This window comes from Phoenix dactylifera, chromosome 14 (assembly GCF_009389715.1).
Source record: "Phoenix dactylifera cultivar Barhee BC4 chromosome 14, palm_55x_up_171113_PBpolish2nd_filt_p, whole genome shotgun sequence".
NCBI lineage: Eukaryota > Viridiplantae > Streptophyta > Magnoliopsida > Arecales > Arecaceae > Phoenix > Phoenix dactylifera.
Genome location: NC_052405.1, coordinates 3,489,969 through 3,557,038, shown reverse-complemented (window position 1 = coordinate 3,557,038; position 67,070 = coordinate 3,489,969). Strand labels below are relative to the sequence as shown.

Sequence of the window (67,070 nt, the reverse complement as noted above, 5' to 3'; positions counted from 1 at the left end):
TGAATTCGGAGGGCCGGTGGGTGTCGTTACCTCTTGCCTGGACGGTGGTGGTGCCCTGTCGAGCCGGAAGGCGACGAACGGTGAGGGCCCCAGCGGCTGTGATGAAAGGAGAGCAGCGGGATGGAACTCAAAAGGAGACACGCCGGCGGGGTTGGGCAAACCGGGCCTCTCTGAGGGGTTCTTGACAGGAAGGCCTTCGATTCCGATCACCTCGGCAGATTGCATAGCCGGGTGGAGTGGAACGATGGAGGAGCTGGGCAGTTCATCTTCGGCTTCACCCTCCCCCATGCCAATTGGTGAAGTGGTTAGGAGGGGTGTGTCAGGCGGCTCAAAGCAGGGATCACCTATCCTGGATCATGGGAGGGTGGTTGACCTGTTGAGAGCTTCAATCAAGGGAAGTGAGAAGGTCCCAGCGGCAGGGGACATCGATCAGGTGCTAGGAGCAGATGGCCCCGGGAGGGTGGGCACAACCTCACTTGTTAATATTAAATGAAGGTGCTAGCATGGAATTGTAGGGGGGGCGGCCAAACCATCCTTTTCCTCCTCATTCAAAAGGTTAGTTCAGCTTCATAGTCCCGAAATTTGCTTTTTATGTGAAACTCGAGTGTCCGGAGATGGTCTACGTCGTGTGCAGCGGCGGTTGGCCGGTGATTGGGAAACTTTTGCAGTGGAGTCCCGGGGTTTATCGGGAGGCATCTTGCTGTTGTGGAAGCGAGGTATGGCTTCAGTGGATGTATTTTGCAATTGCTCACAGCAGGTGGTGATGGTCATCTCTGAACCAAACGAACCCCCGTGGGTGCTATGTGGGGTTTATGCTAGTACCGATTACCGGGCAAGAAGAATTCTCTGGAGGGAGCTGACGTGTTTGCTGTCCCAGGGGGTTCCGACTTTGGTAGTAGGTGATTTTAACTGCATCTTATGCCCAGATGATAAAAGAGGAGGTAGAGCCTATTCTGACTCGGTGGACAGAAGGGAGTTTCGGGAGTTCATGGGGAGAAATGGGCTGGTGGACCTTGGTTTTTCTGGACCCCGCTTCACTTGGTGCAACAATCAGCGTGGGCAAGCTAGAGTGTGGGAGCGTATTGATAGGGCCATTGCATCGGCTGACTGGATCCAGCGATTTCCAGCATATCAGGTCAGTCATCTAGCTCGGATTGCTTCTGATCACTGCCCCCTCTTGATATCTACAGTTTCGGGATCCGTCCACCACAGCCCCTTTCGCTTCGAGAAGCTGTGGTTGTCATATCCCCAGTCTTGGGATGTAGTCAGGGAGGCGTGGAGTGCGTCAGTTCGGGGTGATGCTATGCAGAGGGTGTCTCGCAGGTTGGAGCTCACCAAACGGCGTCTTTGTCGATGGAACCGAGAGGTCGTCGACAATATTTTCCGGAGGATAGAGGAGGTGGAGGCAGTGATACTGGACGCCCAGGGGCGGGAGGACCGAGGAGAGGAGCTTACGGAGGCCGATATGGCGGACCTGCGGCGATCGCTAGCCTCCCACCATTCTTTGTTGCGCCAGCAGGAGACTTTTTGGAGACAGAAATCTAGGATTCAGTGGGTCAAGGACGGCGACCGGAACACAACCTTTTTCCACCGTTCGACAGTGATTAGAAGGCAGAGGAACATGATCCGATCATTGAGGGTTGGTGTGGGCCACCGAGTGGAGGAGGAGACGGCAGTTAGACATGCACTATTCGACTTTTTCAGGTCCAGGTGGACGGATGATGGGGGAGTATATGAGACGGGGTTGCTCCCCCAGGCGGAGACTACAGTTGGGGAGGCAGAGAATTTAGCTTTGGTTCGGCCAGTGTCAGAGATAGAGGTGCAGGAGGCGGTTTGGAGTCTTGCAGAGGATAAGGCCCCCGGGCCGGATGGCTTTCCACCCTTCTTCTTTCGCAGGTATTGGTGCATTATTCGGAGGGCAGTGGTGGAGGCAGTGCAGCTTTACTTCAGCCGAGCGAGGATGGCAGATGATTGGAAGGCCACGTTCATTACATTGATACCGAAGCGTCCGGACGCTTCGGAGCCGAGCCACTACAGACCTATTAGTTTGTGCACTACCTTGTACAAGGTGGTGGCGAGAATCATGGTGGGGAGAATGAAGCATTTGATGCCTATGATCATCAGTCAGGAGCAGGGTGCCTTTGTGGGGGGAGGAGTATTTCGGACAACATTCTGCTTGCTCAGGAGATGATGGGGGATCTGCAGCGAGCTCCGAGGAGACGATGTCTGATGGCAGTGAAATTAGATATGGAGCGAGCCTATGACCGGATCCGGTGGGACTTTCTACGACGGGCATTACTGAGCTTTGGCTTCCACCAGGTGTGGATTGACTGGATCCTAGGATGCGTGCAGGGGCCTAGCTTCTCCATTTTGATCAATGGCACGCCATCGCCCTTCTTCCGTGCCACTATGGGTCTTCGCCAGGGATGTCCTCTATCCCCGTTCTTATTTATCATCTGCTCTGATGTGCTTTCTCGCGCTTTGCATGCTGCTTATGGGAACCGGGAGCTGGTACCTTATAGTCCAGCCCCGGGTGCCCGACCTATTTCTCATTTGTTGTTCGCAGATGACTGCCTCTTACTCGCCAGAGCGGGGGTGGCGGATGCCAGAGCCCTTCAGGGAGTGCTGACAGAGTATTGTGCCATGTCCGGACAGAGGGTCAATTTACAAAAGTCCGCTATTTTCTTCAGTCCCAGCACTGAGGGGAGGGTGCGACGGGAGATCAGGATGATTCTAGGGATGCAGGAGCAGATAGGGACCCTGGTCTACCTAGGGGTTCCTATCACAGGGAGGAGACTACGGGTGGCAGAGTGCTCTATCTTATTGGAGAGGGTGCGGAGCAGACTTGAGGGGTGGCGGGCATCGTCGCTGTCTATGATGGGGAGATTGACATTGATCAGGTCAGTTCTATGCTCTATGCCTATTTATCTGATGGCACACACAGCGGTGCCGAAGACCGTGTTGGAGAGGATAGAGCGACTTATGCGGAGTTTTCTTTGGGGCTCCTATGGGGGGGGCACGGGATACACCTGCTAGCTTGGGAGAGAGTCTGCCAGCCACTGCGTGAGGGTGGGCTGGGAGTGCAGTCACTACTAGTACGACGCGAGGCTCTTCTGGCTCGGAGGGCGGTACAGTTTGTTTTGGAGCAGCACGGTCATTGGAGCCAGGTCATGATTGCCAGGTATGGCCGAGCGGGACCCGAGGGGCTGGTGATAGCTCCTCGGAGGAGATCCTTCATGTGGCGAGAGATTGGGAGGTATGTGCCTATGGCTCTGGCGCATACGAGGTGGCTGATCGGTGACGGACAGAGCATCGACGTGTTGGCGGACCCATGGGTGGATGCACTGCCTTTCAGACTATGGCCGACGACGATCAGTGTTGAGGCCGGGGCAGGACTTCGGGTTTCCGATTTGCTCAGGCCGGGGGAGGCGGTGTGGGATGGCGATAGGCTGGGCCAGTTGTTTGGGGAGCATCTGGCGGAGCGGGTACGGGCGATCCCCCTTCCGGGATTCGCAGGCCCAGATGTCAGAGTTTGGAGCACTACCTGTCGAGCCAGTGTTGGGATTGGCGAGGTTTCCCGAGTTCTTCAGTTGGGTTTACAGCCGGGCCTAGACTGTGGTTGGGTGTGGAGGTTTGGACTACACCAGAGGGTTGCTCTCTTCCTCTGGAAGGTGGCCTGGGAGCGATTACCGACATGCTCAGTTTTGAGTAGACGTGGTATGAGCCTGTCCCCCTTATGTCTGGAGTGTGGGGTGGCCGAGTCGGTGGATCATGTACTATTTCACTGTGTGAGGGCGAGAGGTGTCTGGAGTATGACTGAGATCCTGGAGGACACCTGGAGTGGGAGGGTTATCTTCTTGGAGGTAGTTCGGCAGTGGGCCGGTGTTCCCCAGATGCGGAGATTGGCCATCAGGGCGTCCTGTACAGCATATCAGATATGGCTGGCCAGGAACGCCCGGGTGTTTGGGGAGCGGCGGCTATCCCAGCGTTTTGTGATGGAGCGGGCCTATGCCCAAGCGGATGAGATTATCCAGGTCGAGTCTGCTCATAGACCTTTGATAGCTCGGGACACCTGGGGCTCCCACATTGCTTCGGCAGCTCCGCACAGGGTATTCTTTACCTGGGAGCCCCCACCCCCGAGTTTCCTCAAGGTCAATTTTGATGGCTCTGTCTTGGACGGTGGCAGGAGGGGAGGGGTCGGATTTATTGTCAGGGGCCCAGGTTCTGATGTGTTGGCAGCAGGGGGCCATCAGATTTTTGACATTTCGGTTCCAGGGGTAGAGCTGCGAGCGGCCTGGATGGGTCTGTCCTACGTGCGGCGGGTGCTCCATGCGAGCTCGATTCTTCTCGAGGGTGATTCAGCTACGGTGATCAGTTGGATCCGTAGGGGTCTGAGCAGTCATGGCGGTGCCCACCCCTTACTTCGCGACATTTGGATGATGGCGAGGGTGGGTGTCACATTACAGGCTAGGCATGTGTATCGGAAGGCCAATGGGGCGGCCGACTGGGTGGCTGCGTATGTAGCGTGCCACTCAGGAGGTACCTTATGGGCCGGGGAGAGAGAGATGCCCGGAGCACTCCGGGACCTTTTGTATTCAGACTCTATTGGGTGTATTCGTACCCGCTATGTATGAATTGCCCGCCTTAGCAAAAAAAAAAAAAAAAAAAAAAAAAAAAAGCTATAATCCCTATCTGCTATTAAATAATTGCAAATAAAGGTTATAGAGCATATGTCAGCCCCGGAGTCAGAGTCAGGGGCAAACCCGGTCTGCTCGTGGCTGTTTCTCTAGGTTGGTGGTCGAACTGCTTCTCAGCAAATTGTGGGTGCTGTTTTGGTATAAGCATTTGTTATCTTTGCAGCATTGCTGATTTATTTGAATATCATTAAATACAAAAATATGGAAACCCGATGATTGGTCGGCGTTTTTAGCAAAACTTTGCCCAACTGGATATCTTTCTTTGAATTTTGATTCAATATCTAAAAATTTTTACCCAGTATACGGACCAAGTCTTGTGATACCAAGGGATGATGTGATCCTGGTCTGAATATGCTATCTATAGTTTCCGTTGACTAGTTGTGGTGCAGTGGATCATGTTTCCGTGGTCCGTCAGGCTACGGTTTGCATGCCATAAAGTACTTTATTTATGTTTGTTGGTGTTGCTGGAAATTGGATCCGGGGGCAATCTTCGGTCGAGGAGAGGGAGCGGGAGGTGGTTACTCACGGCGGGGCGGTGGTTCGTCGACGGGCGGCGTCCTCCGTCTGGGGCGATCGGCGAGAAGGAGCGGCTGATTCCCGCGGCTGGGCGACGATCCGACAGTGGGCGGCGTCCTCCGTCTGGGTGCCTGCACACGAGCCGGTGGCCGGGTCTCCCGGCGCCGGCCCTCCGACGCTCAAGTCAGGGAGGGGGCAAATCGTGTAGAGTAGAGGTAAACGGTGCGTCCCCTCAGTATCGATTTTCCAACCCCCTTTTATAGACCGGGGGTCGGTTTACCTGCGATGTAACGAGGCGAAGCCGTAGTACGGCTCGGCATGTCGTTCAGGTCGGCGCTTGGTCAGGCGAATAATTGCACTGATGTCGGCGATGAGGGCGTTGTACAACCCGAACTAGCACGCTACCAGGCGAATTTATTGCATCAGTGTCGGAGGTATGGCCGAGATCAGAGACTTATCACAGTTGACTAGACTCTGCTGGGCTTATTTGCCGTGGAGAGCTGGGAGTCCGTAGATGACAGGAGTCACGTGCATTAATTGTTGAGTGAGCCGGAGATCCACATTTATTGTGGAGTAAGCCGGAGATCCGCATTTATTGTGGAGTAAGCCGGAGATCCGCATTCATTGTGGAGTAAGCCGGAGATCCGCATTCATTGTGGAGTAAGCCGGAGATCCATATTTATTGTGGAGTAAGCTGGAGATCCATATTTATTGTGGAGTGTGCCGGAGGATCACAGCGGTCATGCGCAATAAATGCCGGAGGGGCGTCATAGTACGGTCTCTGGCCGGACCTCGGAGACGTATAGCCGTAGTAGGTGGCTGACAAAAGTAGGCCTCGGGCATTGGGGTTTCTCTTAGGTCGGAGGTTCCGAGTTCGGGTGCCGACTTCGGCCTTCCAGGGTCGACGATTGTGCGGCTTCTTTGGGGCATTCGTGTCATTTGGGGGAAAAACCTTATTCCCCCAACACTACCCCCCGGCTTCCGAGTTCGAGCGGCTTGTGGGCTCGGACGTAGGAAGTAAAGTCCATCGTTAAAGTTGGGGGGCGAACTTCGTCCGCACCCTCATGTTTCTTGGAATTTTCGTGGTAGGACCTGCGCCCTTGGGCGTTTCGAGGTTACTTTGTTCGGCGAATTAATGATGGGGTCCATATCCCTACGTCTTTCGAGGCGACTATAGCGGGGGCGGTGTCATGGAGGTGGCTCTGGCGGCCGAGACGGACGCTGTCCCGGAGGTGGTGCCCGAAGCTCCTGCTCCCGACCCCGAGCCTGTTCCGGAGGAAGGTCTTGAGGTCATCAATGTGCCGGACGACCCCCCGGATGTGGCTCCCGCCGCTTAGGACTTAGCGTATTTTTCTTTCTTTTTCATTGTATCCGAGGTCGGCCCTTGAGCGGCCGACTTCCAATTTTGTAATTGGCCTTCCGGCCCTTTGTTAATGAAAAAGTATTTTTGCCATTCCGTGTTCATCTTTCCCTCTGTTGTCGTGACCGAGGCCAGGGCCTTAGCGAACAGCCTCGATGGCCTAGCTTTGCATTTTAATTTCCGGGCTGCTTAACGAAGTTGCCCTTCTTCCCGGGCTACGTCTTAGCCTTCTCGGGTTCCAGTCATCCCGACGAAGAGGAGCTCCGAGTCTTGAGTTTTTTAGAAAATTTCCCTAAGTCCTATAGCTCGGATTTGGGAGACGTGGAGGTCATCGCGTTTAGCCTTTAGGGAAGTCCCAAGGTGTCGAGGTCGGGCCTTAGCCCTTTAACTAAGACCGGACTAGGTCTGTATGTGCCGCTAATCGGGGAGTTTAGTCGGGTCTCCGAACTTAACTCCAAACTCCTCAGAGGGAGCGCGGGCCAATAGGCAGGTTATTACCGAAGGTTTTCGTAGTTATTGTTCTCGGACTCTGCCGAGGCTTCGGTGAGCAAGGCTGGGGTTTCCAGAGATTGCCTTGGTACCCGTGTTTGGCTGGCGCATTCGTGGCCGGGACCACTTTTTAGCCGGACGTAGGAGTTTACGTCGAAGAGCCAAGTCGGGCACTAATTTATGAAATCCTCTGTACCAGTTTCGGAGACTTGACGAACGGTGCATGCATAATGTAATTAGGAGGTCGATCCTAAGCCGACCCGTTAGAGAGGCCCGACTTTGGGGCGAGATAAGGCTTCAACATTAAGATTCCGTTCAGCAATATGTAAATAAAATTTGACAAGGAGGGCGTCCAGTTGAATGTACCTCTTTCATTCTCAGAGTTATGCTTCGCATGGTGGAGTAGGCTGCTTCCCTTCCTCGTCGACCTGCGGAGTCATTTTTGACTTTAAGGGGGCTCGGGCTTCTCACGGACCCGACAGCACCCGCCGAGGTTGAGAGGGCTTGGGGAGGCTTTATTGATTTGTAGCTCTTTGCGAGGTCGAGGGAGTTTGAGACCCTGTGGTCGGACCTCGGGGCACCTCAACTTTGGCCGAGGGGTCTTGTGTCAGGTCGGCGGGTCCGCGGACGCTTTGCTGACCTGTGGTACCTCCCGAAGTCGAGGGAGTCTGATTCTCTACGGTCGACCCTCGGGGCATCCCGACCTCAGTCGAGGGATCATACGTCAGGTCGGCGGGTCTGGGCACGCTCTACCGACCTGCGATGCTTCCCGAGGTCGAGGGAGTCTGGTTCTCTACGGTCGATCCTCGGGGTATCCCGACCTTAGTCGAGGGGGCGCTACGGGGGACCGCGAAGGTACTACCCCGTTGTTGGTGATGAGCGCCACGGGGGGCCGCGAAGGTACTACCCCGTCTTCCCGAAGTGTCGAGGGGTCTGGGCACGCACTGTCGACACTCGGGGCATCTCGACCTTAGTCGAGGGATCGCTCGCTTCGGGGATCGGGGATCGTCGACCGCTCCTGGGGGTCCACTTCGTGGCGCCCCAGGTGGAGCCACCCTTTCCACCCCTCACGGCGCCTTCCCGAGGTCAAGGGAGTCTGGTTCTCTACGGTCGACCCTCGGGGCATCCCGACCTTGGTCGAGGAATCGTTCGTCAGGTCGAGGGGTCTGGGTACGCATTGTCGACCTGCGACGCTTCCCGAGGTCGAGGGAGTCTGGTTCTCTACGGTCGACCTTCGGGGCATCCCGACCTTAGTCGAGGAGGCGCTACGGGGGGCCGCGAAGGTACTACCCCGTTGTTGGTGATGAGCGCCACGGGGGGCCGCGAAGGTACTTCCCCGTCTTCCCGAAGTGTCGAGGGGTCTGGGTACGCGCTGTCGACACTCGGGGCATTTCGATTTTAGTCGAGGAGGCGCTACGGGGGGCCGCGAAGGTACTACCCCGTTGTTGGTGTTGAGCGCCACGGAGGGCCGCGAAGGTACTACCCCGTCTTCCCGAAGTGTCGAGGGGTCTGGGCACGCACTGTCGACACTCGGGGCATCTCGACCTTAGTCGAGGAGGCGCTACGGGGGGCCGCGAAGGTACTACCCCGTTGTTGGTGTTGAGCGCCACGGAGGGCCGCGAAGGTACTACCCCGTCTTCCCGAAGTGTCGAGGGGTCTGGGCACGCACTGTCGACACTCGGGGCATCCCGAACTTAGTCGGGGCATCCCGAACTTAGTCGGGGCATCATTGGAGATGCATGCAGGAGATGGATTTCGTTGGCGATCGTGCGCCCTTATTCGGAGCGGGGCGACGTTGGAGATAGGGATACCCGTAGGTCGTTTTTTGGATTCTCCGACCTGAAAATAGATGAAATATTGAAATTATTTGAAGCCAAAGTGGCATCCTGTACCTTTTGGAGATATTTTGATGGCTCTCGAGCTTCGAAGTCCCTCAGGACTTGGCTCAGCACCGGCCTTCTTTGGCTCGATTTTCTGGGAGGGGTGTTCTGCACTCGGGCTTCTGAGCTCGGGCTTATGAGCTTAGCAGCCTTCTGGTCTCGGCCTTCTGAGCTCGGCCTGCATGAGCTCGGCCTGGATGAGACTGCTGCAGGTCGTGGCTGCAGCATGTGGATGACGAGCTCGGCCTTCTGAGCTCGGCTCGGCCTGCATGAGCTCGGCCTGGATGAGCTCGGCAGCCGTCTGTGCACGGCCGGGGCTTCGGTGATGGCGACGCTCTGAAGGAGAGCAACGTCACGAGCGCCGTCGTAAGGACTTACACCCATGAGGAGGGAGTACATAACTCTCCTTCTCCAGACCTCAGCTTTTATTTCTCTTTCCCTCCAACTCGTTGATGTGAGACTTGGGCTACTACTTCTCACTAGTTGCCCCCACGTACGTCGTTGTAGCGGGAGCCATGCCTGATTCGAGATAGCTCGGGAGAAAGTTTCTTCCTCTGCTTAACATGAACCCGTGGAGGCGGCACAGGAGGAGCCTCCACTTGTTGCAGGCTTTGGGCTGCAATGGCTAGCGCTTGGACTTGCTGCACTAGCGCGTCGAAGTGCTCGGGTTGGACTTGTGGAGCTTGATCTACCGGAGGTCTTGGTGGTGGATTCTGGACTGAGCGCCCGGAGCTTGGAGCATGATGCCGGGAGGTATCAGAGACTCCTCTGCTCCTTAGTTTCATGGCCACAACTCGGGCCCTTCCTCTAGCGCCAACTGTTGCTGGAAATTGGACCCGGGGGCAATCTTCGGTCGAGGAGAGGGAGCGGGAGGTGGTTACTCACGGCGGGGCGGTGGTTCGTCGACGGGCGGCGTCCTCCGTCTGGGGCGATCGGCGAGAAGGAGCGGCTGATTCCCGCGGCTGGGCGACGATCCGACAGTGGGCGGCGTCCTCCGTCTGGGTGCCTGCACACGAGCCGGTGGCCGGGTCTCCCGGCGCCGGCCCTCCGACGCTCAAGTCAGGGAGGGGGCAAATCGTGTAGAGTAGAGGTAAACGGTGCGTCCCCTCAGTATCGATTTTCCAACCCCCTTTTATAGACCGGGGGTCGGTTTACCTGCGATGTAACGGGGCGAAGCCGTAGTACGGCTCGGCATGTCGTTCAGGTCGGCGCTTGGTCAGGCGAATAATTGCACTGATGTCGGCGATGAGGGCGTTGTACAACCCGAACTAGCACGCTACCAGGCGAATTTATTGCATCAGTGTCGGAGGTATGGCCGAGATCAGAGACTTATCACAGTTGACTAGACTCTGCTGGGCTTATTTGCCGTGGAGAGCTGGGAGTCCGTAGATGACAGGAGTCACGTGCATTAATTGTTGAGTGAGCCGGAGATCCACATTTATTGTGGAGTAAGCCGGAGATCCGCATTTATTGTGGAGTAAGCCGGAGATCCGCATTCATTGTGGAGTAAGCCGGAGATCCATATTTATTGTGGAGTAAGCCGGAGATCCGCATTCATTGTGGAGTAAGCCGGAGATCCATATTTATTGTGGAGTAAGCTGGAGATCCATATTTATTGTGGAGTGTGCCGGAGGATCACAGCGGTCATGCGCAATAAATGCCGGAGGGGCGTCATAGTACGGTCTCTGGCCGGACCTCGGAGACGTATAGCCGTAGTAGGTGGCTGACAAAAGTAGGCCTCGGGCATTGGGGTTTCTCTTAGGTCGGAGGTTCCGAGTTCGGGTGCCGACTTCGGCCTTCCAGGGTCGACGATTGTGCGGCTTCTTTGGGGCATTCGTGTCATTTGGGGGAAAAACCTTATTCCCCCAACAGTTGGAAAGCCGAAAGGGCGCAAAAAAAAAAAATAAAAAAAAGAAAAGACAGTCAGATAAGAGATTATTTTTTAATATTTTACAAATTATTTTTAAACTCAAAAATTTATAAAACTCATAGATTGAACCTAGCAAAATTATAACATTATAAACTAAATTAAATTTATATTCATAAATATCTAAATATAGTTTTCCATTGAGCCGGGCTGAATTTTATAGGCACAAATTATATATATATATATAAATAAAATTTAGACCGATTCATGCTAAATTATTTTGAAATTTATAAATATAAGCCTAGTCTAATTTATAATTTTATAATTTTACTGATTATATTAGTTTAATTCATGAATTTTAATAAAATTTTTAATCCAACCATTTAAAGTTGTGGATGGTATCCAAACCCGGACGCGTCAACACCATCCATCGGCCAATCACCCTGTTTTCTGAAATGAATTTTAAATCTCTCAGCCGACGAGGAAAACCATGGGCAATCTTGGGGGCAGCAGCAGGTTTAGGGAGCACCAGGATCCAAGAAGTGGTCAGTGGGGCCGTTCGACGAAGACCATCTGGCCCCATTGTCATCGCTGGAAAGATTGCAAAACCGCCTATTCGTGCCCTTACCACCAAACTCAATACCGGCGGCACCCACAACTCCATCCTGGGAGCGATAAGAGGAGGATAAAAAAAAACAGCACCCAATTTCCAGCTCTACCCCTGTTATCATCTCCTCCTTGCTTCTTTTTTTTGCTCCAAGCAGCCCCGGGGATCGAATTGATCGTCCTGGCATGCAGAGTCGACCTCTGTCGTAGCCGTAGTGATCTTGGTTTTGTTTCGGTGCCCGTAAATCCGTGTGGCCCTCCCACCGTTCTATCCATCCTGCGTGTTTGGTAGAGGAGGGAAGCTTGTTGAGCGGCATAGCATGGAAGGGGGCGGTGGCATGCCCGGGGGAATGCTGCCGAGTAGCATGAGCTCCGCTGGATTGCTCGGGCTGGAGATGCCCCTGCACCAGCATCAACATCAACACCCGCACCACCAGCAGCAGCAGTTCCTCCATCCGCACCACCACCACCAGCAGCAGCAGCAGCAGCAACACATCTTCCCGTTCCAGCCCCCCCATTCCGGCATCGATGCCGACCACCCAATGAGGCACGCCTCCTCTTCCTACAGCCCCTACGGCGCCAGGGGGAAGCAGCAGCCCACGCTGAGCTCCGAAGACGAGCAGCAGCCCGGACCCGGGGACGAGGGCGACGGGGCGAGGCGGGTGTCCTCGCAGTCGCCGACGCCTTCTCCGTGGCAGCGCATGAAGTGGACCGACAGCATGGTCCGGCTCCTCATTTCGGTGGTCTACCGCGTGGGGGATGACGGCGGGGGTGTGGGTGGGGTTGGTGCCGAGGGGGAGCCGCAGCAGTCCCACTCGGCCGCGGCCGCGGCCGCCTCCGCCTCCTCTGCGGCCAAGGGCAAGAAGGGGCCGGGGGCATCGGCTTCGGCGACCTCGGCGTCGGCGCTGCTGCAGAAGAAGGGGAAGTGGAAGTCGGTGTCGCGGGCGATGATGGAGAAGGGGTTCTACGTGTCGCCGCAGCAGTGCGAGGACAAGTTCAACGACCTGAACAAGCGGTACAAGCGGGTGAACGACCTGCTAGGGAAGGGGACGGCGTGCCGGGTGGTGGAGAACCAGGCCCTCCTCGACACCCTGGACCAACTCTCCCCCAAGGCCAAGGAGGAGGCCCGCAAGCTCCTCAATTCCAAGCACCTCTTCTTCCGCGAGATGTGCGCCTACCACAACGCCACCGCTGCCGCCTCCTGCGCCGCCGCAAACGTAGCTTCCGCGCCACTTCCGCAGATGCAACCGCCACCTCCACCGCACGCGGATCAGCAGCAGCTCTGCTTGCACCACCCACCGACGGCAGTGTCCGTGGGGAAGGGAGGAACCACGGCTGTGGAGGAGGATGGCATGGAAACTTATGAGGACGAGGACGACGATGATGATGTAGACACTGAGGAGGACGACGACGATGACGAACAGGAAGATGAGGAGGACGAGACGGATTACCACCATAAAAGCAAGCACCGGTCTCACCACGGCGGCTGCCACCACCAGCAGCAGCGGAAGCTGGAGGAGCCGGAGGAGGTCGAGGACAGCAAGGGATTGGTGGGGGACCCAGGCAAGGCAGAAGGGGCAAAGAGGGCACGTAGGATGTTCTCAGGGGGCTCTCCCCTGCTCTCGCTCTCCCTGTCGTCGCCATCCACGATGTCTACATCGATTCAGCAGCTGAAGAGCGAGCTGATGGGGATGGCGGGAGGCGGGGAGCAGCAGCAGCGGCAGTGGCTGAAGAGGAGGGTGGCGGAGCTGGAGGAGCAGCGGGTGGGGTACGATAGCCGGGCCCTGCAGCTGGAGCGCCAGCGCTTCAAATGGCTCCGCTTCAGCACCAACAAGGAGCGCGAGATGGAGCGGATGAAGCTCGAAAACGACAGCCTCCGCCTCGAGAACGAGCGCATGCTGCTTCTCCTCCGCCAGAAGGAACTCGAGCTCCTCGGCAGCGGCGGCGGCGGTGGTGGGGCCGACAACCACCTCCAGCAGCAGTAATGGTTAATGCTTCAACCCACCACAAGCGCCCTACCGCGGATCACCACCTCAACCCGTCCGCTGATCATAGCTCAACCGCAGCCTGAGTTCATAAAACAGAGACAGACAGGATAGCAACAGTCGAGAGGACATTTGCAGCACCGCACCGCACCGCCCCGCCTGGCCGATCGACGTATACATTCACTGCCTCGTTAGTTCTATTACGTGTTCGATGATGTCTCTGCATCAATCAACACAAGCAAGCACAAGAATAATATGAACACGTATATATGTCGTGCTTGTTTTCTACCGTACAAAAACTCATGTAACGATAGCTTTGAAATGATCTTCTATTTTTGGATATTTGTAACAATGAAAATGAAGGAATCTACTGTTCTCATATCTACCCTCGATCTGGGTTGCAATGTACTGCAGTCGAGCCTTCAAGATGCCTGCATGAAGTGTATGTCAGTAACTTTAAGGCCTCTTGTTGCAATTTAGTCGAGCAATATAAAAATCGGGAGAAAAAAATGGCTAAGAGAAAATAAAAAGTATTTAATGAAGTTTTTTATTTTAGCCAAAAATAGAATTTTTATCTTTTAAATTATTTATTTTATTTAAGTTAAGAATAAATCATTTCCTGAGGAGGATAAGTAAATGAATTCATTTATTTCATATTTATTTATTCTGCTTTCAAATTAATGCAGGTCAAAAGAATAAACAAAAATGGGAAAAAACAACCTTCAATTTCCTAAACGTGCTGCATTTCCCTATTACCATTCTCTTACGCCCGATGGGTTGGTTTATGGGTGCTTGGACTCTCTTTGTTCCCAACATCCTGATTCATAAATCAGTCTGGCCCTCACTACTGCTTTGGCAGAAGTGGTCGTTTAAAGGTTATGATCGAGAAGTCTTGGCCATCAAATACAATTGGGGCCACAATATCTCCATCAAAAACTCCACTCCACATTTTCTGTTTCAGTTGTATCAAACTATGGATTACTGGAGCGTCATCCTCTAAAGTTCAGCCGTAATTCTAAGATAGCAATATAGCTTCACCAAGCATCCTTGTCATGTGGAAAAGAAAACATGCAACATGGCGCTTCTTCCCGAATATGATCAATTACGTTACTAATCACGTGCAGAAAGAGATGGACCAAACGCAAATGGTAACCAGTAACAGCACCAAGAAGGAAATGAGCGCAAGCGAGATGGAAGGAGGGAGGGAGGTTGCTTACCCCTCTACTTGGAACTGGCTTTATGCCCAGCTCATTACAGGCTTTCGAAATTAATAATCGTCTGCATCTGCGACTAAGAACAGCCCTGAAAGTCCCGGTTACGATAATTAGCATCCGGATGTTTCTTTCTCTTGGAAAGAATGCGATGTCCCTGAGGGTGACGCTGCTGATGACGTTGTTGGGGAAGAAGCGGGTGTACTGCAGGGAGAGCCGGAGAGGGTGCCGTCACCCACTGCTAGCACCCAAACCCTTCTTCCCCCGTTCGTCCAGGAAGGGCCGGGAGCAGAAGTCCAGCTCCCACTCCCCAATGCTCCCGGCCTCCACCGCCGCGTCCAGGTACCGCACGCGGGTCCACCTCCCATCCTCTTCTTCCAATCCTGATACTTCCTCCTCCTCAGCGGCCGGCAGCAAGACGGAGCTCTCGGAGATGGATTTTGGGGCCAGGATTGGGGAGCCGATGCATGTATGTTCCGGCCTTGGAGGAAGGGAACGGAAAGGGCGGGACGGAGAGGGTCTTGGAGAGGGAGACGAGCGCGCGGGAGATGATGGGTGCTATGGTGTCTCGGTTACAGGGGAATTGAAGCCGAGCGTCGCCATTCGAGAAGGTTGGTTGCGCGGACCAAACCAGACAGAGGGAGAGATGTTATCCAGCTCGACGCGGGCCCGGGAGCTTCTGTTAGCCAAACGGCAACGGCAACGGCAACGGCCGTCGTGCAGCGGCACGCGCCGTCAGATTTGAGTGAAGGCAATTTGAGATCCGTACCCGTTGCGAAGAGCACCAGGCCGAGCGCGAAGATGCAATGATGCAAGGGCCGCGCGCGCGCGGCGGCAATACAGGCTTGGGTCAGAATGAACAGTCGAAGCGCCTTCCATGTTGCACTCATCGCATATACGCCTGCCAAAATGTGTTCATATACAACACAATTTCCTGCACCACCCCTATTTTCTCATCTTGCCTTCTGCCCCAAACTCCCCCCCCCCCCCCCCCCTCTCTCTCTCTCTCTCTCTCTCTCTCTCACATGTTACACTCATCACATGTATATGTTGCCAATATGCATTTACATACCATTGTGACATTAGTAGAACATATCCCTATGTTTCCACCCTGCCTTTTCTCTCTGTCTGGCTCTGCAGAACATGTCCCTATTTTTGTCACCCCGCTCTCTCTCTCTCTCTTTCTCCACATGCATCTACATACCAAATTTCTTGCACCATTGTAACACCGGCAAAATGAATCACTCTTTTTTCACCTTGACTTCTCTCTCAAAAAAAAAAAAAGCATCAAATTTCATCCAAAAAAAAAAATTCCTCCACTCTCATGGATAGAGAACCATTTATGAAGCAGAATCATATCATCTCTCTGCAATAAATGAAACACCTATCAACTTGCTGGTACTAGCACCAATGATGCTGTCGGCTCCACTCAACTTTTCGGCATATGCAAGTCCTGAGGGAAACCATTCCATGTGCATCAACTATAACTTGAATAAAGCAGTGTGTCTTTAACCAAGTTTACGATGGTCCTAAGGTGATAATACAAACAATGTCAATGAGATAGCATGTCAAATGACCTGATTTCAAGAGCTAGCATCAGCGGCATAGGCAGGCACAAGGGACCAACCTGCTTACCTATGCAATGCAGTCATACACAGAAACTCCGTATAAACATCCATCACAATGCACCAAGCCTATACTTCAAAAACGAGCATCTTAGATAATATTATTCAAGATCGCAAAATGCAAATATTTGCAAGCTATAACAGCATTGCCCTACACATGACAGGAAGAATCAACATGCAATTCGAAGTTTGTAACCAACTCCAAACATTGTTGGCCGTATAAATGCCTTCAACTGGAACGGGAATTGGCTCAGTGTACACTCAAAATAAATTATAGGTATTTTGGCAAGCTCTAGTTGGAATTTGACCATCATGCAGAGTAACTAAAAAGCAGCTGTTCAATCCTCTAACTCGATAATCTTCACCACCGAAGCATCCCCAACTTTCTGGCAGACGACAACCCGATCATGTGACTTTATCACACCAGAGGCCTTGCCGTGATCAAGAGCAACCTTCAGAACAGACTCATTGGTGGCACTTGTAGACTCAGCCTGCAGAAGCACAACAGTAACACATCAGACCTCCAGTTGATGAAAATGTTATGTGAATCTGAGGCATATAATGTGCTTATATATATAACAGAGAGTCATCAATGAGCAGATTTGTTTCTTTCTAAAACCAACAAGGATTATTAGTTAGAGAGACAGGTGAACATTAGTCGAAATCAGAACCGAGCATCCCACATGCCTGCAGCTCTAAGAAATCCATAACCTTCAACCGTTATGACCCATAGCTAACCAGTTCTTTGTCAATGATATTGGATTATCCATCTGCCACATCCACCTCAGGTTCAACAACCATTTGAATTAGCGTTATTTGTTTGCAATTAGAAATGTTGCCTCCTGTTTGTTACAGTTAGGGTGCATTATAAATGCTAATATACATCCTTGATGTGATACAAGAAATACTCTGAAATTCTTTTGCATAGAATCTAGGAACCTGACAAGAAAGTTGTGCCATTTTCGAAGCACTGAAACTTGTAAAATAAATAAAGCTTATAAAAGGGTAACGAAAAACTTACAGGATGTCGAGGATCAGCAAGCATGGGGAAAAGGCCCCTGACTATAAGTGACTGCCTCGCCTGTCCATAACGAAAACTTCTATTACTTTGGGTACAATTACATAAAGGCATAGAAGAGACTTAAATAAACAAACATATATTAAAATGTGATGTAAGAAACAAGGAATAAAATTAACCTAAGCACTATGTTAAGCTCCTACCTGAGAGAATTATGAAATCATTAAGATGGAAAAATAACAACAAACAGCATCCTGCTCCAACAGCTTACAGCTTGCATGATCTAGATTAAATATAAAGAATTAAAGATAGCCCACTTACTTCAAAAGCCCCAGTGAAACTCCATCGAAGTTGGTTTGTTTTGAGCCGAGGAATAACGACCGACAATACGGGCATATTAGGCCTATACTTTGCAATTAATCTACATAATGAGAAACATATTAGAATACCTTGTGAATGAATGTGGGAAAAAAATTAGTGTGCATCGCAGAGTTAATAGAAGGCACATTAATGTGTAGTTTTTGTATTTGACAACAATACCTTGCAGCTCTTCCTGATGACGTGAAGCAAATAATAACAGAAGCCTTAACTTTGATAGCAGCACGTACCTAGACAAGATCATGATAGCAAACTTATTAAAGAACATTTCCAATAAAAAAAAACACTCTTATTGTCTCTAGTTTCTAAAGTACATGTAAATTAGAAGAAAAATATGCTGAGTTAAAGCAGTCAACTAAGGTTCGATAAGGGGAAAACATACAGCCGATGAAGCAATAGACTCCAAATGGGTCATCGGTTCACCAACATATTTCACAGTCTTTTTAAAGTACAAATCCTGGTTGAAAACCTTCTCAGCCTGCAAAGCAGATTTTACAATGAAATACAACAAAAAATGCAAAGTCAAAGAAATAAAAAAATGCAAAACCAGGGAAAGGATATGCACATGGCCCTAATAATACACAATTAACCACTAGGGAGCATGCAGTACTTTATAAAAATATTACAAGTAATACAACAATAAATAAATAAATAAATAAAAGAAGAGGTTACAGTGATTTTCTCATCCATTCATGATCTATGTAACTCTTTGTTGAGACATCCCAGCCTGCCTTAATCATAACCATATAAAAACTTTTTCCGACCTCTATTCCGCCCAACATGTTCCACATTTTTTATGATCCTGTCGAATAAGCTACAAAACCTTCTCTCAATGGACTTTCATAAATCATTAATTCATATTTTATTGGAGCCCACCAAAAAGCTAGATCAAGAATTTATAGTGACTCTAAAGAACCTATGGATAGATACAAAGGTAAATAACAACATTTCCTTAGCCAGGCTAATGAAAATAATACTATACCCTTACTTTTATTAAGACATTACATTTTAAATAATATATTTTATGTTTCTTTCTAAGCCTCATCTGACCATGACATGATCATTGCTTTTCTCAAAATTCAGACACCAGACAGGAGATCAGGTCACTTTAGCAAGTGAAATGCAAATGAGAATCACACATCCAGTATCTGTTATAAAATCATGATAACAGGAGAAGTCACAAAAATATTATGTTCAAAAGAACCAGTTTCTGCCATGTTTATAAGCTGACCCAAGCTTTATGCAAAGACAGCAGCTCAACTACAGCTATGATAGTCATTGCAGAAAAGACTTGGCAGAAATATTTAGTTGGCATGACAAATCCTTTTGCATCCATTCCCTATCAAGTCCGATCACAACAAAAATTTAAAAAACCTTCCTCACAAGCTCAGCAATAAGACATAAGCATCAAGAAAGATGTTACACTAGTGAGCATGAGCAAAAGACTGACCTCTGCACAAATTTTACCCACTATTGAAATAGTCTCAACAGGATATAATCCTCGAAGAGTTTCAGCACCTAAAAGAATTGCATCACTTCCTGAAACAAATCAAGACTGGGAATCAACATTGCAAGCTTTCCATGCATAAACTTCATGATGGAATTAGGACATGAATGTAACATGAAATAACAAAATAACAAAATTAAATAACATAGAAAGTCAAAAGCTCCAAACATAATTCACCATCAAGTACTGCATTAGCCACATCAGTTGCTTCTGCACGAGTTGGTCTCAGGTTGTCAGTCATACTATCCACCACACGAGTAATCACAGCAGGCTTACCAGCCATGTTGCACTTGTAGACAGCAGCCTTTTGAAATAAAAAGACCTGCAAACAACATGTGATAATCAGATTACAAGGTTCAGATAACTTATAATGGTTAAAAAGTTAGTGCCCTACTGTACCTTAGTAAAAAATAATTGGCAGAATATAACAAAACAACAATCCAGAATGACTTAGTCACACGGTTTCCCAAATTTGAAAAATATTATGTTCTTCCAGAATTCTTAAGAAAAGTTTTTTACCCCACAAATTACAAAAATTTCATATATGGAAGTAGCTTAAAATAACTAAGAAATTCATACATTGTTCGGAAGCCTATTAGGACACTACAAAGTTTTCTTGTCTTTTTATTTTTGTTTGCTTGTTGCTTTAATTAGATATTTCCCACTCATGTCCAATATTTCTGCTGAAGAAAAAGAATTCATCCCATGCCAAGTCCATGCTCAATAGTCAGATCCTGACTACGTTGCATGTGATGCATTAAAGTGGTCTGCCCTACAGTCTACAACAATTTCTTTCCACGAGTTTTCTAAAATTTCCTCAAACTCATTGCCCTAAAGATTTTATAAATGAATACTGTAAACACAGTTAGTAACCTTTATCTTATTCCAAACTCAGCTTTCCTTTTCTAATGTATTGGCATCCATTCTCACCTCCGTTTATGTTCCCAGAAACTTTCATTAAAGGTTCTGATAGGGCCAAGTGAAGAAATATATCTCAATGACTTGGAAGTAATGGCAGCATAAACTCACTACCACACAGAGGTAAACTGAAAATTTTCAGTTTGGTTATAAACATTGATGAATTGTCAAGTTCTGCAAACCATGCTAGGGGAAAAGATTCTCTACTCCATATCATCTAACTCAAGTTAATTCACAACCCATGCCAGGGAATTGTTTTCACATGCAAAGAGAGCGACTCCTCAAATACATGAGAAGATTCAGGAAATTAAAATACAAACCATGGCATGTCATCTATCAAAATATAACTTCTCTGAGGAAATGTCGAGGATGATCCACTTGTAACACTATGAGCATGTGTTAAAAGTGTACATGCTCCCATTGATTGCCCCTAGTTGCATGCAAAAGCAAAAATTTGTTACCCATCCCCACACTTGTAAAACCATGCTCATATCTCAATGACATAGTCATATGTCTAGATGAATAATACAACAATGTTTTTATTTCTTCATGCAGTGCAAGTGCTGCATTCATATGATATGGTGATTGTTTATTATGACATTAGTGTCCCTGAGAATATATAGAAAAATACCAGCATGTCAAACAAGTTGTGCAAGCTTGTGATGCATCCACTGTAAACATATAAATAATAATGCATATATCCCATCTTATTGCTAAACAAGCTAAGTTGGGATCATCAACCTTCTCAGGCGGGAGATCTATTCCTAGATTGCCCCGTGAAAGAATAATGCCATCTGCTTCTAGTAGAATCTCGTCAAAATGGGTTAGGCCCTGAAAGAAAATGAGTACAAGAACATTACCAAATTGAGATGTAAAAAGAAAAAAAAAAGAAAGAAAACAAAAGGATTACTTGAGATAAATATCTTTCAACCCACCTCTATGTTTTCAATTTTCGCAAATATCTGGGTTTGATTAAGATCACCCAACTTTGAGAGGAACTCTCGTGCCTGGACCCCAAATAACAGAATCCCCATTGTGGAATAAAATATTGGAAAAGGAAGCAAGTGAAAATTAGAACATCAAGAATAGAACAAATACAAATTGGAATCGAAAGTCGACTACAATTCAATCAGAGATTCGGAGGTAAAGATAAAAGGCAACCAATACAAGATGGTCTTACATGTCGAACATCTTCCGCATGCCTTGTATAAGATAATGAGAGGAAGTCAATTTTATTTCGAACACCCCATGTACTAATAACCTGAAATGATTGACAACACAAAAAGAATTGAATGCTTCTGAAAATGAAAATATTGAGAACATAATAAGATTTATCTACATGTGAAAAGAGTAGAAATTGCCGCAAAGTGTACATAACTTCTCAAACCATTCTTTTTGTTTAGTGGAGTTCAGTTAGCATATTTGGCTTAGGATGACATATATCATAGGATATAGTTATTTGATATTTTGGATAACATAAAGTCAATCAAGAATTAAAGATTCAAAAAAAAGAACATTCAATTAAACCCTTGGAAATAAACCAAAAATAACAATATATAGACATGCAGAGAAATCTTAAAGAATGGACTATGTTCTGATGCAAGTCAAACTGCTCTACTTTCATTCCCTTCCCTTCTTTTTCCAAAGCTGAAATATCAAAGCCATCCTTCTTCCTATAGGACGGTCTCCATGATGTATGTTTTCCATGGTTACTCTATAGTGACATGTTTGAATTATATATGGTAGACAGAATTAAATGATAAGCCAGTTCATTGTTCATAATTAGGAAAGCATCATATATATATGATCCCGTGCACGCAGCTGCTCAAAAAAACTAGCTACTCAAAGAATCGCATAAAAATGAGGATTTAAGTAGATATGCAAGGCCACAGAACATGTCATTACACTGGAAGGTATACATATAATGTAAAAACAATATCACTTACTTCCTTGTCAGCATCAGAAAGTGTAGGCAAATCAATGTGGATTTGTGAGATATGCAAAGTGAATAGAGATCCAGCCAGGGTAGCAGTATTCTTTATCACACAAACAACATCATCGCCTTTCAACTCAGCTACCTGCACCACAAAGCCCCAAGGCTTGCTTCAGAATGCATACAAATACAAAAACATTATCAATAAGGTTACACACAATTGCCCTTGCTCAGGATTTTAGGTTACTTTTTTTCCTACATTATCTATCAACTTCAGCTCATGCACTGAGTCAGCAAATGAAATTGATTCTACTCAAGCTGCTGGTGAAGGTGGCAATATTAGCAAGCCATATTTGTCCATGTGCAAAATCAACCAAGTGGAGGAATGTATGTAAGTCATCTAAGCACAAAGTTAAAAAATCTGATCAGCTATGTCTACCAAAGTCATACCTCCAACCAAACAGAAGTAGTTTCACTTCCCGTAAACAAGTATTGACCGATAAATATTGTGTCTCCTGGCTTCACAGCCTGCAATTAAAAGATTAAAACCAGTAAATATAAAGAGAAAATTAAAACTGAAGTTATATTGTCTGGTAGCTTCAACACAGACATTTTAAGTTGAATTTCAAGTGAATGCAGCAATCTAAATGATTGTTTTGCTATGTTAGATTTGAAAATCACAAGTGATAGAACATAAAAAAAAAATAAAAAAGTGTGTGCAGGCAAATGGGGTCAATGGCTCATGGAGTAGCATGTCTACCACATGCCAGTGAGGCAGGCTTGAGAAAGTGTCAACAGCTATATACCGGTACAAACATACAGTAACAACGAAGATGCAAGTGCCCATATCTGCATGCCACAATGTGGTGCAAATTACAAGAAATGAAGTTAATACTCTGAAGATATTAAACGAAATTATAGACAATCACAGATAGGTGAGAAAATTATCATGATACAATAAAACCACCATCTTCTTTTTTTTCTTTTTTTTCTTTTTTTTTTGCACTCAACGACAACCACCCTTTTATATTCTATCCACCACTTTTTATAGCATCTAACTTTATTTTTTGAGTGCTAACTGCAAATCTTTCTGGAGACTAGAGCCACTTGGATCTCCTTCTATGCTGAGTTTTTTTGATCTACGGAATTAAGACTTTTGAATTGTCTTGTAACTATATTCTACCCAAATGTTTCTTGATTTTTCATATTTTACTCATTATATTCTTTTAAGGATATGTTGTCCGCATGTCATCTTGATCATGAGAATTCTAATAAATGAGATAAAAACTCACTCTAGCATTTCTACATTTTTCAAACATAAAAGAAAACTTACTTATAGAATGGATTTTTGGCACGTAAATTTGGCTCTTTAACTTATGAATGTGGGCCATAGATGAAATGCATATGGGAAAGTCAAAGAGACTGCACCTAGTTTCATGAGGTTATATTGTGTGATGACATAGATTTATTCTAAATGCTACCAGTGGCATGTCTGGGAAAAGAATACAAAGGGTTCGAGCACACATCTTGAATTTATGCAAATTGCATGGAGAAGCAGGCACGGGCATCAGATTGATATATAACAATTCCATCAGACAAGCACACTAAATTAGTCTAAGACTAATGCATATTATAAAAGAAGCTTAAAAGATCTATGGTGCATCATAAAACATAGGAGCATGCAATATTTAGAGGATGACCATTGCTTGCCTTTGACAGTCCACTGAAATTAATCGGCAACAACTTAGACGAGGCTTCTTGCTCTTGATCAGGGGTCAAAACAACAAATGCATCTGCCTCGAGTGAAATTGCATGTTCACTCTTATTGACAACCTGCAGCTCTGGACCCACCGTATCTAGCATGACCTGGAAAAGGAGTCGAAATGCATAGTCAATTAAAATCACATCATCCATAGAAACAACATGACACAGTAAAAAATTGGCATCATCAACACCAGATTTAGTTGAACCATGATTGAGACAACTGGCAGAAAAATGAGTTTTAAGGAAGAGAGAAAAAATGGGGCAGGTCGAAGATGCTGAATATTGATGCAGTCTTCAACAGTTCAAAGTATACCAATGTGTTGGCATCAAAGTATGTAAAACATAAGAGCATTCTATAAAGTGCATAGGTTACTTGCCTAGTATCTTGAAACAGATTGGTTTCTAACTGAACCCTCGAGAAAACAAAAAGAGACCTAACGGAACAAGATTTGCAACCGGCAGATGGAAGTTGGTTATTATCAGGTATCAGATATTTCTAATAAACTTACAGCACATAGCTTTTTGGTGCTTTTGATAGCCATCTTCAGATTCTCCAGAGTCTCCTGGTGATAATCGACGTCCCCCCATGAAAAATCAAAGCGAGCCACTGCCACAAGAGTTTACCAAAAAACAAAAAAGGAAATTGTAAAAACAAGACACATACCGAAAGCTCGTTCAACAACTAGCTAATAGCAGCATTGAGAAAAGAAAAGGTAAAAAACAAGGTCGAATCTAGATAGCGTCTAAAATATTATATCAGAGGAATCTAAGAAGAAGAGGCGTCGTACCGGACATCCCAACCCTGAGGCAGGCAGAGATTACCTCCACGGTTCGGGACTTGGGACCGAGCGTCCCCACGATCTTGGTCATCGCAGGGAAGAAGCTCTGCAGAACCAGATCATTCAATCAGTAACGCTTAGCGAATCAAATAGCATCGGTGTAGGCAGAAGATCATCCTTCTTCGACCTTTCACTGCGTTTTTGCCTCGCTTTTTCTACCTTTGTTTGTAAGCCGGGCATCAAAGCAGAACAACTCCACACAGACGACGGTATATATATATATATATATATATATATATATATATATATATATATATATATATATATATATATATATATATATATATATTTAAAAAAAAGGAAAAAGAGAAAAAAGCAGAACTCCACCAGTTCTTTAGAAGTGAAATATCCTCGAAAGGACAAGTTTTCCCTTTCTTTCAATTTTTTAAAAGAGAAAAAAAAGACAAGGGCATCATGGTCGAGGGAGGGGACGGGGAGAACATACGGGTTTGGATGGCTCCAGGATAGAAGCCATCCTGATGGGTTCTTCCAAGAGCAGGTGAGTCGAATGCATCTTGTTCTTCCTCTTTTCCGGTGCACACTGCGATCAGGCGGATGGATGGTGGATTGAAGGAGGACTTTGAGAGAGAGACGCTAACAAAACCCTTGTCCGACCACCGGAAAGCAGCAGAGGAGGAAAGGAAGGGGGCGGCTTTGCAGAGGCTCTTCACCCTTTTTCGCGTTCTTTGCCTTTTCCTGACCCTTTCTATTTATTTATTGATGGAGATATGGTGCCGTTTCCCGATCGGGGTCGCTCACCTCGCATCAGGCGGGCCCAGATCATCGTTGCTTATGGGATCAAATGAACTCTGATTTTTTCCAAAAAAGCTATGGCAACCCGAATACCGGACAATGGTATCGACGTATCGTATTACAAATCACATAAAGCAACGGACGATATCGTATCTTGCGATGATCGAAATTCTTTAGTAAGTAAATAAACCGACGGCGATGGGGGAATTGGGCGCCGCGCACCGTACCGGTAGCGGCATGCATCATCGCGACCGAGGTAATTAGACTAGACCGGGGGTCCCGCGCCTTCACCACGCCCACAAGAAGATCAAAGATTTACCGCCCTGCTGTCGTATGATCCGTGGGCGCGCCCCGCGTGATGTGCTGCCGTAATTACTTACCAATTCTGTGATGTGTGTTCGAGTTGACTCTGACCCGGTGCAGCGCACGCGGCCGGCAAACGAATCCAGCGGCGGCTCGTGCAGCCGTGCTTCTCCGTTAAAGTCCGCGCAACGAAATAGGCGCCAACGGAAATGAGGAGAAGAACAACGGAAGAAAAAGAAAATGGAAACTGGCGATTTTAGTTTCTAGAAGCGGACCGGACCCGAAAAAATATGGGAGGCATATAATACCCTCTTCTTCTTCTTCTTCTTCTTCTTCTTCTCCTCGTTCTTCTTTTTTTTTCTTTTTTGCTAAAACGGATAGATTATACCACACAAGTACGGATGCATCCAATAAAATCAGAAAATAAAATACTTCAAAGTATCATGAGCAACTTCTTATCTCCAGCCCACAGAGTACTATTCGAGTAACTGGCTACATAAGCAGCCACCCAGTCCGCGGCCTCATTAGCTTCACAATGGCTTCCCTTTTACTGCCTAATACTAAAGGCCACAAATAAGTCGAATTGACCTATAATCCGACCCACTTAGATTTGATCTGATTCGATTTAAAAAATCTATAGAGCCGAGTCGGATTCTACAATTAAACTCATTCCATTTTTTGAATCAGGTCTGAGTTTACTAAATTCCGCCCCATTTGATTTTTGGGGCAATTTTGGATTTTCTACCTCGTGACCTGGCCTGATCTGACCCGAGCCTGATACACCGTTGGTCTCGAAATGTTCGAAACTTACTGGGCCCAATTTTGATGTTATAGCCCGCACTATCTAAGCTATAGTATTTACGTATCATGGGCATATTCAGGTGCAACCACGTATGCCTGCCAAATTACTATACTGGTTGTTGTTGAGGCAATGGTGGCCCAAAAGAGAGGTTACACCCATGTGGTGATCAAATATGACTATGAAGCTGAAGTCTTGGAAGGACGTCCTTGGATACATCTCTACTCCGCCCTCTCAAATGCAACCCCCTACTCCTTTTCTTCACCTCACAACCTTTCCTTCTATGTTTCTTTCTTACTCCACTGTCCTCCCGCCACCCAAAACCAGCCCAGTTAACCTTGAAATAGGATAAAAAAAGTTAAGTACAAGGAATGACAAGTATAGGGATGTGGCTCGGATTTGACCCGAATCTGAGTGGACCCAATTTTTTTGGATTGGGATCGAGTTATACATGGACCTGACCCAACCCGAATGATCCGTTAGATCAGAAATTTTAGCCGTAGACCCGATCCAAACTAATCTGATCTTCTATTGGGTTAGATTTAAGTCTAACATTAGGATCTGAATAAAAAATCGGATTAGGTCAGGGTCACTTATAACCTGGGCCGACCCGACCCATGATGCTAATTAATCCGTTGCCAATCTACTATGGAGAGATATTGATCTACACATAAAAAGAGAAAAAATGGCTTACTGAATTGGTTTCGACTGGATCATCCAATATCTAAGTCATAAAGTACTTTGGAATAATAATAGAGGATAGAAAATACAAGAAAATATAAGAGTAGTATAGAATATTTTAATTTATGTACTTGATATCTTGGACTACTAGATAGCTCGATCGAGATAGGTTGGTTTGGGTAACTCGACCTTCTCACCTCGACCGTCTTGGATCGGCCTGCTTACTTCATTTGCAACTCATAAACCTACAAGAGGTCAACTAATTGACCTGCAAGAACAAGGAGTAATACGATGGATTCTTGGCCTTAGCAGCTCATAGACCTGCAAAAAGTTAACTCATAAATCTGCAAGAAAAAAGACCAAAATGATGGATGAGCTAATAAATGGTCTATGCGAGCTTCTAGCTATGAGAGCTTAAAGCTATTAGATCTTCTCCCTTTGAGGTTCCTTAACCATGTTTATATAGAGGAGGGAGCATGAATCTATTACGATTGGAGGTGAAAATTAAAGAATGAGCCATAACCATTATACCTTATGTGCCATAACCATTCTTCCTTATATGGATTCTCTTAATTGCGAAGCTGTAACCATCGAGAATTTGCATCCATTTGAAATTGCTTGCCACCAGCCAATTGATTTTAGGCCATATCAATAGCCACCTTTGTATACAAACGAAAACATACAATTTTCCAATCAATCAAGGTTGTGCTAAGAGCACTTCAAGTTTGATCAACATTCCTTTAAGTAGGGGGCTGGTAATTTTATTGTCCATGAAAATCATGCACATGACCATCTTGGCTTTTTTTTTGACGCATAAACAATATTCTTTTTTGCTTAAAATTAATAATTTTATTACTTGATGAACCCATAATTAGGAGTAGCAATCGAGTCAGGTCAGATACAGGTCGGGTTAGAAAATCATAAACCTAAACCCGACCTGTTTATTAAACAGGTCAGAAATTATAACCTGAACCTGTCATGTTAAATAAACAGATAACCTGACCTGACCCGTTTAACCTGTTTAATAAACAGATAACCTGTTTGCCCACCCCGACCCAACCTGTCCTCTCCTATGCCTCCTCCTCCCTCCGCTGGCGCCACGAACGCCGCCGCAGCCGTTCCTCCTCCTCCTACTTTGACGAGGATGAGGACGATGCAAGTTCCTCCTCTTCTTCTCCTCCTCCCCCTCCTCGCCCCCGCTGATCTCCCCCATCCTCCTCCACTGTCGCCTTCTTCTCTCTTCTGAACTCAGACTACATCTAGTCCATGGACCCCGCCGCCCGTGATGCTCGGTGGTGCTCCCTTTACGACCTCTCCTTAGCCTCGACACCAGGATCGAGTTAGGCTAACCCTGATGACTCTTATATATCCCCCCACCCCTCGCTTCTCCCATGTCCCTCCTTCTCCTCCCTTTCTATCGTTATTCCTTGCTCTCCAAGTAACTAGAAGAAATTTTTTTTTTTTTCCACAAAACAGTTAAGAGAGAGAGAGAGAGAGAGATAGGAGAAACAGCTTTGACCTATGTGGGGGAAATCTCTGACAATCTAGGCTTAGGGTTTTGTTGTGTCTTCGGAGACCGGAAGGCCGATTGATGAGATCTCGCCGTCGAGAGAGGAGGGGAGGATGAGCTGCAAGGGCTGCCGAATTCTCCGGAAGGGATGCAGCGAGGCCTGCATTCTCCGGCTGTGTCTTCAGTGGATCGAGAGTCTCGAGGCCTAGAGGCATGCCACTATCTTCATCACCAAATTCTTCGGCCACGCCGGCCTCGTGTCTTTCATCTCTGCCATCCCCTAGTTTTTCTCCAAAGTTTTCTACCTTCTCTTCGCAAACCGCCTCGACGAGCTCCGGACCCTTCCCCTCCCCCTCTCCCTTCCCATCGACCACATCCTCGCCCTTGCCCTCTCCCGCAGCCTCTCCTTTTCTGGCCTCAAATCCTAGATCTTTAAGGAGAAAAGAGGTCACTCACCGGGGGAAATCCTAATCCTAATCACCGGATAAACGGTTAACTGATCCAACCCGACCCATATATTAAACGGGTTAAACGGGTTGGACATCTAAAATATGTGTCCTGCCCAATTAATAAACAGGTTAAACGGGTCAACCTGTTTACGATCCGAACTTGTTTAGGCCAAACCCAAACCTAATTATGGCGGGTCGAACATAGATTGGATTGATGGGTCGGGTCATATTTTGCCACCCTTACCTATAATGTCTTCAAAAGACTAATTCAAAATAAAAGAGGGCATCTCCCAGTCGTATCCTCAATCAAGCAATTTAGTTGAAGTATGAGCATTTTTGCTTTTGTTACGCTTTGCCGGCCAAATATTAGGGCTATTGCATATGATTCTTTTGTGGATCAAATAACCCTATTTTCTCAAACTAGCTAGATATCAAAATAAGGAACAGTTGTGAAATTTCAGCATTCTAGTTGATGGCAAATTACAATATACAATTATGGAGGCATTGGGCATGCTCTCTTTCAAAGTGGGTCTTGCTTCCTATGAGGCCCAATAGTTCCACATCGGAAAGACTTGTTCTAGAGCCTGGGCATATGAGGAGGGTGTCTCCTAATCTTGCAGACGTATTTTGGGAGGAAAACAAAACTGGGGAGGGATGAAGGACGCTTGCGTGAAACCCCGGAACCGGACAATATTTAGCAGGGAAGCCCCGCGGTCCCTTCTCATGTGGCCCCCACGTGGGCACTGGGTGTCTTTGGTATCAGAGCCGAGGACGGCTCTTGTCCGATGGTGGGAAGGGTGTGAGGCCCAATAGTCCAACATCGGAAAGATTCGTTCTAGAGCCTGGGCATATGAGGCGGGTGTCTCCTAATCCTGCAGACGCGTTTTGGGAGGAAAACAAAACCGAGGAGGAGTGAAGGACGCTTGCATGAAGCTCCGGAACCGGACAATATTTAGCAGGAAAGCTCTGCGGTCCCTTCTCATGTGGCCCCCACGTGGGCACTGGGTACCTCACGTGCCCCGAGGAGGCGGGGGCATGACACTTCCTAAGATAGTGGCTATATGTATGTATGTATATACATGCATACATACATGTACACACACACAGAGATATATATATATACACACACACAAGTGCATATATATGTATATATATATGTGTGTGTATGTATATATGTATATATATAGTATATATTTATATACATATGCATGTGTATATATATGTATATGTATAAATATATGTAAAAAAAGTTGTAAATGTCATTTTTTAGAAATTGCAAAAGGCAAAATTGATATTTTGCTCCTAAATTAGCCTCTCTATCCTCCTGAATATCAAAAATTGGATTTACACTTTTCAGGTCGCAGGAGATGGCTACAGCCTCTAGATTTATGATTTTACTTAGTTTAGCTATTTTGTCATCAACAAATCGTACATAATTTCTTTTGATACTTAAAAAGATGGCTAAACAAGGCCTCTAGTTATAAACTAGAGGGTCCATGCGGCTGCTGGTAATGGCCCGCTCAATGATCAAAACACTCATAAAGGCAAGCCGCTACCTTACAGCACCCAAAAAGAAACATAAAACAGAAAATACAACGTGTCAATATGGCATTGCAGAAAAAAAAAAAAACACCAACCAGTGAATTCATTTTTTTAAAGATAGCAATGAAAATAATATAGATCACAAAGTTGCTATTGAAAATGAATTATTTAATTTTTTAGTGCCTGCAGGATGGAGGAAGAGGATATAGATCCAATCATTGTTCTACTACTTGATACTATGTTATGTGAGTCTGATAATAAAATGCTGCTAAGGGCGGTTTCAGATGCTGAGATTGAAGCCACGTTCCGATCAATGTCAGGCAATAAAACTCCTAATCTTGATAGTGTTTCGATCTATATCAGATGATAAAGCTTCTGGCTTTGAGTTTTTTTTTTTCGATCTATATCAGGTGATAAATTTGTCCTTCATTTTCAAATACTATTGGCCAATCATCTATATAGATATGTGCCTTGTAGTTTTTTACTTCATGTTTTATGTTGATATCATGGAAACACACATTTATTACTCTAATTTCCAAGAGGTCAGATGCATCACTCTCATTTCATTATCGATCAATCAGTTGATGGACCACTCTACATAAAATTATTGCAAAATTGATGGTCAATAGAATACACCATGTGCTACATCCTCTAATAAATCATGAGCAAGATGCATTTGTTAAGAATTGGTGTATTTCTGATAATGTTCTTATGCTTATGAGATTATGTATAATTTACAGTGAGCTCTAGTTAGACATAGTTATATAGTAATTAAACTAGATATAAAACGAGTATATGATAGAGTTCGGTGGAATTTTTTATTTTTTTCTCTTCATCTGCTTGTTTTTGATGATGCCTAGATTAATTTGGATTTAGGGCTATATTGTGTCCCCCTCTTTTTCTATTTTAATTAATGGCACTCCTTTTAAGTCTTTCTCTTAGTGTGAGGTTGGGTTGTCCTTTATCACCCTATCTATTTATTATTTGTGTAGATGCACTCTCGAGGATGTTGAAGGTTGCAGTAGAGAATAACTCATTATCTGTGTATTAGCCTAGTCGAATAGAGGTAACTATTTCTCATCTTCTGTTTGCATACGATTGTATATTATTTACTAGGGTTACTTTATTTAATGCAAGGGCTTTATCTACTATTCTGAATAAGATAGAGAATAAATCTTGAAAAATCTATGGCGAAATTTAGACCAAAGATTAATACTCTAACCAGGCAACGTATAAAAAATCACTTACACATTAAGGAGTCTGATGGTATATGGCAATATTTAGGGATTCCTATATTTGGTAAGTGGTCGTCCTCAATCGAGTGCGGTGGTATGATTCTGTAATTCTTGAATCTATTGGAGGAAGTAGAGAGTTTTATCTATGATAGGTAGAATTACTCTTAGTAAGTTCATACGTTTTGTTCTTCCTATCTATTTAATGTCTAACACTATTATTCCAAGAGAAGTACTTCTAAAGTTGGAGAGTATTATTACGAATTTTCTTTGGGGCTTAGATGATCATTCTAGAAGGGTGTATTTGATTTCTCGGAATTATGTGTGTCAATCTACGTGGGATAGAGGCTTAGGTATTCCTTCCTTGATTGCAAGAACTGAGGCTCTCATGGCTAAACATGCTGCAAAATTTCTTATGATACAGAATGGTTTTTGGAGTTGTTTTATGAAGGCAAAGTATAGTTCTTGGTCATTGATGTCTTATTGGACTTGTCCAAAAAGTGCCTCCCCAACGAAGATTTGTTCTTATACTCCAATTATTTATTATAACATTAAATGATGTATAGATGATGGTGTATGTAATAATGTACTCCAGGACCTATAGTTGTCATCTATGACTTTAGCACAATTGCCAATTTTTGTTGACATTTTGTCACTACAAGGCTTCATGGTTAAAAATCTTACAATCTCAGAAGAAAGAAAATAGAATCAACCTCTTATTGCACTATTTTTCTCAAACGAGTTAGTGGATAAAGTTCCATCGATTCCTACCAGGTGGTGATAGTGGTGACAGATTGGGTTGGGGTCCATCTTCTAGTTTGTGTGTCTAGGTATCTAATTTTTATAAACTTTTTCCATTGAAGCCCCAACTAGTTCAGAGTATTACTTGGGTCTAGAGGGTAGGAGTCCATTTAGAGTTGCTCTATTTATGTGGAAATCAGCATGGTTGCCACATAACAAGCTACTGTGATATATGCTCAAATGTTGAGTAGTCCATATCTCATGTTATATTTCAATGCCTTGTAGCATTAGATATGGAGGCAAGCTCCACTTTAGAATTCATCTATTTTCTCATCTTTTTATGTGGATGATTTTTGTACATACTATTAGAGAGATGTTTCAGTGATAGTAGAAAGGAGAAAGCAATTTTGATTTGTCACATTGCCTATAATATCCAGTTGGCAAGGAATGATCGCATCTTCTAAGGTATGAGACAGAGTGCTAGATTAAGGCTTATGAATTTCTTTAGATGACTGTTGCAGAGAGACCTCAGACAATAGGGGCAATTTGTGGCTCTCTCTATCTAATTTTTGAATCCTCGTAATTATCTTACTTCTCTTAGGAGTCACCACCCCCCTATTTCCTTAGGATCAATTTTGATGGAAATGTAATGGAAAAAGGTGCTTTTGGTGGAGCAGGCTTTATTATATGAAGTGCTAATAATGCATTGCTAGCTGGAAGCGATGTAAGAATTTTTGATACCACAGTTCCAATCATGGAGTTACATGCAGCCTAGAAAGGTTCGAACTATGCTATATACATATTAAGGGCTTCACAAATTTATTTATAAGGATACTCTATGGCAGTTATTAGATGGCTCTACTTCTTATTGACAGAAGCTTTCATCTACTCTTATAGGATTGTTGACAAATGATACACTCGCTGCTATCAATTGAGGTTTCACATATTTACAAAGAAGCTAACAATGAGCTACTTGGATGGTATTTTATGTGGCAAACTATACGGGATCTATTTTATGGGTTTCTTCAACAGATCTTCCTATTCATTTTTTTTGATATTTTAATTTCTGATTCCCACAAATGTATTTATACTCGATTAATTCAAATCAACCAATTTATCAACAAAAAAAAATACAGGAGTCAACAATTGTCCTCCTTCCTTGAGCTGCATGTTGATGCTTCTTATTGAAGCTTCTCCTTCCTTCTATCTCCTCGATAATAAAACAAAGTACGAGACACTAATCTATTAACTTTGGGACTATGAGGACCAATGGCGTTGCCTGCAACCATCAAAAACTCGTGTTGGTTTTTACCATCCAACAAAGCTTTGAAAGGCTAGTGATGTAGCCAAAATTCAATCCACCAATCATACACCTATTTTAGTTGGACTCGTATTTCTAGAATAAGCTGGATAAGAAAATCCGAGAGTTAGCTCTCCACTTGACTCTGGACTTTAGAGTCCAACCCAGGTGGGACAAGAATTCCTCGTCTATAAAAAAAGGCCTAAGGTACTGAGTATGCACTATATACATAATACGACTATACTCTCTACTTTCTTTCCAACTCTTCTTCTCCTTCTTCTTTGCTATTTCTCAAAGTTCTACCTTTGACTAAAACATTGGAGGGCCCTCACTTGGATCATATTCGATGACCTTCTATCTTCTTCTCTTTTTTTTTTGGTAAAGCAGATTTATCATACATGCCTAGTATGACTACATCCAATAAAGTCGGAAAACAAAATATCGCTCAGTGCAGAAGGAATGGCAAAGGTACCGATCTAGAGAACGCCTCCAGAGTACTCTGCTACAAATGCAGCCACCAAGTTTGTTGTGTTGTTCGCTTCATGGCAGACATATCTGGCCACCCTAGATGCACATCCACCCATGCTCTACCAGATATTAAGCAAGAGTGGGTGGGTATATTAGTGAATCTTTATCCACTGTGTGGATCCATCGACGTCTTTTAGATCACCGGATCAGGTTTTGGTGGCAACCGTTAGAAACTAGGATGAAGACCTATTATAACACAAGAAGAAAACCAACAACATAGTATCCTATAACACGAGAAAAACTAGAAGAAAAACACAACCCTAGCCAAAGGAGGACAGGAGGGAGCCCAAGACAATATACCCTGGAGCTTCTTTCTCTAAGGTGTTCTTAGAGAGAGAAAGAGACCTAAACCTTTATACAAATTATGCATAATTGACCAGCATATTTGCTGTAGTTTCCATTTGTCGTTGATATACAGGTCGAGAGAGATTCATCCCATATATACAAAAAGAGCTCGTGTAGAAGATGAAAAGCTCTCGTTTCATCTTTGATTAATTAGTTGATGCATTACAATTTGTAGCCTTTCCTCCTTTCACAGCCACCGATTTTATGTGCTTTGCGCGTCTAATTCCAAAATGACGCCAACAGGTGAGGAATTTGTTTGGGCATGGTACATGACCCATTGAGGATAGGTCCGCAGCGCCGTGGGATCGTCGTCGATAATCATCGGCTGAAAAGTGGCCTGTGTTGGCTCGTGATTCGTCGGGCCAGGCCAGGTTTGCTCGAGTTTGCTGGATTAGGCCGAGCATTATAATTTCGAGTCACAGGGCAAGTTCGGATCAAGCCCAGCGCCCGCTAGGATTGGGCCAAGATTTGGAAAGAAGTTCGCGCCTAAATCCGGTCTGAAGTCCAAATGATTTGTGGACGGGATGGAACGTAGCCTCGAGGCGACCGAACCGCAGATGGATTTAGAGGATGCGGACCCACCCTCAAATTACTCTATTTATCTAGAAGGTGGCTTAAGAATGCCTACGGATCAGAAGTATTTTGGCGAGGAGGGGGATGGGGATTTCTCCGTTATATTTGGATTGTTCGGAGGTAGAGGAGACGATCAGCCATGTCCTCTTACAATGCCCACAGACTGCTTAGATTTGGCGATAGGCTTCCTTCCCCCTTCTGAGGTCCATGAGTCCGCTGAGGATCTACTCTGACTCCTGAAGTCGGCCTTTTGGTCTCCGAGTTCTGTTGCACGGGGCATTGTTGGTGCCACCTGGTCTATCACATTTGGCTGGATAGGAACGATAGGATCTTCGAGGGTAGGAGAGTCCCTCCAAGGGTTGTGGTGGATAAAGCTATCCGTCAGGCCAGTGAGGTATCCAAGACTACTATGATTGCTTCATCTGAGGTAGCTAGGGACATCTGGAGTTTCCTTTCTGCTGCTTTAGCGCCTAAGTATGTACTCACATTCTGGGAGCCCCCACCTATTGGCTACCTTAAGGTGAATTTTGATAGCAGTCTGTCCATTGGTGGAGGAGACATGGGTGCTGCCTTTGTGATTAGGGATCATAAGTCCAGGCTGGTTGTGACTGGTGGGCGACGCACCTTCGAGTTATCTGTTCTGAGGACGGAGCTTAGGGCAGCATGAGAGGGTGTTTCCTATGCGAGGCAAGTTCTAGAGGCCCAATGCGTTATCCTGGAGGGGGACTCAGTGGATGTGGTAGAGTGGATTCTATAGGAGAGGCCGGAAGTCTTCGACCATTCGCTTTTAGAGAATGCCAGACGGTTATTATAGGAGTATGCTGTGTTCCAGATTGGTTATGTGTTCCGGAAGGCGAACAGAGCTGCTAATTGGGTTGCCTCCTTTGCTGCTTATCACTTTGGAGAGATTTTGTGGACTCATTATGTACTTGATTCTCTACCTTTGTGGAATATTTTGGCTCGTGACTCTGTTGACAATGCTCACGCAAGATTAGTATGAGCGGCCGATTTATCAAAAAAAATAAAATAAAATAAAATAAAAACAGCAGCAAGCAAGCAAGCGTACGTCCTTGGAGCCAATTCCATATAATTTTAATTTTTTTATGCAAATATAATACATTTGTACTGCACGGAGAAAATGCCTTATTCTTACCTTATTCGATTTTAATTTTCTCTGGAGAGAGGGAGATAGAGAGTATGGTCGGCGGTGCGTATTGCGTTGCGGGGCCCCACCCCCTGGAAACGTGTGAGGTGCTACTTAACGGAGACGTCACCTCCCGTCACGGTTCTGTAGATAATAAGTCACGGGCGGTTCCTACCGTCACGCATTTAAGCGGCCTCCCGTGGACGATCCGGCTCCTCCCTACTAACGTCGTCTGCTTCCCGTCCCGTTGCGTCTCCCCTCCGCCTGGTTCGGATCCGGAAACCCTAACCCTAACCCTAACGCCGCCACCGTCCCCATGGCATCTTGCGATGACGACTTCGCCCTCCTCGGGGACGAAGCGCAGTCCCAGCCGACGCCGCCGCCGCAGCACCAGCAGCAGCAGGCGGGCGCTTTCGTGGCGGCCCACCGCTACGTGACGAAGGGCCCGCTCCACATCTCGTCCCGCCCCCTTGCCCCCCTCGCCACCATCGCCAGCCCCAAGAAGGGGGTCGCCGGTGTGGGCGGCGCCGGCCACGAGGACCCCGAGGACTTCGGTGAGGCCTTCGGCCAGACCGACGCCTCCAATCGCCCCGGGGGCGCCCCCGCCTTTCCGGAGGTCAGCCCCCCCCCGCACCACCACCACCACTGCTTCGCCGACGATGCCAACCCCTTCGGCTCCCCGCAGCCCGACGACGACAACGATGACGTCGACAACAACCCCGAGCACAAGTCCCGCGGGGCCGCCACGTCCTCCGTCCACCTCCACCCGCACCAACACCACGGCCCGCCTCCGGCCTCCCGGCTGGACCCCAAGCGCAAGGACCGGGACGATCTCAGCGACGGCGAGTCGCCCTACTGCTACAACAGCGCGGCCAAGAAGGGCCGACACATGTCCTCCTCGGGGGACTACCGCAAGGACCGGGAGGAGTGGAGCGACACGGCCATCGGCAGCCTCCTGGACGCGTACACGGAGAGGTACGTGCAGCTGAACCGGGGGAACCTCCGGGGGAGGGACTGGGAGGACGTGGCCACCCTTGTCAGCGACCGCTGCGACAAGCAGAAGGCCGGCAAGAGCGTGGAGCAGTGCAAGAACAAGATCGACAACCTAAAGAAGCGCTACAAGGTCGAGTGCCAGCGACTCAGCAGCGGTGGCCTCGCCGTCAGCCACTGGCCCTGGTTCAAGAAGATGGAGCAGATTGTCGGCTCCTCATCCTCCTTGAAGGCTCTTGCCGATGAAGACACGTCCGGAGCCATAGGTGGCTCCGCTGTGGTCACGAGGCAGATGAAAAGGTCCGTTCTCCCTCTTCCCCTTGTCTTCTCTACAATTTGACTCCTTTCTTTGTTCGTGCATTCTGGCTTGTTTTATGCTAATGCTTCCTTAGTAAAAATCCTGCATTTCTCCTTCCGTCTAAAGAGAGATTAGATTCTGATGTTTGATTGAGCTGCCAAAAGGTAGATTCTCACGAGCATTTCCAGTGTATTGAGTCAAAAAATCATCGTTTATGATCTCCAGATGAGGTTTGGTCATCGGTCCGTAGCTGCAGTGGAATTTTATTGGAATTTCTAGGGGCCCTAAGCAGGCAGAGTACTGTCCCTTTTCACGAACAAAAGCAACCAGTCTATGCTATATAATTATTGCAAATTTATAGAAGTTCCCAGACTATGAATGATTTGGATGTTATAATCATGACTTAATTATGATGGTTCCTCTGACTGGATTATAAACCATAAAAAGAAGTGTGGATTTTGAAGTTCTGAACTGAAGATATGAAAAAAAGTATGGTACATGCACTTAGCAGAGGGAAATGATGTATGCCATGATGAAGAGGGGAATGAACATGTCTTCAGATGGGAGGACATGTTATTAGCTTCTAGCAAAACATTGAGTTTTATGTTTGAAGGAGGCAGATGGAAAAGTCTTTTCATTCAACAAAATAGCCATGTGTGTGGAAAGCAGCTGTCGCTCAATCAGGATTTGGAAATAAGGGCGGGGTGGGGTGGGGTTGAGGAGGGATGGTTCACTCTAAATGTGACACAACACAGGAGTACAGAGATGCCTTGGCCTCTAAAATGGAATTAATGCAGCGACAATGTGAAATTTAAGTCGTAATAGTAACCTAGTCTCAATTAAATAAATAGAGATCAAAGGATTTGAATATTCTAAGCTTTTGCTGACCTATCTAACTCTTTTGATCTAAAACAATGTATACTAGCTTTGCCAACCAATCTAACAGTCGTAAAGGGCAGTTTAGATATTTTAATTTTTGTTGGTTGCTGATGCTTCTGTAGGCTGTTGCCATTACTGTCAGTTGCTGTGAGTTGATCTCAGAGTAGGTTTTTCCTGCATTGATATTGTTGCTTGACATGTGCTGACAAGGGAAGAAAGAAACTGGGAATTTAGGAAGAAGCATAGAGAATGACGAAGAAAAGGAAGAAATAGGTAAGGTATGGAGAGGAGCAATAACATTTCCACATTTGATGGGATACAACGCCTGGTAGGAGAGCTCAGTGAATTGCTGCTGCTGTTGCCTTCAAAGAAAATGAGAAAAAAAGAACTAAGAAGAAGGAAAAAAGAGGAAGAGGGATTGCAAATTTGATGTGTTGGCATGTAAAATGCATTCTGAGAAACATAAAAGCAAAGAGAGGGGCTAGATGAAAAAATCTAGGAGACGAAACAAATAGAAATGTCAATTAAGAAAAGTAAAAAGAATAGTGGAGGTGACCTGGCAGCTTGATTGAAAGATAAAAGAAAGAAAATCTGTTACAACAGAATGAGGGCAATAGAAAGGAAAAAAAAAGGAGGGTTTCTTATTAGAAAAGGAAATGAGAGGGGGATTGTGTGATAGTGAAACAGGTTCTAGACTTACAAATTAAAATGAGAAGGTGGAAACATGCATTTTATAGAACATTAAAGGAAATTGTTTCCAGTAAATTCATGATTACTTGTTCAATCCATTGAAACATACTATTGTGAAAATGAAATGTCCTGATCAGATCTTTCATATTATATAGTTGGTTCTGTATTACTCTATACTATATTAAAAGGGCATCCGAGGTCTCCTTGGGTGTGTTAATTTTGTCCACACATGAAATATTATTTGATTCACTAAATAAACTTTATTATATAACAATTATTAACATGGGTTGTTTCAAAAAGTAAAATATGCATCCAATTAACCGATTCTCTCTATCTCATCCAAGTCCCACATCTTAGCTCCAATTCCTTCATCCTATCCTCACTAATATCTCTTTATGTGGTAAACTTATTTCCTCTATCTCTATTTCCCTATATAATGACCTTTTCCCACTCAATCTCCATCATTCGCAAATATTTAATCCTCTCTCTCCAGTCAATATTTCAAAAGTTTAATGCTTGTTTATTTTTATTATTGTTAATTTTATCTTTTATACCAATAATCAATTCAAAGCTTTATTTAAAAATAAGATATGTTATATAAATTTATCTTAAAAGATATTGAACTAAACTTGTTTTACTACCACGTGCAATGCTCGTGCTCCATATTCTACTCACATCTTAAAGGTGTTGTGACATAGACTTTTGGGATGTGATCACCACTTTCACTGTTAGATACTTATCAGAATTCATATTGAAGATGTGCTATCTCTAGTTACGTACATTGCTATGATGGGGAATAAAGTTCGCTGTCTCGGTACCAGATCCGTACCAATACTTTATCGATATGATCCTGCTAGCAGAGGTTCCTATGTGCTCGTTTAACCTACTTGAAAAAGATGGGAATTCCAACTCATCTAAGTTGATGAAAACTGCTACTAACTAGGGGTGCAAATGGGTCGGGTCGGGTCGGGTCCTGGGTGACCCCGATCCGACCCGGTTTTTTGTTCGGGTCCCAACTTTGGACCCAGACCCGACCCGGTTGAAGATCGGGTCGGGTCGGGTCGGGTCCGAGTTGGGTCCGGGTCGGATCCGGGTCCGAGTCGGGTCGGGTTCGGGTCCGAATCGGATCCAATTTTTTTGTATTTTTGGGAAAGAATTTGGGCAAATCTAATTTGGTCATATCATAATTATTAGGTGCTGGGTGACCCATGACTTGAAAGACTTGCAATTGATCTCCAGTCGGAACAGATGACCCCGACTTACTAACTAAGTCGGTCTACAAGCCAAATTTCATATCACACTATTTTTTGTCCATATGACTGATTGGACGGAACTTGGTGTCTCCCAGCTCCCCTCTCACGAGGACAAAAAAAATCCCAGACCTTCTTCCAAAATCCAATTCCATTGCAGAAAACTGGCACATGACCCATATTCAGTTCGGTGTTCCCTCACTTCCTCCCTGTAAAAGTTAAAAAAACAGAAACCAAAAACCGAAGGAAAAAAAAAAGAAAGAAAAGCCAGCTACCGAGACACGACCCAGAGGTATCAACAGTGTAATGGACCGAGAGAGGATCCTGACGGACCAATAGTGCTACGACCCACACAAAAAAAAAGAAAAAAAAACTCTCTTTTGCTTTTTCCCCCTCTCTCTTTCTCTTTTCGGGTCCATTCGGGTCGGGCCAGGTCCGTTTGGTAAACCCAGACCCAACCCAGAAAATGATTCAGGTCCAATTTTAGGACCCGACCCGGACTCGCGGGTCCTAAAATTCGGGGTCGGGTCGGGTCTACGCGGGTCGGGCCGGATCGGGTCTCGGGTCAACCCGACCCATTTGCAGCCTTACTACTAACTAGTGGGACCAACCTCTATGGTAGAGCTTGAAATCTTTACCGACAAGGAATTTCACTATCTTAGGACCGTTATAGTTACGGCTGCCGTTCACCGGGGCTTCGGTCGCCGGCTCCCCTGTCATCAGGTCACCAACTTCCTTGACCTTCCGGCATTTTAATACAATATCGATACGTCCAGTACGACGGTCGGTTCGGCATATCGAGTGTCGATACGTCCTCCATGCCGCATGCCAATTCAATACCAATATTGTACATTACAGTCGGTATGCACATGTATCGATCGCTACGGCGAACCTTGATAGTGAAACTCTTATTATATTGGCAAAGGCTTGTGTTTGTTGGTGGATGGCTCACCCAATAATTTAAAGATGATTTTTAATGAATATGGGAAGTGCTTTGGTGGTTCTACAGGAGCGCTTAGTTTTATCGAAACTTGTTTAAGCAGGTACTAACCTCTTGATTTCTTCTTTGATAAAGAAAGAAGATAGATCGAATTACAACCATCTATGTTGCTTCGCTCTTGAATTGATCACACATATGGCACATGATGAGCACCATCTTATGGTTTTCTTGGGTCTACAAACATCCATTGCATTTTCCTTCCTTGTGAATTAGTTACATGCATTCTGCATGCCCAAGTAAAATTTTGTTGGTGCATGGCATGCTCTATATAACATTTCTCAATTACTAGGATCATGGTCATCTATCAAATTTCCTGTCTTAGTTAGTGGTTTCAGAAGTATCCGTCAAATATGCCTTTTCTCTAAAAGAATATTTTACTTTGTTTTGGTTTTTTCCTCTTTTCTTTCTTTTAAGAGTGAATCAAGAAAGTGAAACAACTAAAAGAGAGTATGGTTTTCATACAGAATATTTCTAACATGTTGTCAGTTGATGAATTCACAGGCATCTGTTAAACATTCCCTACTCTTGAATTAACCACATGCGTCACACTTGCCATGTTTGACTACGTATTAGGGATGACAAAAATACTAACCTGACCTGAAAACCCTACCCAACCTGTTCATGTCTTGGCTGGGTTTGTGTCAAGGGTTTTTCTTTCTTTCTTTCCTTTCCCTTCTTTTTTTTTTCTGGTAGAAAGGGCCCATAGACAGTGGGCTATGCAATGGGTGATAGTCTTCTCCGAAATACCCCTAACGCTCCAAACCCCAGTGATGGCGGGATTTGATCATAGACTCATAGGTCATTTGGTACAACTTTCAACAACTTTACTAGCTTGGGAAGTTGGCATCTTCCACGGGTTTTCAATTTGGATCAGGTAGGTCACATTTTACATGAATTTTATACAGCTTGGCACGGATTAAAGCTTTTATCCGACTCCAAGTTATGAGGGTAAAGTTTTAGCTGGGAGGAGTAATATTGGGCCATGAACCATGGGATAATCTTTTTGAAGCGTGACAAGTCTCTTTTAAAATGTAGAAATGGAACCAGGATCTTTTTTTCCTTCAATTGTATTGAGAATTCACCATAGGATTGGGTTTTGGCTTGTATAGAGCAAAGGACATTATCGTTAATCATGTGGATCAGGTTGGGTTAGGGAGTCAACACATGGGTGGGTATCAGCTGAAACCAATTGATGTCAGGTTAGATCAAGGTTTATGTGTTCCTATGCTGATTTGTTCATAACCCAGTCGAACCTGATCCATTGCCAACCTAACTATATATGATGGGGAAGCATTTGATATCAAATTACCAGTGAGAGGGGATTCCATTACATTTTTATAGTGAATTTCTAATTTCAATTAAAAAAAAATCACATTCATTAGGTAAAGACTCTTCTGCTCACGACTCATTGCTTGCTTTTGAGAAACTTCCAGCTTGCATATTGGCTTGTTTGCTTGCTGTAACTCTAATTTGGTGGAAACCAGTATGGAAGGTGGCTTGCTTCCATCAGAACTCTAGATATTATATATAATGCTATTTGGATATTCTGCTTGTGGTTACATAGTCTGTGTAATTTGCTGCATGATTTTACCATTGCAAACCTCATCAGATTGCGTTTTTCTCGATTTTCTTGATTGCTTAAGATTGGGCTGGTGCTGTTGCTGACTGAATCTTGATTATTTCAAATTTCAATACATGATGGCCTATCTCTGGATGAATTCTTAAAGGAGCAATTCAACGTTTGAGATTTAAATTTGAAGTGGCATGAGGATAAAGATTAGATGGTTCCTTATTGATGTGTTGTCAGAGGTCCTATTAGGAACTCATTATTTTGTAATAATATATGTAGTTAATGCTGGGCAATCAAATTGTGCTTTGTTCATAGGTCAGAGTCACTCTGATGATTTGATATTTTGGCACCTTTTCTTTTTTTGGATTAGATAGAAACAAGACATAGAAGGCTGTTGTTTTGTGCATTATAGTCATATGCTGGCAGCTAAAATTTTAACCACATTTTTTTGTTGAGGTTGAGTTTGGATCATTCTAAGCTAGGTGATGGGAGGTGGCATGCACCTTGAAAATTTTTGTTGGTCATCTGATTCAGTAATAATGCATCTGAAACAAATAGACTTGCTATCTTTCACTTTGGCTCTGTTTGGTCCCTAAGAGAAGAATAAATCAGTAGAAAGAAAAGTAAATTAAAGGAAAGAAAAGAAAAGGAAGAAAAATAAAAGAAAATTGAGTGTTTTCATGTTTGGTTAAAGTAAGAAAATTGCAAGGAAAGTTATTTGAGAAGGTGGTTAAGATATGATTAAGTTATCTTGAGCCATTTGTCTGTGTTTTGTTTTCTTTCAATTCACTACCATGGAGAAGAAAAAATTTAGGCTTGTTAGAGATAAATTTGGTCCTATATATTATTTTTAATTTTCTCTTCATGATTTTTTTTACCTCCAAACAGCAAGAAAGAAGATTCATCCCTAACAAACTTTCATCTCTTTCACTTTTCTAGCAGCCAAACAGAGCCTTAGTTCTCATGGACTAAGCCAAGAATGGAATTTGGCATGGGATGAGATGTTTGTAAGAATCTCCATTTTATCTTTTGTACCTTTTTCACACCTTTTGAAAGGAAATTCCACTTCTGTATCCCTATTTGACTAATACTTCTTATACTAAAGAATGCACAGTTTTGTTGTGGATGTCATACCATCCCTTGTTGAAACTTGTTGCTATTATTCGATGCCAAACTTACGTCATTCTAGGCATATACCCAATTTTAAGTATTCCTGTTGATGCTAACTTATATTAGTTTTTGAGTAGACTTCAAATCTGAGTTTTATCCCAATTCTTTTTTATCAATCTCCATCCTTATGCATCACAAGCTTATGATCATTATAGAGGAACTCAAATAAGTTCTTCGTTGATTAAAGTACAAGTGATGCTTTTGTTCTCGCTTTTAAAGGTTTGAAGGTAGCAATGATCTAGATTTGAAACTCTAGAAGTCCATCCTTGCACTGCACCAAATTTTAGCATAGATGTAGACAATGGATATGTTCATAGCTTTAGGTTGTTACCAACTTACGGTCGCTCATATTATGGGGAGTTTGTTTCAATAGTGCATGTGCTTCAGAATCAAGGTTCGCCGTGTCGGTACCGAACTCCATACTGGTGCTACACTAGCATAGTATCGGTACGGTATGATACGGAGTTTTTTTTTGGCGTACCAAGGGTCAGTACGTCATCCATATCGGTACCAGTATCAAACCGGTACGGTACGGTACGTTTAGTACTGTTCAGTTCGATACGGTACGACATACAATGCAGCCCTTTTCTATCTGTGCATTCACCATGCAATCTAATTTATAACCTTGCTAACATAGAGTTCTGATGCCACTAGAGAGTGTCAATGTTGTGCATTTTATCACAGTTCTAGTAGATGGTAAAGTATATCGTCTTCAGAAGTGAAAGAATCTTTTTGGGAAATTTGGAGTCAATGGAGTCTTCTGTGGCTGTAGGGAAGCTGTATGGGTTCACCAGGCAGGGGTTGTAAATTGTAACAAGCTGAACATGTTCTGTGACTTTGCTAGAATGTTGGTAACTTAAAACATTTAGTTAGATCTTAGTAGCAGGAAATTTTTACCAGAACCCTTTTCCTAAGCTTCCAGAAACTTGAACCTTCACCTGCTTCTTGAGTGCTTCTTCACTTCAAATGGTCTTAGGATACTGATGTATCAAGGCCTGCTTCTGCACCCCTCCCATTCAAGCAACTAACAATTAGATAGCCCTTCTCGTCTCCTACCATATCCAATGAAAGAAAAGTACTGACTTGAAGTAAGTTTGCTAATTTTTTTTTATTTGCAGGGAAACATTTATCATGCAGTGAGTTTAGGTTATGTTTTGGATGCCTTACTTTCTCAGCAGTCTACTAATGCCTTTTTTGTTTTGATTGTTTCTCAGCAAGATATATTTACGTACATACACATATGTATGCAGACAAATTCTCAAACAGGATTATACTTGCATGTGCAGATACTCACTTGTTGCTTCTGGCCACGTAAACTTAACAAATAACTCAAAAATGAAATCATTAACAAATCCAAGGTGGAAGAGAGTGGTTTTGAAAATTAGTGGTGCTGCATTGGTTGGGGCAGGTCCCCAGAATGTTGACCCAAAGGTTGGTTATATTCTGTCTTACTTTTAAGGCTGAAGTACAGAACTGTTTTTAGTCTATCAGATAGATACAGTCATACACCATGATGAACTGCACTGGATGCATTCCTAAAGTTGGATTTTGTTCTTTCTCTTCAGGTAACCATGCTGATTGCAAGGGAAATTGCAATGGCTAGCCGTGTTGGCGTAGAGGTATTCTCGGTTCTTCTTGACATCTGGTGGAATGCTAATGCAATCCCATGATTCAGCTTCTAACTTTGTTATATTCCATTGTGCTATCCTGGTTTGTGCTGTTTATTAGGTGGCAGTTGTTGTTGGAGGTAAAAATTTCTTTTATAGCGATACCTGGGTAGCTGCAACTGGCATTGATAGAGCTACAACATACCAAATAAGGTGATGCATTTCCTTCTCTATAATTAGTATTAATTCAACTTTTTTTGTTTTACTTTTTTTATGTAGAATTCTTCTGTCATAACTTGCTGTTGATTTATCTTTGTACTATGCGTAAATACTTTCTCCATCAATAAACTATTAATAAAAGATTTTTTTTTGGCAAAAAAAAGCCACTTATTTTCCATTTTTGCAGATTCAGACCACTTTTACTCATTTATTTACCTGTTTGCAATAATGACCTAGTTTTACAAATTTTAGATGTGTTTGCCACTGGCTACAGAGATATACTTCTGCCGTATGTTTAAGTGCTATGGATACATTTCTGCTGTATGTTTGAGTGAAGTCAATGCAAATATTTTTGATAGTGCATCCACTTTTTTCCTTTTATATGAATGCGCAAAATTTTTATTATTGAATGCACATATTTGTTGGACATGCAACGCACATTCGTGGCTTGGAATGTATCTGTGCAGCCAGGAGCGAAAGCATCCGAAATGTTAAAAATGGATCATTCTTGCAGGAAAAAAGTGGTCCAGATTTGAAAAAACACATATACAATGTATCCTTTCTGCAAAAATCCTTTAGAAAGTTGCATTATAAATAAAAAGGTGGTAGCATTAGTCAATTTTAATGTGAATTTATAGTCGATCAATTTATTGTTTTCTGAATTATGGGAAGTGAGTTTTAGAGTATTTCTCATAGGGAATGAAGTCAATATGCTAGATTTACACCTAATGACAATGGCGCTATATTACATGTAATTTTGACAAACTTTATACATATAGGCCATGTTTAAGGTTACTAGAAAGAATAAATCAACAGACAATTATTGTTATTGTTGTGGTTCAAATTTGGCCCGAGGGTGACCACGCCGGAGGAGTCGAAGGAGCTGCCGGAATGTTGAGAAAGAGGGTGAGCCACCTCCCGTGCGACGGCGTACCTGCACAAAGCCTTATCGGTGGTTCCGGTGAGGGCCCTCCGACGCTCAAGTTAGGGTGGATCTCAGATGAATCAAAAGTTCCTTAGGCGTTACCTGTTGGGGCTATTTATAATCCCTGTAGAGGTGCCCAGGTGGCAGAGGTATGGCCCGTTCTCATCATGAGAGGAGATAGCTTCAAGCCAGACGACGCGTAGCTAGAGCTTGCTTGAGGCGCATGGTGCAGTCCTCGTGAACGGTAAGGCGTTGAGAGTTGTAACAGGGTATGGCTGGAGCAGCATGGCGTTATCCTTGATTGTCGTTGGCCAGCAAGCGAAGCATGGCATGGACGCGTTGCAATGTACGTCTCCGTAGGCGGGCATGGGCACGCTCATGGACGCGGCCGTAGGCGGGGCCGAGCTCGGTGAGAGGTCGCATCATATATTTGGCAAGGTCGGCTTAGCTTCCTTGGTAGAGTGCCCCGAGCTTGAGGGTCCGGGCGTGTTGATGGATAAGGCGCCCCGAGCTTGGTCGGGGCGAGTCGGCGAATATAAAAGGCGCCCCGAGCTTGGTCGGGGCGGGTCGGCGAGTATAGAAGGCGCCGAGCTTGGTCGGGGCGGATCGGTAAGTATAGAAAGCGTCCCGAGCTTGGTCGGGGCGGGTCGGCAAATATTCTTGGGGTCGAAGGAGCTTTTGGGCTCGCAGTTGACACAGCAGGGCGTCTCGAACTCGGGCCCGAGACGTTATTATAAGTATCAGAAGAAGTTGCTGTAGGTCGTGGTAGTGGAGAGATTCAGCAGAGGTCGACTGAGCCTTCGGTGGAGTCCAAAGTCGGGCTGGTTCTGAGTTGGACTGCGGTTCTTTTTGATTGGCGTTGTGGTTTGCTCGGCCGAGATAGGACGATCCCTTACCTTGAGCAGGACGATCCATTTTGCCCCCCCCCCCCCTAATGACAATGGCGCTATATTACATGTAATTTTGACAAACTTTATACATATAGGCCATGTTTAAGGTTACTAGAAAGAATAAATCAACAGACAATTATTGTTATTGTTGTGGTTCAAATTTGGCCCGAGGGTGACCACGCCGGAGGAGTCGAAGGAGCTGCCGGAATGTTGAGAAAGAGGGTGAGCCACCTCCCGTGCGACGACGTACCTGCACAAAGCCTTATCGGTGGTTCCGGTGAGGGCCCTCCGACGCTCAAGTTAGGGTGGATCTCAGATGAATCAAAAGTTCCTTAGGCGTTACCTGTTGGGGCTATTTATAATCCCTGTAGAGGTGCCCAGGTGGCAGAGGTATGGCCCGTTCTCATCATGAGAGGAGATAGCTTCAAGCCAGACGACGCGTAGCTAGAGCTTGCTTGAGGCGCATGGTGCAGTCCTCGTGAACGGTAAGGCGTTGACAGTTGTAACAGGGTATGGCTGGAGCAGCATGGCGTTATCCTTGATTGTCGTTGGCCAGCAAGCGAAGCATGGCATGGACGCGTTGCAATGTACGTCTCCGTAGGCGGGCATGGGCACGCTCATGGACGCTAGAGATGGGCACTGGGCCGGGCCGCCCACGGCCCGGCACGGCACGGCACGAAGCGGGCCGTGCCTGGCACGGCCCGCCAGCTACAGTGACGGGCCGTGCCTGGCACGGCCCCTTTGATAGGGCCGTGCTGGGCTAGCGAATCCTGGCCAGCGGGCCGTGCCAGGCACGGCCCGCTTCGGGCCTGGGCCGGCACGGCCCGGTCTAGGCACGCGGGCCAAGCACGGCACGGCCCGCGTGCCAGCACGGCACGGCCCATAAGGGCCTGGGCTGAGCTGGCACGCGGGCCTGGCACGGTCCGGGCCTGGGCCCGGCTCGGCCCGATAAAATTTTTTTAATACATTAATAAATTATGAACACTAAGAAATCTTGATTTATGAATATAAAGCCACCTTAATGGTGGGGGGTTTGGCATAGACCCCTACCAGTTTATTAATTTCAATCAAAATGGTACATGAAGGGAGGTTTGGACCTTGGTCTGACCTCTAGATTCTAGAATACAATAAGAAACTAAGAAAGGGCCGAGGTTTGGACCTTGGTCTGACCTCCAGAATACAATAAAAATGTACAATTATAAAAAATTAAGAAATCTTACTAATCATCAGTGATTCAGTGAATCAGTATTCACTCTTCAGTCTTCAGTCTTCAGTCTTCAGTCTTCAGTAGTGTTTGTATCATCATCATCAGAGGATGTTGTATTATGTCCACCTTTATCTTGAAGTCTTGCCTCAGCATCCAGCCAATCCTTGAAGCAGAGAAGCATCTCCACCGTTTCGCCCGTCATCCTACTTCTCTTTTCGTCAAGAACACGCCGACCTGCACTAAAAGCGGATTCCGATGCTACCGTGGACATCGGCACAGCTAAAATATCGCGTGCAATTGCAGACATAACAGGATATTGATTTCTAACACTCTTCCACCAAGATAATACATCTAGATTCTCTATTTGATTTTCATAGAGAAGGAGAGAATGAGAGAATGAGGTTTGGTGTGGTGAGAATGAGGGAGGAATGGGCTATTTATAGAAGCCCAAAAATTTTTTTTTCCCAAAATACCCCTCAATTCAGCCGTTATAGGACTGTTGGGAGGGGCAAAACCGTCTTTTTCCCGAAAATAGCCGTTGGAAACGGCTATTTTCTTCCCCCCTCTCCAGACGGGCCGTGCCAGGCACGGCCCGTCTGGAGCCGTTACGGGCCGTGCCAGGCACGGCCCGTTTAGAGACGTTGCGGGCCGTGCCTGGCACGGCCCGTTACCGCCCGTTACGGGCCGTGCCTGGCACGGCCCGTGCCGTGCCTGGCACGGCCCGTTACCGCCCGTTACGGGCCGTGCCTGGCACGGCCCGTGCCGTGCCGTGCCCGGCCCGGCCCACCAATAGAGGGGCCGGGGGCCGGGCCGGGCTTGCCTTCCGTGCCTCACGGGCCGTGCCAGGCACGGCCCGTTTAGAGTTTTGGCCCGGGGGGCCTGGGCCGGGCCGGCCCGGCACGGCCCGTTGCCCAACTCTAATGGACGCGGCCGTAGGCGGGGCCGAGCTCGGTGAGAGGTCGCATCATATATTTGGCAAGGTCGGCTTAGCTTCCTTGGTAGAGTGCCCCGAGCTTGAGGGTCCGGGCGTGTTGATGGATAAGGCGCCCCGAGCTTGGTCGGGGCGGGTCGGCGAATATAAAAGGCGCCCCGAGCTTGGTCGGGGCGGGTCGGCGAGTATAGAAGGCGCCGAGCTTGGTCGGGGCGGATCGGTAAGTATAGAAAGCGTCCCGAGCTTGGTCGGGGCGGGTCGGCAAATATTCTTGGGGTCGAAGGAGCTTTTGGGCTCGCAGTTGACACAGCAGGGCGTCTCGAACTCGGGCCCGAGACGTTATTATAAGTATCAGAAGAAGTTGCTGTAGGTCGTGGTAGTGGAGAGATTCAGCAGAGGTCGACTGAGCCTTCGGTGGAGTCCAAAGTCGGGCTGGTTCTGAGTTGGACTGCGGTTCTTTTTGATTGGCGTTGTGGTTTGCTCGGCCGAGATAGGACGATCCCTTACCCTGAGCAGGACGATCCATTTTGCCCCCCCCCCTAATGACAATGGCGCTATATTACATGTAATTTTGACAAACTTTATACATATAGGCCATGTTTAAGGTTACTAGAAAGAATAAATCAACAGACAATTATTGTTATTGTTGTGGTTCAAATTTGGCCCGAGGGTGACCACGCCGGAGGAGTCGAAGGAGCTGCCGGAATGTTGAGAAAGAGGGTGAGCCACCTCCCGTGCGACGGCGTACCTGCACAAAGCCTTATCGGTGGTTCCGGTGAGGGCCCTCCGACGCTCAAGTTAGGGTGGATCTCAGATGAATCAAAAGTTCCTTAGGCGTTACCTGTTGGGGCTATTTATAATCCCTGTAGAGGTGCCCAGGTGGCAGAGGTATGGCCCGTTCTCATCATGAGAGGAGATAGCTTCAAGCCAGACGACGCGTAGCTAGAGCTTGCTTGAGGCGCATGGTGCAGTCCTCGTGAACGGTAAGGCGTTGAGAGTTGTAACAGGGTATGGCTGGAGCAGCATGGCGTTATCCTTGATTGTCGTTGGCCAGCAAGCGAAGCATGGCATGGACGCGTTGCAATGTACGTCTCCGTAGGCGGGCATGGGCACGCTCATGGACGCGGCCGTAGGCGGGGCCGAGCTCGGTGAGAGGTCGCATCATATATTTGGCAAGGTCGGCTTAGCTTCCTTGGTAGAGTGCCCCGAGCTTGAGGGTCCGGGCGTGTTGATGGATAAGGCGCCCCGAGCTTGGTCGGGGCGAGTCGGCGAATATAAAAGGCGCCCCGAGCTTGGTCGGAGCGGGTCGGCGAGTATAGAAGGCGCCGAGCTTGGTCGGGGCGGATCGGTAAGTATAGAAAGCGTCCCGAGCTTGGTCGGGGCGGGTCGGCAAATATTCTTGGGGTCGAAGGAGCTTTTGGGCTCGCAGTTGACACAGCAGGGCGTCTCGAACTCGGGCCCGAGACGTTATTATAAGTATCAGAAGAAGTTGCTGTAGGTCGTGGTAGTGGAGAGATTCAGCAGAGGTCGACTGAGCCTTCGGTGGAGTCCAAAGTCGGGCTGGTTCTGAGTTGGACTGCGGTTCTTTTTGATTGGCGTTGTGGTTTGCTCGGCCGAGATAGGACGATCCCTTACCCTGAGCAGGACGATCCATTTTGCCCCCCCCCCTAATGACAATGGCGCTATATTACATGTAATTTTGACAAACTTTATACATATAGGCCATGTTTAAGGTTACTAGAAAGAATAAATCAACAGACAATTATTGTTATTGTTGTGGTTCAAATTTGGCCCGAGGGTGACCACGCCGGAGGAGTCGAAGGAGCTGCCGGAATGTTGAGAAAGAGGGTGAGCCACCTCCCGTGCGACGACGTACCTGCACAAAGCCTTATCGGTGGTTCCGGTGAGGGCCCTCCGACGCTCAAGTTAGGGTGGATCTCAGATGAATCAAAAGTTCCTTAGGCGTTACCTGTTGGGGCTATTTATAATCCCTGTAGAGGTGCCCAGGTGGCAGAGGTATGGCCCGTTCTCATCATGAGAGGAGATAGCTTCAAGCCAGACGACGCGTAGCTAGAGCTTGCTTGAGGCGCATGGTGCAGTCCTCGTGAACGGTAAGGCGTTGACAGTTGTAACAGGGTATGGCTGGAGCAGCATGGCGTTATCCTTGATTGTCGTTGGCCAGCAAGCGAAGCATGGCATGGACGCGTTGCAATGTACGTCTCCGTAGGCGGGCATGGGCACGCTCATGGACGCTAGAGATGGGCACTGGGCCGGGCCGCCCACGGCCCGGCACGGCACGGCACGAAGCGGGCCGTGCCTGGCACGGCCCGCCAGCTACAGTGACGGGCCGTGCCTGGCACGGCCCCTTTGATAGGGCCGTGCTGGGCTAGCGAATCCTGGCCAGCGGGCCGTGCCAGGCACGGCCCGCTTCGGGCCTGGGCCGGCACGGCCCGGTCTAGGCACGCGGGCCAAGCACGGCACGGCCCGCGTGCCAGCACGGCACGGCCCATAAGGGCCTGGGCCGGGCTGGCACGCGGGCCTGGCACGGTCCGGGCCTGGGCCCGGCTCGGCCCGATAAAATTTTTTTAATACATTAATAAATTATGAACACTAAGAAATCTTGATTTATGAATATAAAGCCACCTTAATGGTGGGGGGTTTGGCATAGACCCCTACCAGTTTATTAATTTCAATCAAAATGGTACATGAAGGGAGGTTTGGACCTTGGTCTGACCTCTAGATTCTAGAATACAATAAGAAACTAAGAAAGGGCCGAGGTTTGGACCTTGGTCTGACCTCCAGAATACAATAAAAATGTACAATTATAAAAAATTAAGAAATCTTACTAATCATCAGTGATTCAGTGAATCAGTATTCACTCTTCAGTCTTCAGTCTTCAGTCTTCAGTCTTCAGTAGTGTTTGTATCATCATCATCAGAGGATGTTGTATTATGTCCACCTTTATCTTGAAGTCTTGCCTCAGCATCCAGCCAATCCTTGAAGCAGAGAAGCATCTCCACCGTTTCGCCCGTCATCCTACTTCTCTTTTCGTCAAGAACACGCCGACCTGCACTAAAAGCGGATTCCGATGCTACCGTGGACATCGGCACAGCTAAAATATCGCGTGCAATTGCAGACATAACAGGATATTGATTTCTAACACTCTTCCACCAAGATAATACATCTAGATTCTCTATTTGATTTTCATAGAGAAGGAGAGAATGAGAGAATGAGGTTTGGTGTGGTGAGAATGAGGGAGGAATGGGCTATTTATAGAAGCCCAAAAATTTTTTTTTCCCAAAATACCCCTCAATTCAGCCGTTATAGGACTGTTGGGAGGGGCAAAACCGTCTTTTTCCCGAAAATAGCCGTTGGAAACGGCTATTTTCTTCCCCCCTCTCCAGACGGGCCGTGCCAGGCACGGCCCGTCTGGAGCCGTTACGGGCCGTGCCAGGCACGGCCCGTTTAGAGACGTTGCGGGCCGTGCCTGGCACGGCCCGTTACCGCCCGTTACGGGCCGTGCCTGGCACGGCCCGTGCCGTGCCGTGCCCGGCCCGGCCCACCAATAGAGGGGCCGGGGGCCGGGCCGGGCTTGCCTTCCGTGCCTCACGGGCCGTGCCAGGCACGGCCCGTTTAGAGTTTTGGCCCGGGGGGCCTGGGCCGGGCCGGCCCGGCACGGCCCGTTGCCCAACTCTAATGGACGCGGCCGTAGGCGGGGCCGAGCTCGGTGAGAGGTCGCATCATATATTTGGCAAGGTCGGCTTAGCTTCCTTGGTAGAGTGCCCCGAGCTTGAGGGTCCGGGCGTGTTGATGGATAAGGCGCCCCGAGCTTGGTCGGGGCGGGTCGGCGAATATAAAAGGCGCCCCGAGCTTGGTCGGGGCGGGTCGGCGAGTATAGAAGGCGCCGAGCTTGGTCGGGGCGGATCGGTAAGTATAGAAAGCGTCCCGAGCTTGGTCGGGGCGGGTCGGCAAATATTCTTGGGGTCGAAGGAGCTTTTGGGCTCGCAGTTGACACAGCAGGGCGTCTCGAACTCGGGCCCGAGACGTTATTATAAGTATCAGAAGAAGTTGCTGTAGGTCGTGGTAGTGGAGAGATTCAGCAGAGGTCGACTGAGCCTTCGGTGGAGTCCAAAGTCGGGCTGGTTCTGAGTTGGACTGTGGTTCTTTTTGATTGGCGTTGTGGTTTGCTCGGCCGAGATAGGACGATCCCTTACCCTGAGCAGGGCGATCCATTTTGCCCCCCCCCCCTAATGACAATGGCGCTATATTACATGTAATTTTGACAAACTTTATACATATAGGCCATGTTTAAGGTTACTAGAAAGAATAAATCAACAGACAATTATTGTTATTGTTGTGGTTCAAATTTGGCCCGAGGGTGACCACGCCGGAGGAGTCGAAGGAGCTGCCGGAATGTTGAGAAAGAGGGTGAGCCACCTCCCGTGCGACGGCGTACCTGCACAAAGCCTTATCGGTGGTTCCGGTGAGGGCCCTCCGACGCTCAAGTTAGGGTGGATCTCAGATGAATCAAAAGTTCCTTAGGCGTTACCTGTTGGGGCTATTTATAATCCCTGTAGAGGTGCCCAGGTGGCAGAGGTATGGCCCGTTCTCATCATGAGAGGAGATAGCTTCAAGCCAGACGACGCGTAGCTAGAGCTTGCTTGAGGCGCATGGTGCAGTCCTCGTGAACGGTAAGGCGTTGAGAGTTGTAACAGGGTATGGCTGGAGCAGCATGGCGTTATCCTTGATTGTCGTTGGCCAGCAAGCGAAGCATGGCATGGACGCGTTGCAATGTACGTCTCCGTAGGCGGGCATGGGCACGCTCATGGACGCGGCCGTAGGCGGGGCCGAGCTCGGTGAGAGGTCGCATCATATATTTGGCAAGGTCGGCTTAGCTTCCTTGGTAGAGTGCCCCGAGCTTGAGGGTCCGGGCGTGTTGATGGATAAGGCGCCCCGAGCTTGGTCGGGGCGAGTCGGCGAATATAAAAGGCGCCCCGAGCTTGGTCGGGGCGGGTCGGCGAGTATAGAAGGCGCCGAGCTTGGTCGGGGCGGATCGGTAAGTATAGAAAGCGTCCCGAGCTTGGTCGGGGCGGGTCGGCAAATATTCTTGGGGTCGAAGGAGCTTTTGGGCTCGCAGTTGACACAGCAGGGCGTCTCGAACTCGGGCCCGAGACGTTATTATAAGTATCAGAAGAAGTTGCTGTAGGTCGTGGTAGTGGAGAGATTCAGCAGAGGTCGACTGAGCCTTCGGTGGAGTCCAAAGTCGGGCTGGTTCTGAGTTGGACTGCGGTTCTTTTTGATTGGCGTTGTGGTTTGCTCGGCCGAGATAGGACGATCCCTTACCCTGAGCAGGACGATCCATTTTGCCCCCCCCCCCTAATGACAATGGCGCTATATTACATGTAATTTTGACAAACTTTATACATATAGGCCATGTTTAAGGTTACTAGAAAGAATAAATCAACAGACAATTATTGTTATTGTTGTGGTTCAAATTTGGCCCGAGGGTGACCACGCCGGAGGAGTCGAAGGAGCTGCCGGAATGTTGAGAAAGAGGGTGAGCCACCTCCCGTGCGACGACGTACCTGCACAAAGCCTTATCGGTGGTTCCGGTGAGGGCCCTCCGACGCTCAAGTTAGGGTGGATCTCAGATGAATCAAAAGTTCCTTAGGCGTTACCTGTTGGGGCTATTTATAATCCCTGTAGAGGTGCCCAGGTGGCAGAGGTATGGCCCGTTCTCATCATGAGAGGAGATAGCTTCAAGCCAGACGACGCGTAGCTAGAGCTTGCTTGAGGCGCATGGTGCAGTCCTCGTGAACGGTAAGGCGTTGACAGTTGTAACAGGGTATGGCTGGAGCAGCATGGCGTTATCCTTGATTGTCGTTGGCCAGCAAGCGAAGCATGGCATGGACGCGTTGCAATGTACGTCTCCGTAGGCGGGCATGGGCACGCTCATGGACGCTAGAGATGGGCACTGGGCCGGGCCGCCCACGGCCCGGCACGGCACGGCACGAAGCGGGCCGTGCCTGGCACGGCCCGCCAGCTACAGTGACGGGCCGTGCCTGGCACGGCCCCTTTGATAGGGCCGTGCTGGGCTAGCGAATCCTGGCCAGCGGGCCGTGCCAGGCACGGCCCGCTTCGGGCCTGGGCCGGCACGGCCCGGTCTAGGCACGCGGGCCAAGCACGGCACGGCCCGCGTGCCAGCACGGCACGGCCCATAAGGGCCTGGGCCGGGCTGGCACGCGGGCCTGGCACGGTCCGGGCCTGGGCCCGGCTCGGCCCGATAAAATTTTTTTAATACATTAATAAATTATGAACACTAAGAAATCTTGATTTATGAATATAAAGCCACCTTAATGGTGGGGGGTTTGGCATAGACCCCTACCAGTTTATTAATTTCAATCAAAATGGTACATGAAGGGAGGTTTGGACCTTGGTCTGACCTCTAGATTCTAGAATACAATAAGAAACTAAGAAAGGGCCGAGGTTTGGACCTTGGTCTGACCTCCAGAATACAATAAAAATGTACAATTATAAAAAATTAAGAAATCTTACTAATCATCAGTGATTCAGTGAATCAGTATTCACTCTTCAGTCTTCAGTCTTCAGTCTTCAGTCTTCAGTAGTGTTTGTATCATCATCATCAGAGGATGTTGTATTATGTCCACCTTTATCTTGAAGTCTTGCCTCAGCATCCAGCCAATCCTTGAAGCAGAGAAGCATCTCCACCGTTTCGCCCGTCATCCTACTTCTCTTTTCGTCAAGAACACGCCGACCTGCACTAAAAGCGGATTCCGATGCTACCGTGGACATCGGCACAGCTAAAATATCGCGTGCAATTGCAGACATAACAGGATATTGATTTCTAACACTCTTCCACCAAGATAATACATCTAGATTCTCTATTTGATTTTCATAGAGAAGGAGAGAATGAGAGAATGAGGTTTGGTGTGGTGAGAATGAGGGAGGAATGGGCTATTTATAGAAGCCCAAAAATTTTTTTTCCCAAAATACCCCTCAATTCAGCCGTTATAGGACTGTTGGGAGGGGCAAAACCGTCTTTTTCCCGAAAATAGCCGTTGGAAACGGCTATTTTCTTCCCCCCTCTCCAGACGGGCCGTGCCAGGCACGGCCCGTCTGGAGCCGTTACGGGCCGTGCCAGGCACGGCCCGTTTAGAGACGTTGCGGGCCGTGCCTGGCACGGCCCGTTACCGCCCGTTACGGGCCGTGCCTGGCACGGCCCGTGCCGTGCCGTGCCCGGCCCGGCCCACCAATAGAGGGGCCGGGGGCCGGGCCGGGCTTGCCTTCCGTGCCTCACGGGCCGTGCCAGGCACGGCCCGTTTAGAGTTTTGGCCCGGGGGGCCTGGGCCGGGCCGGCCCGGCACGGCCCGTTGCCCAACTCTAATGGACGCGGCCGTAGGCGGGGCCGAGCTCGGTGAGAGGTCGCATCATATATTTGGCAAGGTCGGCTTAGCTTCCTTGGTAGAGTGCCCCGAGCTTGAGGGTCCGGGCGTGTTGATGGATAAGGCGCCCCGAGCTTGGTCGGGGCGGGTCGGCGAATATAAAAGGCGCCCCGAGCTTGGTCGGGGCGGGTCGGCGAGTATAGAAGGCGCCGAGCTTGGTCGGGGCGGATCGGTAAGTATAGAAAGCGTCCCGAGCTTGGTCGGGGCGGGTCGGCAAATATTCTTGGGGTCGAAGGAGCTTTTGGGCTCGCAGTTGACACAGCAGGGCGTCTCGAACTCGGTCCCGAGACGTTATTATAAGTATCAGAAGAAGTTGCTGTAGGTCGTGGTAGTGGAGAGATTCAGCAGAGGTCGACTGAGCCTTCGGTGGAGTCCAAAGTCGGGCTGGTTCTGAGTTGGACTGCGGTTCTTTTTGATTGGCGTTGTGGTTTGCTCGGCCGAGATAGGACGATCCCTTACCCTGAGTAGGACGATCCATTTTGCCCCCCCCCCCCCCCCCCCCCCCCCCCCCGGGCCCCACATCAGTTATAAATTATGATATGTGCTCGTTTCACTAACTTTATCTGATACTGTCAAGCCCTCAGTCCCAAACTCATGGTGTATCACATGATGAGAATTTGCCATGAAATAGATGGGCTGGGGAATAAGAAACAAAGAGAAGATAATTCAACAACCAAATATTATTAAAATTGGATGGTTATTGGCTATGACATCGAGTTCATAGGATGAGCTATGATGATGCAACTATGCACAGCACGGAACACAAGCATAAAGATAAACCGATATTTGTAGCTGACATGTCAAAAGAAATCAAGTTATGATATTTCCGACAAGCAAGCCTGTGGCAAGATTAGAAACGAGTGAGATAAGGCCATATGAATGTCTGTGGAAGCAACATATGGTAACGAAGGGTATTACAATGAACATTTGGAAAACTTGTGATCCACCTTCATGAAGAGTTCTACATTTTCATGTGGATGACTTGAAGAGAAGGGCATGGTTTGATGATGCTACTCCTGTGCAAATGCTGACATGATATTGCTTTGATTGTTGACGTGTGTCTGTCAAAATTTAGAAGACCAATTATCGTTATCAGCTTATAATTTAGAGGACACATGTCACTTGTGGGAGTGATCTCAGTTCAAAATGAGCTCCAACACGATAGGCAGTATCATGATGGTTTGGGTCATACCTAAACTTCACCCTGAATAAAAATGATTCTTTGTAAAGGAGAATCACTATCTGATGAGACATTACAGCACAGATTGGTGACATGGAGAATTTGCAAACAAAGCCGCTTGGTTGTGTACAGGGTAATTAACACAAAGTCATCAAACAGGAAAATTAAACTGCAGAACTTATGTTATCTGAAGGCTGTTGTATGCCCTTTCACAAATGTACTAGGATGCGTATTCTGTTTGACACATTGTTTCTCTCTGCCAGTGCAAGACAAAGATATTAAAGCTTTTTAACTCCCAGAGATTAGTCTTGCTAACCTTGTCATTATATGTGAATCATGACAGTATGATGGCATCGGTAATGAATGCTCTATTGCTTCAAGCATCATTGGAGAAGATTGGCATTGAAACACGTGTACAGACTGCATTAATGATGCAAGAGATTGCAGAACCATACATAAGGCGACGCGCTATCCGTCATCTTGAAAAAGGAAGAGTCGTTATATTTGGTGGAATTGGGGCTGGGACAGGAAATCCACTTTTCAGCAATGACACGGCAGCTGCCCTGAGAGCTTCTGAAAGTATGTTCCTATATACATAACAGAAAAAACTCACAATTTGACTATCTTAATCTGAAAGTTCGTGCACACTCTTCCTCTCTCCTCCTTTACTCACATTGTCCTGATGTCAAGTTCTCTGATGTTTTGTATCCACGTTGGCAGTTAATGCAGATGTTGTTCTAAAAGGTACTACCGCAGATGGTGTTTATGATTGTCATTCCAGAAACAGCAATAATGTTGCATTTGAGCACATTTCATTCAGGGAGTTAGTTTCCAGAGGCTTTACTGCCATGGATATGACAGCAATTACATTCTGTGAAGAGAATAACATTCCAGGTTAGTTCATTAATTCTGATCCATATTCGTATTCTATTGAACCTTGACAACGTTGGTTTCCTGCTTCTGTCTTGCAGTTGTTCTCTTTAATCTTCTAGAACCTGGAAACATTTCAAGGGCACTATGTGGAGACCAAGTCGGTACATTAGTTGACCAGTCCGGGCGAATAAGCTGATGAGTTATAATGCTTTGCCTACAAAACGGTGCCAAACCTTGGAGATCTATGTGACATCAAACCTCTTTTTAAAACGAGTTCATTTCATGCTTCAACTTTAGTCTGCACTTTTGCTTAAGTGGGGCTTCGCCAATCCGATGCTTGTGTCAGAGGAGGCCGGCAACTATTGAGGTGTCTATCCTTGTATAATGTGATAGCTAGGATTTAATTAAATAACAGAAAAAATTAATAGAAATATGGTGAACGAAATGCTATAGTTATATTGGACATTAAATGTACAAAATTGTGATATATTTGTCTAACATGATTGTTTCATAAAAAACTACTATTTATTAAGATTTATATAGCGCAAAAATACAGAAATTGTTTTCCTCGCAAAAATACAATTACAATTAAAGTTTCTTTTGCATAAAAAATTCTTTTTATTCTCACCTTGGTTGATGAGGTTGTTGGAATTTCATATTTATTTTGCTTCTCCTATCATAGAAAAAAAAAAGGGAAGAAAAGGTCGAAAACGATTATTACAAAATAGGATAAGCAAATTTAATGGAATTTTTTTTTATTCTCTATCATTAAATTTGGGTTTTCCATACAGAAAAATATAAGTTAAACAATTTGTAGTGTGGCTACTGTTGGTAAGGCTTGGTAAAAAATATGGGCATATAAAATGATACCAGTACTAAGAAAAATTAATGAACAAAATAAGTAACGTAATGGGATTGTAGTAATCAAAGGTAGATCATCTTATGTAGATTTTTTTGTGGGCAGTATTGATAATAGGTTTCTGCGAAGCTCATGGCATAGTAAAACCAAAAAAATGTAAATGTCTATTGCTATTCTTTTTGATGATAAATATAAATGAATGTTATAGTAAGAAAAGGCTAATAACTAAAATTAAGCAAAAGTTAAGTTGTATTGGACATTAGGTGATTTACAAAATGATGTTTTTATTTAGGGCAAGAATCACCACTGTACTTTGAAGCTCTTTTTAAGCCATCCTTTGTAATACGTTTTGATTATCAGTAAAAGATCTTCTCTAAGACCCTACAGTTAAAAATATGTTAATATTTCTAAAGGCACAAAAAAATTTACCCAACCTACCGCAAAGCTTTATTGAGATATCTTTTGTATAAGTGGGTGATAGTTCTTATCCATAAAGTGCAAAACATAGCATGCATACTGAAGCTAACCTTTAAAAGTTTTAGAAACTGAAATTTAAAATTGTCACAATCAGATATATAAAAGCAAATGGTTACCTGCAACACCTATTTGATTTTATCAACAGAGAGTTGAGAAAGTTTCTTTTCTGCATCATGATTTATCAGTAAAGTTTCTAGATCAGGAAAAGTCTATAGCATAATGAAAACTATTTATTTATGATTTGAAATATTATAATAATATCAAGAATTACCTGTACATATCATATTCAGTTGTTTTGCAAACTCTAACATACTTGTCACGACATTTATAAAAAGGCAGACAATGACACATGGGACTTCAGCAAAGGCAGAGCTTCACCTTATGAATACTTGGAAAATAATAAAATCAATTTATGTCAAGCTGCTAGATATGAAGGCACTAATAGCATACCTTGGAAGAGTTTTTTTTTTCTTCTTTTTTCCATTACAACTTTAGCACAAATAGGGTTCTGGTTGACATAAGAACTGGGGCACCATACAATTTATCTACTCTTGAATGACTCGTGGAATATGCAAAAGGAACAGCATGCAAAATGTGACACGTGCATCCCTCATGTGACACATTTTTTAGCCAGTTAAAAAAATTACAGTAAAAAACCACATACAATTTATCTACTCTAGAAAGGCTTGTGGTACAGTGGTACATTAATTACTATTAATGATGAACTCTCTCTACATTTACGAAAAGAATGAGGTTTGCTTTTTTTTTTTCTTTGGCTTTGGGGGAGCGGGGTTTGGAAGGTGGTGGGGGACCGAGTCTCTGGTTGCCACATGGAAGTGCATCTTCTTTTATGTTCCACCACCGAAATCTCCAAAGTTTGCCGTCAATTCTAAATCTACTTTCTCGAGTCTCCTTCTTGATTCCTCATCGGAAATGTTGGCGAACACCTCGCCGGATCGAGGTAAGGACCTGAACCTCTTCTTCTTCCTTGTCTGTCGGTTGGGTGGTTGTTGTCACCATGTAATTTAATCGGCAATTCCTTGAGATCCATCCAAAATAGGAGTGCCCTGTTTTGGCATTCTTTACTTCCTTGACCACTGTCGCTGGCTACCGAAATAAGCTGAGCTGCACCGCCCTTGGGGACCTTTGTGGTCGTGTGACTATAGTTGGATAGATAGCCACGATGAAGGGTCGACTTGAAGAGTTTGAAGGTGGATGATGCGGATTGATCTTCTTCCTCCTTCCTTGTGCCGGCAGACCATCGTCGTTGGCAAGGCCGTGGCCGAAGGGCCGCCCGAGGCCATCATCACCGGGGGCTGGGCGACCTTGGCCTTCCACCCTCTGATCCGAGAAAAGAAAGGAAGAGATGGACTCTCCCCTATTTTGAAAAAGAAAAAAAGAGAGTTTTCTCTCTCCTCTCTCTTCTGATTTCTTTTTCTTTATTTTCTCTTTGTATAATTCTATGGATCCAACAGGAGGGTCCTAGATGTTGTGGGCTCGGGTCAACCCTAGTCTAGGGTTCTAGACCAGTGCCTCTGTGACCACCTATCGCGCTAGCCTTACCCCGACTATCGTCGAGTACTGTTGGACTCCATCATCATAAATTCCTATTGTATTACTTGTATTATAGTCTGATTTTTGTTTTATGATTTGACTGATTGGATTACCAGAGCAGACTGACTCGAATCGTCGAATGCTGCTGCTCAGTCGACCCTATCCATCCTGCACCTGATTGTTGTCAGCTACAATTGAATTCATAATTGATAACCCCTAATTTATTATCTTTTTTTATTAGATATATATTTCTTAATTAGATAGATAGAGTTATGCTGTACTAATCGATTTGAATAATTGGGCATTGTCATCTAGCTAACCTCGTATATCTTTCTATATTAATCTATTTTCATAGTCGGTCCTAGTTTTGTTTGGAGCTACGGTCATTCGGATAGAAAGAAGCCCAATGAGATTCTACATTCTAGTTTCTAAATTAAGCTAAGGCCCTGACCTTTCATTTACATTTCATTTCAATTAAAGGAGAATAGAGAATATGGGTAATTCAAATATTAGGACTCTAAAATTATATACTTTCTAAATAATTGATTCATTAATATGGCGAGTGATTCATAAGGGATAAATTGATTTTATATTGACTCGATATGTTAGGTATGAATTGATAGTGTTGTAGCTGTGTTGGATTGTGATAAAGGTAAAAATTCTTGTACTCAATCACCATCCATATATATATATGTTTATTGGTTTATACCGCTAGATTTGCAACGTGAGCTTTATATCGATAAATTTGATTTGGCATGTGATGATATATTTTTCAATACAAATATATTTGAATAGTTATTATACGTATCACATATTGAGAATATGATTATGTGTACAAATATATCTTAAATTTAAGAAAAAATTGTTGTATATGTGGTAACCGATTTGACAAGAGTAACATGTAAATATAGCCTTCATTAGCTTATGCGTGTGATAGCCTTCATGGGCTTATGCGTGGAATCATGATAGCGCCCATAGGCTAACGCATAGGGATAGCCACAACAGGCTTACACGTGGAATCTTGATAGTGCCCATGGGCTAACGCATGAGGATAGCTACCATGAGCTTACATATGATATTTGGTAAGTCTTGAACTGAGTCATGATCTCAGTTGGTCCAAAGCCGAAAAGTTAATTAATGAGAAACCTAAAAATCAAGTTAATGAGAAATTGATGACATGATATAAGAAACTGTTGATGAACAATTGGTTACATTTGATATACACACACACACACACACACATATATATATATATATATGCTTCTTTGAAAAGATGATAATGAGAACTTATGTATATATTATTTATGAGCTTTTCGAGTATTGATACAATATTCATATATCTAGTATTGTTAATTAATTATTTTCTTATGGTGTAGTGGTTTGAGATTCTTACTGGATAGTAAAGCTCACAACCTTCTTCCTCTTTCTCTTTTTCAAAGTTGCAAGTTACATAGTACATGGCTATGGTTGAGATCATAGGTGAAGAAAATGTTTAGATGGAGCACTACTGATACTAGTTGGATGATCAAATTTTGTAATTGGACCAACTTTATATTTGGTACGAATTGAGATCATTATTGATTAAGGATATTGAGGTTGTATTAAATTTTCAGGCCTAGCATATCCTCTAGGGCTCTGCCCTAGAGAGTTTGCAGCCGTGTCGCATTCCAGACCCGGGTGGTGGATTTGAGGGATAACAGAAATGGTATCAGAGCTTAAGTTTAAGATCATTGGGGACTATGACAGAAATGTATCAAAGGATAGATTTAAGATTACCGAGGAACGTGATAGAAATATATTAGATCTTGAGATTATGATTACTTGAGATATAACAAAAATAACGGATATAAATTCAGTGCTTAGGTGTAAGTTCACCATGCATTATGATAAAATGTATGCTTTGGGTTTGGTATACGATGAGTACAAAAGAACTAGATTATTTGTCTCCGATCATGATAAAAGAGGTTTGATCAAAGATAAGTGTAGGAAGGTTACCCATGGCATATTGGTTATACCATGTTTAAATATTATTTAAATGATCTGAAAGTTCCAACTTGATATGAGTGTAGATGCGATCATACTTTTAGTTTTGCTGCTAATTAGTAGAGTAGATTTTGTACATGGATATGTCATAGTATTGGAGTGAGCTAAGAAAAAATTTTCATAATATTAGAAAGGAATGTTCCTCAAGGTTAAATTTCTTGTGGATTATATTTGAAATTGAAATGTTGGGATACTGCAAATAGGTATATTTTTATTAGTGGATTAAATTCTTTAGACTATAGACTATGCAAATTGATAGAAAATTCTAATAAATTAAATTTTTATATTTGGATCGGGCTACTAGATCTTTCTCATAATTATTAGAGACTATTAAATGTATTAATTTAAACTCAAGTCTAGATTTATGATTCGAATGGATCTTGCTATGATTAAGCAGCTAGAAAAATATAATATTGAGTAGAGACTTCAATCATGAGATGCTTATATAAATTATCACATATAGCATTACTGATAAATATTAAGAATCTTGGTGAAGACTTCTACTTATAGTGATATTGGCTTAAAGACTTCTAACCTATTGAATTTGGAGTAAATCTTTTCAAAAGGAAGATCGATCTAGATTGTCTAATCAAATTCTTAAGAAAATTCAAGGTTAACCCACTTTAAATTAAACCTAGACATTTTGGATTCTAAAACATAAACATGTGTAGTGTTGCCACCTAAAACCTAATCTGGCAAAACCGGTAGTCGAGAAGGCGAAAGCAGGTCTACTCGGTTCGACTGGAGATGAGTTGCGTCGTACAAACTCCGACCTACAACCAAAAGAAAATGATCAAAGGGTTTCTAGAATGCATTCGGCTGGAGATCCTCCGATGCTTAAGTCAGGCAGAGTTTTAGAAGGAAACAATAGAGATTTGAGCGAAAATGATGAGATGAGAGTCTAGTAAAAGTCTCTTACCTGAGGATACCTTGGCTTAGTTTATATAGAGGGGGGTGCTAATCTAGTGTGATTAGATCGCATGATCTCCAGATGAGCTGTTATGCTCTTTTCTTACCTGCCGATCTAGGTCATTGTAGCCTTTTTTAACGCCAAGATCGTGCAAAGGCATAACTAACTACCTATGCTAATCATTCGGAGATTTGCTTGGCCATTGACTCCGTTGACATGTCTTGCCCTCCTACTAGTGGATTAAGCTGGCAGGAGTTGATGAGACCGAGGGTATCCCCCGAATCCCAGAGCTCAGTCCCCACCGGGCTCAGATAGCGGAAGCAACTGCATCTCCTCGGAGGTATTGTCCGCTTTGGGGGGGTTTCATAGTCTCTTCTCCACGCACGGTTTTGCCTCACAAAAGGCACCTCTAAAAAGAAAGGGGTAGTCCCCTTCCATTTAAGGAACAGACCTCTCTGCTATCTAGTTGATGTGGGACTAAATTCGGACCCTTTATTCCCACAACATAGCCCCCCAACAGAGAGGTCTGTGCCGGGATCAAGGGCTCTCAACGAAAGCACCATTGATGAGGCCGAGGGTATCCCTCGAACCCCAGAGCTCAATCCCTACTAGGCTCAGACAGCGGAAGCGACTGCTTCTTCTTAAAGGTATTGTCCGCTTTTTGGGGGGGGGTTCATAGTCTCTTCCCCATGCACGGTTTTGTCCCACAAAAGATGCCTCTGAAAAGAAAGAGGTAGCTCCCCTCCATTTAAGAAACATACCTCTCTGCTATCTAGTCGATGTGGGACTAAGTTCGGACTCTTTATTCCCACAATATAGCCCCCCAGCGGAGAGGTTTGTGCCGGGGTCAAAGGCTCTCAACGAAAGCACCATTGACGAGGCCGAGGGTATCCTCCGAACCCAGTGCTCAGTCCTCACCGGGCTCAGACAGCAGAAGCGACTGCTTCTCCTTAGAGGTATTATCAATTTTTTTTTTGGGGGGTCATAGTCTCTTCCCCACGCACAGTTTTGCCCTACAAAAGGCACCTTTGAAGAGAAAGGGATAGCCCCCCTCCATTTAAGGAACAGACCTCTCCGCTATTTAGTTGATGTGGGACTAAGTTCAGACCCTTTATTCCCACAACATAGCCCTCCAGTGGAGAAGTCTGTGCCGAGATCAAGGGCTCTCAACAAAAGCACCATTGATGAGGCCGAGGGTATCCCCCAAACCCTGGAGCTTAGTCCCCACCGGGCTTAGATAGTAGAAGTGACTGATTTTTCTCAGAGATATTGTCCGCTTTGGGAGGGGGTTTAGAGTTTCTTTCCCACGCACGGTTTTGCCCCACAAAAGGCACATCTGAAGAGAAAGGGATAGCCTCCCTCCATTTAAGGAACAGACCTCTCCGCTATCTAGTCGATGTGGGACTAAGTTCGAACCTTTTATTCCCACAACAAGAGTAATTTTGGAAAGCAACAAATCCTCGCCGCATCACTTGCCTCCTACTTTCGAGCCCAAATCATTATGCTCGACTTAGGTGAAGAAAATAGCCAAGCCACCCATCAGGTGAGCCAGCTGAACCAAAATCAAGATATCCAATTGGGCCTAGATATTT

At 45.7% G+C, this 67,070-nt stretch overlaps 3 protein-coding genes across 5 annotated transcripts; 2 read left to right on the top strand and 1 right to left on the bottom strand.

The window, feature by feature from the left end:
• The first annotated feature begins 11,150 nt into the window (after positions 1–11,150).
• LOC103697736 (la-related protein Larp4B-like) lies at positions 11,151–13,808 on the top strand. The gene has a single exon (XM_008779659.4). It carries the CDS (start codon positions 11,736–11,738, stop codon positions 13,398–13,400), a length of 1,665 nt encoding a protein of 554 aa, XP_008777881.1. The 5' UTR covers positions 11,151–11,735; the 3' UTR covers positions 13,401–13,808.
• A 2,500-nt stretch (positions 13,809–16,308) lies between these two features.
• LOC103697737 (pyruvate kinase 1, cytosolic) lies at positions 16,309–28,987 on the bottom strand. 3 transcript variants are annotated; one of them, XM_026801358.2, is made up of 16 exons: positions 28,649–28,987; positions 24,543–24,639; positions 24,264–24,361; positions 23,701–23,856; positions 22,441–22,518; positions 22,004–22,135; positions 21,238–21,318; positions 20,993–21,064; positions 20,799–20,888; positions 19,317–19,461; positions 19,083–19,171; positions 18,015–18,110; positions 17,795–17,862; positions 17,576–17,675; positions 17,258–17,317; positions 16,309–16,727 (listed from the first exon to the last, which is right to left on the bottom strand). In XM_026801358.2, the coding sequence occupies exons 2-16, from the start codon at positions 24,622–24,624 to the stop codon at positions 16,575–16,577; spliced, it is 1,500 nt and encodes a 499-aa protein (XP_026657159.1). In that variant the 5' UTR covers positions 24,625–24,639; positions 28,649–28,987; the 3' UTR covers positions 16,309–16,574. The 3 variants fall into 3 exon arrangements, with proteins under 3 accessions (XP_026657159.1, XP_026657158.1, XP_008777882.1); XM_026801357.2 differs by lacking the exon at positions 28,649–28,987 and adding an exon at positions 27,268–27,286; XM_008779660.4 differs by lacking the exon at positions 28,649–28,987 and adding an exon at positions 25,039–25,293.
• A 7,535-nt stretch (positions 28,988–36,522) lies between these two features.
• Positions 36,523–60,186, top strand: LOC103697738. The gene is made up of 7 exons (XM_039133345.1): positions 36,523–37,783; positions 45,627–45,771; positions 45,906–45,959; positions 46,069–46,160; positions 59,106–59,341; positions 59,483–59,656; positions 59,734–60,186. Exons 1-7 carry the CDS (start codon positions 36,810–36,812, stop codon positions 59,829–59,831), a joined length of 1,773 nt encoding a protein of 590 aa, XP_038989273.1. The 5' UTR covers positions 36,523–36,809; the 3' UTR covers positions 59,832–60,186.
• Positions 60,187–67,070: the final 6,884 nt, after the last annotated feature.

Coding starts and splice junctions, on each gene's coding strand:
- LOC103697736 (XM_008779659.4), top strand. CDS start 11,736: ATGGAAGGGGGCGGTGGCATGCCCGGGGGAATGCTGCCGAGTAGCATG.
- LOC103697737 (XM_008779660.4), bottom strand. CDS start 25,107: ATGCATTCGACTCACCTGCTCTTGGAAGAACCCATCAGGATGGCTTCT. Junction 20,889..20,992: donor CGAAAATTGAAAACATAGAG/GTGGGTTGAAAG, acceptor ATTTTCTTTCAG/GGCCTAACCCATTTTGACGA. Junction 19,462..20,798: donor TAGATCTCCCGCCTGAGAAG/GTTGATGATCCC, acceptor TGTTGTTTGCAG/GTCTTTTTATTTCAAAAGGC.
- LOC103697738 (XM_039133345.1), top strand. CDS start 36,810: ATGGCATCTTGCGATGACGACTTCGCCCTCCTCGGGGACGAAGCGCAG. Junction 37,784..45,626: donor GTCACGAGGCAGATGAAAAG/GTCCGTTCTCCC, acceptor TTGCATGTGCAG/ATACTCACTTGTTGCTTCTG. Junction 59,657..59,733: donor TGAAGAGAATAACATTCCAG/GTTAGTTCATTA, acceptor TCTGTCTTGCAG/TTGTTCTCTTTAATCTTCTA.